We start from the raw sequence: 72,089 nt of genomic DNA, 5'->3' as shown, positions 1-72,089 counted from the left end.
TTAACATTTCACCTGCATCTCAGTGCAAGCCCATTTTTCAACCCTGCAAAAATGTGTTCACTCCTTACGTCATGTCAAGGATCCTGATGGCTGTCATGTTATTGGGGTTAATCTAGACAGACGTGCTGTCCAAAATGAATAATATTACTAAATAAAATATTGATCTCATAGGATTCTATCAAGACACATTTAAACTTGCAGTGGAACCAAAATATAATTAAAGAGAATTAGTGATTTACTCTAATAAGTACAGTAGAGTGACACTCTATTGACAATAGAATTTAATTTTGTGTGTATGTGTTTTACAACCTGATTCCTCCCTTGTATAATAATACACTGGTCCCTCAGTGCCTTGTTTCATACAAGGAAGGAGTAATTTAGATTACCTGTGGACTTCATCCAGTAAAAGATGTGTAAATTAGGATTCATGTCACCTTTAAACTACAGTTATATTGACATTGAAAATAAGGGATTTACCAAAAAGTTAACTATGTGAATCCAACTTGAAATAAAATGTTTGATTGATTGGCACAAATTCCATTTTTTTTTCCTTGGGTGTTACAAAGGATCAGACCTTTTTGCTCGATCTGTGCCTCATAGTCAGTGCAAAAGTCAGTCAAATGAGTGGAAAACATTTCCTGCACTTGGATTTTTTCTTTACAGAATATAATAAATAGCCGCTGAAAAGACCTGCTACACATCCATTTGAAAGAAAAGAATGTGGCATGAGAAGTGACTCGGAGGGAATGAGAGAATTGTGAATATTATTTTCCCAGCATGTCCTCCCTGAAAAAAAAAGATCATCTGACTTGATGGTCCTCTTGATCACATCGAGACAGACTTCAAAAGGAAGTGAATCAGGGATGTCATGACTTGAAGGGAATACACATACTGCCTACTAGGGAACTACTTTTTCTCCCAACATCCTATTTAGGGCATTTGGATTCCCAAGTGAATACTGGTATGTGAGCGATGTAAACGTTTCTTTTTCACCATCAAGTTGTATATCTCTAAGGTCTATGTAAGTAACATTACTATTTTGGCCACCTTTTATCTCTTTGTGGCAGCTCATAATTTTAATGCCTTCGTTAAGTCTAGCTGTAGTCTTTTCAAAATTTAGTTAGAGCTGGCAATCAATTTTTCTCAGCTGAATATCTCACCCTGTTTTGTTTTTCTCTGTTTTATTTTCTTTTTTATTTTCTTTTTTTTTTTTTTCTGTGTGTTTTTATTTTTATTTTTTTCTTCTAAATTTTGTAGGAACAATGTTTTAATAGAAGTAGCTGAGTTTATAACCCTGGTTAATAAGCTTAACAGCAAGCTTACTAAGATATCGTGTTGTATTTTAATACTTAGGTGCTAATATAAAATGTTGAGGTTTTGCAAATTAGATTTTTCTGACAAGTATTATAGCAATTTACCACTAAACTAACTATTCCAAAACAGAGCCCTGTACAAAACCTGCAAATTATGGGTGAAAAAGTTAAACCTCATTTGCTGTTTTATAGTGTGTGGAATATGATTTTTGACTTTAACATAGCCTTCTTGCCCTTGAAATGAGTATTTTTATACCTAGCTCTAAAGTATTCAGCTACCTTTCTTCAGGTACGTCAGTGATCAGAGAGAAAGGAGAAAAGCCACGTGCAGTTATCAAGGCAAGCAGCTACTGTGTCTTCTCTGAGGGACTTGGAAAAGATCCCAACTGGTGAATGCTGGCTGAAGCACATTCTGACAGTGACTATTCAGTGATGATGTGCATTTCTAAAGGTCTGTACATTTTGCATGGATCCACACAAATTAGGAGACTATTTCTAATCCAAATGTATGTTACATTATTATTGAACTGATCTTGTGTTCTCTCTGTAGTTCTACCATTGAATTAAGAGAAGTATTTTTTGACACCTGAGCTTAGCAAATAATCTTTGTTTACTGTCATTTATTATGCGCTGATTGATTCAAATGTATCATTTGCATTACTGAATATGCTTGTTATAGATCTTAGCGTGGAATGAAGCATCTAATACCTTTTTCTTGCTTTTCTAGGAATTCGGAATTAACAAGTGTACTTTTAGCCACTTAATGACACTTAATTCCTTTCATACTTGTATTTAAGGACAGCAACGAATATGGCATTCTGACCTAGAAGTCATTACAACTATAAAAATTCCTCTCAAGCCAATTACATGAGGAGAGCTTAAATGTTTCAGAGCTTCTGTAACAGGTGAGAAAAGAGGTACTTACTCATGATTCTGAAATGTAAAACTCATGCAGACTTCAGGTAAGCGGTAATGACTCTGGATTTATTTAGAAGTGAATGAGACACCAACAAAACTCACAAATAAGCAGCAGTAAGTTTGTCAAACTAAGCTTTCTTCTGCCCTTACTGGAGACTCAAATCATCAAGGCATTCTATAGCTGCAGTTTGAGAGGGATAAGTCTGAGCTTCTTTTTAAAAAGGTCAAAGAGAAATTGTTAACACTTATCAAGACTCACATGAAAAAAAGATGTTCTGATCTGGGAAAACTTCCTGCTTTCTATCTTAGTGGTATTAAGTTTTGTGTCATAAATCACATTCTTTATGAATGTCATGCACTGAGTCAGCTGTGGAAGTGTGGGCCAAAGACAAGTTAAAATTTTACACTGGAATAAAATCTAGTTAAATACATGCCAAAAAATATGATCTGTCCTTCTGGAGTCTTGGATGGTTCTTCATACTCAAAGCAGAAAACAAACCTGATGAAAAACTGAACACAGATTTTTACATGAAAAGAAAAAGGGCAATATGTATGTACACTGATTTTTAACAGCTTTGTGGTTGATTAATTTTTTTTAGATAAATCAGGAGGGCAGAGACATTTCAACTTGTTCTCTCTTTCACTTGTCTATCCCTTCTTTTCATCTTTTTCTCCTTTTGAGTGATTCTGAGTAATGTTGAATGGGATGTTATATTGATACCAACTACCAAACAGGAAAACTTGGCTGCAAGTTCTGTGTTTTGCTTCAGGTATTGGCCACTTCAGCTGTGTGCCTAATGTTGAAGGTATCCCTGAAGAGAGAAATGTAACAGATTATCTGCTTTTTTTTTTCTTTAATCATATGTAGGATTTTCTGAACCATGGTAATTATTAGTTCTGCTGAATACTTGCTTACAAGGGAAGTGATTTAAAAAAAGGAAGTGTGTCTAGCATCAAAATGGATTGTGTAAGCAAAAAGATACACCCACACCAACGTAATATTTTAAAGTCAAGCTTGATGTAATCAAATCATTTGCAGTCAGAATAATAAAACTGCAGAGAAGTGGTTGCTCCACTATTTATGTATGTTACAAATATTCTATAATCACTTGCTCATTCAGTGTTTATTTCCACAAGAAAATAAGAACAGTAATTTTATATATTTTTTTTTATTTTTATTTTTTAATACAGAAGATTGTCATTTGCCTGTTCCCTAATATTCCAAAGCACTCCTCATTATTATTATTTTATAACCAACCTCTTGCTTAACATGGAGGCCACCTTTCACTTTGCTTTATACAGAGACATCAAGTATCGGTGAGGATAGCTGATTATATCTGTTTCCTCTTAAACGCAGCTTGTTGATTCTGTGTACTTTTTGACCTTCAGACCTAAATTTTTTCATATAGTGAGTAAAAGGTTAAAATGGGATTGATTGTAGTTTATATGAGCTAAGAAGATCCTGTGAATAAATTTTAACTTTGCTGTGTTTTGTGGCGTGTCGTAAAATTTGAGCATTTATCAGAAAGCAATAAATTTAGATATCTTCCCTGGTGAAAGAAGTTCTGTTGTCAGCCAAAGTCTGCCTACTTTTTTCCTAGCATCTCTAAAGCTATAATGTTTTAGATGACCCAGAACATCTCTTTCAAACAGGCAATGCTTGGTGTGGTTAATACCAAAGTAAAAGGACTTGTAAGTATGTATTCCCATCTTTTTTTTTTTCTGTCCTTTTCAGAGACAGAATCACAGAATGACCCAGTTGGAAGGGACCTCAAGGATCATGAAGCTCCAACCCCCCTGCCTGGCAGGGCCACCAAACTTCCATGTTTACTAGATCAGGTTGCCCAGTGCCCCATCCAACCTGGCCTTGAACACCTCCAAGGATGGGGCATCCACAACATCCCTGGGCAGCCTGTTCCAGGACCGCACCACTCTCCTAGTAAAGAACTTCCCCCTAACATCCAACCTAAATCTTCCCTCTTTCAATTTAAAACCATTTCCCCTTGTCCTACTATTATCAGCCCTTTCAAAGAGTTTAATCCCCTCCTGATTATAGGTACCCTTCAGGTACTGAAAGGCTGCAATGAGGTCACCCCACAACTTTCTTTATTCCAGGCTGAAAAAGCCCAGCTCCCTCAGCCTGTTCTCTTAGGGCAGGTGTTCCAGTCCCCTGACCATCCTAATGGCCCTCCTCTGGACCCTCTCCAACAGCTCTAAGTAGACAACTACTTCTAGTCAAACTGCTTTCAGTGATTTCCTGTACCACAAAGCTCTCTTAATCAACAACTTCCAAGTACTAAGTAGAGTTGAATATCCCTTACTCTGTCCCAGATGGCTCTATATAAAGCCATATGACTACTAGCCAAACACTGTTGGCTATATCGATGGCATTAGTTAGATGTATTTTACAAGCGTTGACCTAAACCATCAGGATAAAGATAAGCAGACATTTATCTGAGTAATCTGATTTTTATTTATTTATTTATTTATTTTGAAGCCTCATATTTTTTCCCTTTTCAAGATTAAAAAGTTATTTTTTGGTCTTCAGGTAACATTTTCTCCATACCTTTGACTGGCCTGGCATTGACCTCTAACTAGTTTTTCATGTCTACTTTGTCATTTTTGAGATGGGAGAACCAGAATACACAAAGTGAGGGCAGGTTGAAGATCTGTAGATGGCAGAATGATGCTTTGCTTTGTCTACTATAGCTTTCTTTGCTATTCCTTTCCTGGTAATTCCAAACATTTGGTTTGATTTTTTTTTTTATTGGTTTCATGAACTGCTATTTCATGAAGCCATTATTCACTGCCCCAAAATCTTGCTGCAAGTGCTAAAGATCAACTCAGAGCTTAATTTTATTTGCAATTTTTGAATTATTTTTCCCCATGTGAATCAAGATCCATTTATTTATACTGAACTTCATCTGCTGTTTTTTTGTCTAGTCTTATGGTACCTCTGCATTTCTTCACAGATAGCTCTTATTTTTGTTATCTTACATAACTTGGTATCAATTCATTCAAATGTCCAGCCCATTTGTAACAGGAATAATAATTTTGCTTGTCTTTACATGAAGAAATGTGATGGTAATGGGGGCAGGAGCAATGTTAAAGCTTTGTATACCACGTATGTGCTACTTGACCAATGCTATCTATAGTCTACATATTTAAAGCTGTTGCCATTCACAGGCTAACTCAGCAGTCTGACTTCAATCAGAAATATTTTCCTGTCGGTGGGCATCTCTTGTGATGTCATCTTCACAGTGAAAAAAAAAAAAAAGACAAATTTTCTTGTTCTTAAGGAAGTGATGTGTAACTTCAGAGACCTTTGATCAATTTCTGTTGCTGCTACAGGCCTAAAGCAAACATAGCATTTAATTTGTTTATACCTTGGTGTCTCATTTGTAAAACACTTGCACACTGGTTTTGCGCTGTCTTGTCTATACTGAGAATCTCTTCAGGCAGTTTTGTTACCTGTAAGAGTGCCTAGAATTAAGGAGATCCTGTCTCACAAGGGGAGTTCTTAATGCTGTTAGGAGAAATCATAATCACTACTGGAAAAGACACTTTTCTTACATATGATAATTAGGGAAAGTGGAAATATTCAGACCTTTCAACAAAATGAGATGGGCATATTTTTCTTCATGGAACATTTTTGGTTTCTAGGTGAATGCAGACTGGAAACACCAAATTAGCATCACCAGGTGTTTTTGTGGTATGTTTAATCTGAATGAAAAACACACTCTGTCAACTGACTTATTACTGGGCCACTTAGAGAAAATTACCACCAAAGAGTAATAATGCAGGAGAAGATTAGTTAGCAAGGAATGACTATTTATCTCTACAGAGATCTGTCTTAAAAATCTAAAATATTTCCAGTTTAAGATACTGGAACCAAAATGAATAAAGAATTTCCATCCTTAGGTATTTGTTAGTCTATAGTAATTATTGTGTTGCAACTGAGATGTGGACAACCTGATCCATTTAGTAGCATCAAGTTTCGCTTCTAGGGAAAATATGCTGGACACAAATACAGTCAGCAATGAAAATGAAGTAGAAATTTAGTTAGAGACAGCAGCAGTACAAGGACAGATTTCTGGTCATTCTGTGAGGCTTTGCCATGGATCCACAGCAATCACATTTTCCTCTGAGGAGTTAGGAGCTTATCTTGAGGGTAAGAAAGAGTAATCCCTTCCTTATAGTGTTCATAACTGATGCAATTGTAGTTAGGAAAGCCTGCATGCAACACAAGCCACCACTTGTTGTGGAAAGAGAACGGAGATATGGAAATAAAAAATGAATTAATGGCTTCAGAATTCTTGAGAGAAGAAGAGGAGTGGGGTCAGCCTGTGAGTTTTCTGGTATGCAGATAGAAGCAGATGGAAATTTTCAAAACACTGTGTCCTGGAGTTAGGGTATTCTCATCAGAGCTGTGGTCTGATAGGTCTTTAGGTAGAAAATAAAATTAACCTTGCTTTTCTCCTTTCCATTTATGTTCCTAACCATTGAGCTAATTGCTGCTGCTATTACTTCTTCTTTGATTGTAAATACTGTTCTGAGAATGAGCTCAGCAAGAGATATCTTCATTTGTGTACCTTGCTGGAGCTTCGATGTAGTCTTAAAGTTTATCTGACCATCAGATATTCAGAAGACTCTATTGAAACAGAATTGCTTTCAAACTACAGATGCTGCCATGATTAGGTGATAGATCTGCGTGGTATTTTGAGGATCTACAGTTTGGACTTAGGTATTTAAAGCAGGAGTTAAACTCCTAAGCCCTTTAATGGATCTATGGTGATTAGTCAACTCAAAGACTCCAGAAGACTCAAGAAACGGTTGGGAAGGGATCATTTTCCTTTACCACAGCAGAAAGTAAATACCTGAGAGTGGCCAATGGAAGTAGTAAAGACAACAAACATAAGTAATTAATTCTTCATCAAAGCTATGAGATGGTTAGTTACCTTGTTTCTCAGTATGCTGTGCAAGTACTAGAAGAGAAAAATTTGCGTGTTACGTATTTCACCATCTGGATACTCAGGCCTTCCTTGGCTGATTTCTCCCGGGAGCAGCCATGACTGTTTAACTGTTCTTATTCACTGAAAAGACACATACCCATTTCCAAGAACTATGAAAGACTCAAGCCCGTTGAGAAGTATCTGGATCAGAAAGAGATCAACAGACAGTCCAGACTTGCTTTTCTCTTCTGTTTTCATACTGGCAGCACATACCGACAAATTTTGAACTTAAATACCAGCTGAGAGGACCTATCACCAGTGACACAAAACTGTTTATTCAGAAAATTCCTCATTCTTGTCCCCAAAATGTATTTTTCATCAACTCTGCTTCTGAATGCACTTTTCCAAAGACAATGTTGACTCCCTACTGAGTCATCTTTGGTAGCTGTCTATTAAGCATGTGAGATATGGTGAAAAGCAGAAAGGGAAGGCTGCTGAGAAGAAATGTCTACAAACTGTGAGATATTTGTTAGCAAATGAAGTACACTCATCCACTTGCCTCCTGAGGAGGGATGAATAACTCAATGAGAAGGCTTAAAACTAGAGGGCTGTTACTAAGACATGGATTTGGTATCACAGTAGGCATTAAAAGAGGTTTCCTTAATCCAAGGATTACCCGAACATATGTGTATAATCTTCTGGTCAAAAGAAAAATAATAAGAAAAATACTCCAACATTTGCAGATGGATCTACTTGAGCACCAATCCACTTCCCGACACCTAACTTTTGATCCACATTTTTTACTCCCGCAGGAAACTGAGCAATCACTGCCATCTATTGGTAACAAATAAACTAACATTATTGTCCCACTAAGATAACACACTAGAAATTACATAATTTACCTGAAATCAGACATACTGTGTAGTTAAAGATGACCATCTATCTTCTCAGCCTGTCACATCTCATGATGATGTTTTAAAATGGGACTTTCAGCACACAAAATGTGCTCCCTTTATGCTAGCTTTTCTTTGTATTTCTTGGCTGGTTTTGCCTGTTATAATACAGCTCTCCATGATTAATACGAAACTGTGCTCATGTTTTCAGAAAAAAAACCACCTAATTGGAGTTAAGGGGATTCTAGGATTCCCAAGACTGAGATAATATGGTTACCAGTGGGAAATATTTCATGCTGTTGGGAGAAATCTCCAATGAAATATCATGAGATCTTCTAGATGAATGGTGTGAATGGTGCTGATTGCCAGAATTTGATTTATCATTATCACATTTTCCTTGATAGAAAAAAAATAACACAACAGGGAAATACTTGTTGCATGAGTGCTCTATGCTTAAATATGTAAAGGAAAGTAGTCCTGACCAATACCAATGAAATTAATCAAAGGTGAAGTGAAAAATGTGATTAACCTGTTACTAATATCTAAAACATTTATCTCTATATCTGAATACTATTTAATGAGGATATTAAGTACACACAGACCTAACAATGGAATAATGAGCTAAGTAATTTTCTTCAAGATCTTATTTTGACTGTTCGTAAGATCTCCACATCTATAAATAAATCAGTCAAAACTAATTTTAAGCAAGACTTCAGTGGCTCAATGCCACTGACTGTATGAGAAGATCTAGTGTTCCATGAGTAATGTCATAATTGCAGATGTGTTATAACTAACACAAAAGTAAAGTCTCTTACTCTACGCTGCTTTATACATCCATTATATTATTAGACATAACATAATTTTAGAAAAAATAAATTACTGTTGTTGTATATTAAAATAAATGTTTTACAGACCTTTCTGAATACACCGAGACATTAGACCCTTTGACTAATTAGCTGAGGATTTATTCTTTCATAAGCCACATATTTCATCTATGTGTTGCCAACTATAGACTGAGATTTGAATTACATATTGAGATTTGAAATGTTTCAACTGACATCCTTTTTCATGTTCACTATGTAAGATGTTTATAGATTCACCAAATAAGATGAAAACTGATCTATGTAAAAGCAGAATATTGATTCATGTAGATATCTTAAAATTTGGCTATTTTTTTCCCATTAAAATGAATATTTCTGAGGTCCCTGGAGCAGTGAATAAAAATTTGGAAACATGAACCAAAAGATAAGATGAATAATAATAAATACTATGCGTTGATTACAGCATAAAACAACTTAATGAATGAAAAAAAAAAAATGTTCCCAATGTTAATGAGAAGCTATATATTGAAATGCCTAATGGAAAACCACTGCGGAATATTTATTTTATTCTTTTTTAATATAGGAAGATTTCTTCTGAAAGTAAGTGGTTGTTTCCATGTCATTTGGACACATATTTTTTAAGTTTTAATGTAGATTGTTTAATATTTAGTAGCAAGTGATGTTCTTGGGCAGTGAAAAAAAAAGATGATGTGGTAACGTGAATTCTGAGCTGCTTTGCCATCTCATCACCAAGAAGACCAGAGCATAAATCTTATCTACGTAGAAGTGCACTAAGCTCTTATCCCAGCCACTGAGAGTATGATAGCCTCGGGGAGGGGACTGTCCCGAAGGAGGAACCAGGGCTGTTGTTCAGTCATTGGAGCTATGGGCTGAGTAGGACTTGAGTGCACTTTCCACACTATGTTTGTGCAAAGCAAGCATGGGGAGTGATGTCATACTCACAGCTTAGTGAAGAGATTTTGGCATTGATTTGTAACGGACCTTTAACATACCCAAACACAACTACACCGCTCGGTGTAGACTGAGGGTTTCAGTTGTGCATTCTGGAAGTACAAGACAAGCAAAGCTGTCTGACAAGCTTTATGAATGTTTGAGATTTGTAAGAGAATATTTTAATAGAGTTGTCATCCTTTTATCTCAGAAAGGCTGTTGCTTAATCTACTGTTCACAAAGTCAAGAGTGGGAGGTAGCAGAGGCCTGCCAGTATTAAGATGAAAGCACAAAGGAGTTGACAGCTATATTTATGTTGCAAGTTTACTGAATTAAATTATTTAGGGCCTTTAGAAGAGAAGAAACATTTCATTATCAAAACAAGAAGAAATATTTTATTGCTAATTTTAGTTTAGGCATTTATTTTTTGGGAGAAAGTCTCTTTAATTTGGCATTATATAACAAGTACAATTTGGAAAATTATTTTAGAAGAAAACTGAATGTTTTCCACTATATGTTTATATTAGATACTATTCTAAGAATGTGATTTTCAAGTTCGTTAATTACCTTGATCAATAAAATACAATGAAATGAAACAGTGCTTCCATCAACTGTACCTTCACGATCCTTCTCATTGCATCTGACATTTAACAGATAAGCATTCTCACAGGTTCAAAGCAGCCAGGTACATTTAATTATTTATTTAGGATTTTCCATGCACAGGTGAGTTGTTGTCTGGACACAGGCAGAGGGAACTGGCTAAGAAGTCCCTTGGAGACATCATGTTGGTGCAATCAGAAACTGTAGAAGAGCCAGGAAAGTCACTCTTTGTGACCTAGGAATGGTGAGTTCAGCCAGCCAGTCAAGACTGCATCACTCAACCCACTATTTCAGCTATTGACTAGGTGAAAACAATGACTTTAGCAGATTCACATGGACACTTAAATAAGCAGCTGCCAAGACAGCTTGCTCACCACTCTGAAGTTGTGATGCCAGAGGAGTCCGCACAAGAGACGACAGCATTACCTACCTTTGCTATTATTTTTTTTAATCTTTCCCTTAACTTGATCTTTGACTTTAAGAACCAGGAACAGAAAGTTCTCAGAAAGTGCCCAATTTTTTTATTTTTTTTTTTCTCCTGAAGATTGCCGGACTGGGGATATTTTTTGTTATAAAGAATAAGGGCAGAAGAAAAGGTAAGAACAAATGTTACTAAAGCAGAAGTTCTACTTCAAATGCAAATTTATGTCTAAATATATGTATAAGTTATAAATATGTTAAGTATTTGTAAGTATAAAGTATTATGTTGTAAGTGTAATTATATATTGCTTTGTAAATATAAATGTTTATAAGCATAACTATATTACTTATGCTTATTTTCTCTCTCTTCCTTATTTTTGTCATTTTGCTTAATAGAGCTTTAAAAAGTGTTTAGTGATGATTGCTTAATACAGGACTAAAAAAGCTACACTCTCTGTTCAACTCTATTTCATGGATCATATTTAATTGTAATGTCCAGCAATAATGTCATAGCACTTCCTTTCATCAGCTAGGTTCCCTGAAATTAGTTTCCCTAATTTTGGCCTATATTGGCCTACTTGTAATCTTCACAGCAGAGGACAGCAGCAATTCATTACAGCCAGCTGGAAAAAGGATTTTGTTTCTCACAAGAAATAGCATTTAAAATATGAATACATATACATCAATACTCTTACATATGTATATTATAAATATATGTATATAGAGCTTTCTGTATCAGAATGAAAAGCCAGAAATCTGACTCTTTCCATGGGAATGAGATTACTTTAACATTTCTCTTAGTTTGCCAGCTGCCAAACTCCTTAGCTGCCCACCTCTCTGATTGCATTCCTGAATGCTCCATTGCCCAGCTGCCAACCTGGCTTGTTAGCTGCCTAAGGACCCAGATGCTCTGATAGGGAAATTGAGGGTCCCAGGGAGCAGGCAACCTGCCCACACCACTGCCAGCCAACTGTCTAGTGCCTTGTCAAGGCAGGTTGCCTGCAAAGCTGGGTTATTTCTGTTGAACTTTATTATGGATTCCTGCAGGATACATATGTCCTTTTTAATAAGTTTTCTCTGATGGAGCAGTTTTCCTTCAAAAAATCAAAAACCAGTGTGCATCATTGTTTCTGTAGTGTGTTAGAAGAACAAAAAGTTGCTCTCAGGTGTGTTTCCTTTAGCAAGCACTGCAGTAATACTCACTTACTTTAAAGATTACAGAATTTTTGGAGTTGAAAGGGGTCCTTAAAGGTCATCTAGTCCAACTCCTTTGCAAGAAACAGGGACACCTACACTTACATCAGGTTGCTCAGACCCCCATCCAGCCTGACCCTGAGTGTCTCCAGGGATGGGTCTTCTACCACCTCTCTGGGCAGCCTGTTCCAGAGCCTCACCACCCTTATCATAAAAAGCTTCTTTATTATGTCCAATTTAAATCTCCCCTCTTTCCATGTGAAATCATTTCCCCTTGTCTTATCACAGCAAACCCTGCTAAAGAGTCAGTCCCCTTTCTTCTTACAGCCCTGCTTTAGATACTGAAAGGCCATCCCCATGTCTCCTCAGAACCTTCTCTCCTCCAGTCTGAACAACCCCAGTTTTTTTCAGCCTGTCCAAGTGATGCAGAGATGCATTAGAACAGTATTCAAAAAGGGCTCAAGAGAGATGAAAAGAAAGTCATGGAGGCACCAGAAAGCTGATGACAGAAAAAGGGCACGTGGATATTACAAAAACAGGAAGCAGGGCATTTCAGAAGGATAGGAACAATCTAAGAGAATGGGGAACGTTCTGAGATTCATGAAATTCTTCCTGAAGCTTTTAGACATTAGAAAGCTCTGAATGTGTCATGCATTAGAAATGCTCAATGTCACTTTATAAAGGCTCAGGATTGTTCCATGAGTAGACAGTAGCTAAAGAACATAATTTGCAGTTATGCAACAGCAAAGCCAAGTTCACAATGTTTCATTTACCTCATTAGATTGCCAAATGCCAGTCTTATACCCTATGCCGAGAAAATGTTTTGTTTGGGGATGTTTTGAGCTAGTAAATAGCATGAAATCAAACTAGCATTCCAAACAACATCTATTTAAGACAATTCATGTCTTAGAAAAGTGTATGAAATGTATCTGATATTCTGTATGTGTTGCAGGTATGTATATGGAGATATTTGAGATGGTGATATTTTGTGAGTGGGCATTCTCCATAACTTTTTACTTTTTTGAAACCAATATTTACCTCATAACTGCTTCTCCAATTTATACAATTTTTTCCCCTTTCTTTACCTGCTTTTTAACTCTTCCTGTGGAAATACTCCCTCGTTTTCTAAGAAAACAAGCTGAGCCTAATATTTAGACCGATACATCTATCTCTCAGTTTTTTCCTCTTCATATAGCAAACATATTTTTAACATCTAAATTACTTCCTACCACAACTCACTTTTTCTTCTCTACCTAGCCTATTTTGACGACTTCTGCATTTGTTTCAATTTCTTCATATTTTAGAAAAGGTTTGGAGCAGAATTTCCTTCCTTCAACTTATTCAAGATTTTGTCTATCTTTCTATATTTTCCCCTCCCTTTCTGATTTCAGTGTAACAAAATTCATCCTTCCTTTTAACATTCAAATTTTTGATTCCTTCTTAATCACCTCCTCCTACTCTGCGTTGACTCAGAATTCCTTTTCCTCCTCTCTTAACCCTTCCTTGCCTTGCATCTTTCCTCCTCCCTGTATCACTGCTTCTGTACTCACTCAACAGTCCTTTCAAAAATTTTTCTACCTCCTCCACGCTGCTCATTATCTTTCTTACTTAAATTCTCCCCTTGACTCATTTAGTGTTATTATTGTTAAGAATAGTAGAAAAAAAAGAAAAAAAAAAGCCTTCCATAGAGAGAAAAAGACAAGGTCTCTGCCAATGACATGTCAATATAAAAAGAGATTATAGAGACAAGGGTGAAATGAGTAGGACTAAAGAAGGCAAAGGCACCTAATGGGAAAATGAGGTCTTCATTGTGTAGTTCTCCATCATTTTGTTGTTGAAGTAATCTTCTAGGGGAAATTGAACTAGGGATTGAAGTAGCTGCAAAGTACATTTTAGATAGGTAGCTGGTTAGAACAGTGGAGCATGAGTGCTTTGGCTGCATGACTGAAGCCATTTGTCAAAGACATTTGTATACTTTATTTTTCAGCATTGACTGCAGTATTTATTCTTCTGCCCTACAGAGATGTGACACTGTGTCATGCAGAAGAAAAATAGGGTTGCAGGGTTTTTTAATCTGAATTACTCACCAAATATTTAGTAGGGATTACATCCAAATAAGTTAAACCTGCTCAAATCAGATTTAGTAAAGGTCCATATGTTGCAGGCAAGCACTGTGAGAGGCTATCCCTACTTTTAGTCTTCCTCCTCAAACAGCTAAGGGTCTTTGGGCCAGGAAGATCTGCTTATCTTAGATCTGCTGGTTTTAGTAACAGATTTTTCACAGCATTTTATAGACCCTCTGCAGCATCGTGTGTGAAAGCTGAAATCTATTTTATATTCTTTTATTTACAAGGGAAGGGAAGAAGAGGCTTGGGAAATATGGTTGTCTAACTTTCCTTGGTGCTGCCTAGCAGGTGAGTTCCACAGCTGCTGCGGAAGGCTTTTGCAGTTTGCTCAGCAACATGTTCAAATTCCTGCAATGATAATGAAATGAGAGTGGTGGAGGAAGAAAAACAGGAGATGAGATAGGAGAGATGGAGCAGTAATGAATGCAGTACTGAGCCCGCTTCCTGCTGAGTCAGTTTGCTGTCGACCTCCTCGGACAGATGACAGAAGACCAAGGCAATCCCTGCAAAGGATTTTTGCTCCGTTAACTCTCCAATGTGTTCATTTGGATAAGAAATTTGAAGAGCAAGGGAAGCCACGAGGTCTTGTAATATTTGAGGGCTCATACCAAACACTGCTTCGGAGGTGGGTGGTGTGCACATTGTGGTGTGAGTGGAGCTGAATTTGAATCCTTGCAGACTGCTGCCATAATGGCTGACACTCTTCTATGGCTCTCACATGCAGCCATGTAGGAGGGAAGACCTTAGCACATCTTGGCATGCCTTCTGCAAGGAAAAACCTCTCACAAACCACTTGACCGAAGGAAAGCCAGGTGAGTGCCGCTCCTAAAGTGTCAATATGAAAATGGGGGGTGAAATTACCTTGGACAAGCTATGTGAGTGTCTCACTGCCTCTGTTTCATCTTGGTGTGAGGACAGCCGATCTCCACCACTGCCTATGGATCTCCTCAAAATGCCAATTGTTCAGAGACAGGAGTAGACAGTAGAGATGGGTGTCCTCTGGAAATGATTACATGGTTGTAATCTTTTGTACCTGCAAGGCATGACATTCCAAGTCAATTAGAATATGGTTGCTATGTCTGGTACGAAAGTTATACAGATGTCCAGTGGGCACAAATACTACTAGGATTGCCAGAGAGCATCACAGTAACCTGCAGCCATGTATCTATGAACAGTGTAAATCCACATTCTGTTGTAAGGTGCAGTCCTGCTACCTTAACATTTTTATGCTCTCTGCATCTACACATCTACAAGAGGAGCTATATGGAATGCATGGGAAACCACCCATTAGGAATAAATTTTAGCTTGAACCAGTATCCTGACCCAGTTCAGTAAGCAGCTACCAGAGCTCTTAGAATCATAGAATCATAGAATTGCTCAGGCTAGAAAAGATCTTAAAGATCATTAAGTCCAACCACAACCTAACCATAATACCCTAACTCTAACAACCATCTGCTAAACTGTGTCCTTGAGCACTACATCCAAACAGTTTTTAAACACTTTCAGGGATGGTGACTCAACCACCTCCCTGGGTAGCTTATTCCAGTGCTTAGCAACCCTTTCTGTAAAGAAGCTTTTCCTGACATCCAACCTAAACTTAACCTGGTGCAACTTGAGGCCATCTTGTGCTGGTATAACAGAGATGGAAACTCAAGGGGAGAAATTTGGTGCCAGATGCGTGAAGAATATTCCATGAGTCTTGTGGCAGCCATTCCAAATTATCTTAGTTCAAATAGTGCGAGAAGCTAGACAAATAATGTAATTGGGTGAGAATTCTCTGCCCCAGAAAAACAGGCCAAAGAAAGAAAGAGTATAATGAAGTATAATAAATGTTCATATTACTTTTCAGTTATGAAAAGTGATGTTGAGAGGCAAACTGAGCTGAGGGTAAATCGCTGCAAGTAAACTTCATAGGCTGCCCTCTCTGTTCAGCTGAAGCACATAACTGAAAGAGCCATTTGGCTTTGGTAGAGTCAAATAGGCTCCATGTGGCACTGAGCAGAAGTAGCCATCAACCAAGACCAATAAACACCCATTCATCAGTGCTCTGAGATGTTCCCATCAGAGAGGGCAAACCTGCTGTATTTGTGCCTTTGATTCATCATCTGGGAATCAGATTCCTTGGCCAGCTGCCATTTCACTGTCTGCCAGAGTAAGGACAACTTCTTCCCCAGGCCATGAAGGAGCCGTGTGCTGCAGAAATGCTGCTTCCACGTGGGCACCTTTAGGGTTCCCTTAACAACCTGTAACGCAGCCTCTTGGTGTGTTTTTATTTTCTTTCTTTTTTTTACTTCTCTGCCAGCAGAGTTTCCTTTTCTGTTGTAAAGTACTGGTGTTGATATAAATTTGGTTACCTTGGATTACCTAAACTAAAGAGCCTCTTCAGTGGTGCACAAAGAGGGATGCAGTAGAAGTTGTAAGACGCATTGCTAAGCTCCCATAGGGTCACACTACAAGGATATGTGGCAAAAGATGCAGTAATTCAGAGTAAGGAATTTACAACCTCAGCACAACTTCCAGCTTTAATATTGCTTTCAACTGAATTGAAAATAAATCTCCAGTGACAGCACACTGTGTAATTAAGACAGCTTGATCTTCTGTCAGTCAATCTTTATTCCCTTAAAAATGTTCAAGTCAGTTTGGAAAAAAACAAAACAAAACAAAAAAAAACCCACAAAGAAAAAAGGAAAAAAAAATACAAAAACAAAACATAACCACCGGCTATAAAAAAATAACCACTATGAAGATTTAAACTTAAAAAAATATAAGAAGTATTACTTAACTCAGTTATTAAATTGTCATAGTTGACGTACCAAGTCAAAAATGCTAAGTAGGAATTTGAGTGTTTAGTATGTTTCTTTCTTTCCCTTGGTAATAAAGAACTTTGTATATGGCTTTCTGTTTGTTAAAAATACAACACATGAGTGACGTCTTCAATATTTCAGCTGTAGTGTCATGTGCCATTTTAAATGAAAAGAAAAAGAACAACATAGGGGAAGGATGTTGGAAGAGAAGGCCAGGATCAAATAACATATACCAAAGAGAAACTGAGGCAGCTGAAAGAAGAAGTAAAGTAAGTATTTTATATGTAGGGCAACTATGACAGAGAGAGAATAAGAAAAGAGGATGGAAGCAAGTATGACTGAAAACACACAGGAAGATCTGCTTCTTTTTTGCTCCACTATTGTAGCTGTGTTCCTCAACAATTCAATCTTGCAATACAAGAGAAGGAAAAGAGAAGTGTAATGTGCTTTACATAATGTGTAGTTTACCACTCATGATCATCAGTCTCAGTTAAGTTGAAGAATACAACAAGATCTTAAGAGGGATTTCAAATCTGATGGCAACAATTTAAACAGTTTTGTTTTGTTTTTGGTCCAAAGACATTGATATGATTTGTTATAAAGTGATATGTTTTGTTTTGTTTTGTTTTGTTTTGTTTTGTTTTTTAAAGAAATTAATTGAACTGACTGCTTCCATAAGCTGGTGCAAGTAGAACTAGACTGTTAGAAATAATCAGTGGATATATCAGAGGGAATTGAGAAGTCATGGGATCACTGCTCTCCTATTCCATTTCTGCTGCCTTAATTTCATATGCTCAGTAGTCATGTGAGGAAATCAGACCATTCCTAGCATCCCATAGATGCCCTGTTTGCCTCAGGAATGGGAGGGGAGGAAGAGATCATTTTTCTGTCTTTCCTTTGAATTACTAGAGACTTTCTCAGCTGGAAACAGGGTGTCAAAAAAATCCATTAGTAAGTCATTACATTCTCAGATGATCAGCCAGTGTATCTCAATCATGCTCACAGTGAGATATAAATCAGTCACCAGGGATGGAGTCATCACGAAATTTTTCCTTCAAGACTGGTAGGCAGAAGCATCCTGACACTCATAAGCAAGGGAATGACCTGGCTTCTTGGATCAGTTTACATAAAAACTTCCCAACTCATGCAGGGCATTTGTCTTGATTTTTTTTTTTTATTTTTTTTTTCCCCTTGATTTTCCTTCAGCCATTTCAGACATCATGATTTGCCTTTTTGTCTCACACAGATTTTATGTTTGCTTAAGCATGTTTTAAAAACTTTTTGTGACCCAGAGTGTCACAGAAGTGTCAGTAGGGGCATGTGGAGTTCAAGTTTTATACATGCACTGAAGCAAGTATCTATAGCATTCTTGTTGATAACTTCAGATTTTGTTGACTGAAAGTCCATAGTTGTCTTTTCCAAATTCATTTTCCTGAAATAAAGTTCCCTAATATCTTTTTTTTTTTTTTTTTTTTTTCTTTTTCTCTTCTGGGTAGTCTGACAGAAATTTCTTTCTGATAAGCTTAAGCATTTTAACATTTTTCACCCCCCAAATTTAAGAGCGAGTTCCTAATTTGTCCCTAGTTTTCATTATGCTCAAGGTGTGAATTAGTGACTCAAGTACAAGACTTGAGTAGCAGTCTCATCAGAGAGGAATTGCTTCAGTTGAGATTCCTCTTTCTGGACTTTAATAGCGCTGCTTTGGCCAACTATGCCTTTTATTTCACAGCAACTGTTTATTTTTCGGTTGGAGTACACCCTTTGATAGCTTCAATCTCTGCCTCTGGTTGCACCATGTATAATTGTGACTTCCTCATCCCAGCAACCCAAATTGGTTTGCAGTGGAGACCCGTTTCCTTTATTGCCAGTCCACAAATTGATTTCTGCTGAAAATCTCTTCCTAAACCAAGTATCATGTGCATGTTATTTAAATAAATGGGGATACCACATTTGATTTTTTTGTTATGGAAGACCTCAGTGAATCAGTTGTTAACCCAGTGAATTTGGCATGTGCTTGTGTTCAAAATTCTTGACTAAATTGCCACATAGCACAAAAATTAAAGGCTTCTTAGAAATCTTATGCACTGATGCTATCTCTGTGCAGCTGTTCTGGCAACTCTGTGCCACATACAAATGGAGTCCTGAGTCCTACACACCTGATCAACACTTCACAGAATATGCCATATCCAACTCAATTTAGGGCTTCGCTTAGGAAAATTTCAAGGCTTGTTTCTACTGTCATCAAATCAGAGAGATTTCACTAGTTCCTCCCTTTACAGAGATATATATGTATTAACTGGACAATGACTCAGAGGTCATCAGCAAAGGAGCATTGTGGAAATCTATTCTTGACAAAAAGTAGCACCAGGAAATGACTTTGCTGTAGGAAATGATACCTAATGTCTGAACTTCAGCCCTAGGTGTAGGTGGCATGAACTTGAGTTATCTGACTTTCTCATTTGGGGTGGTCCTTGCAGATCAATTTTATATATTTTTTAAAACTTTTTAAGATTCTTCATTCACCAATGTGTGTTACTCCTGAAAGGACATTCCTATCAAAATGTTCTTTCCATTAAAAATGATTACCATGGTGGAGCACGATGGTAAGCTCTGGCCTCTTATGCTACCCTGACATAGCATGCCTGCAGTGGTTTTCCTTCCTTCTGTGGTAAAGGCTGCCACTGAACTATTGCCTCCAAAAATCCTTAAATCCAGGTTTGTCTGATTGAAGCTTCTTACTGAGAGAAAAAATTAGACTTGATTGTAAGGTTTCCTGCTTGTTATTACCCTTGCTACTAAGCTCTGAAAATGACTCTGTATTTGGATTGTAGGATAAACTATTTGGATTAGATTGTTTTGTGAAGTAGCATCTAGTCCATGGGTCTCCAGCCTTTTGACTTGCTTGGGCTGCACTGCATAAAGAACTGTCTTGGCCTGCATATAAAATATATAATATAGTTGTAAGTATATAAGTATCAAAACTTATTTTTTCTGTATTTTTAATTAAAACATAAAAAAGAGGGCAACAAAAACATGACGCTAGTGGGATATTTGATCCTGAGTTTGTGAAATGTGTCAATATCCTCTTTGATGGAAGTACTTACAGTTCTTGGCGAACTCTGAGGGAGCTCTTCAGATATTTCTGATGAGATTTTATTCCTCCTGTGCTTTATCCTGAAAACAGTTGTTCACAAAAGTGCATACTTTAAATATACTTCTCTTTACTTTGTGAATGTACATACTTTAAATTCACTTCATTGGAACAGGTTGCACAAGGAGGTTGTGGATGCCCCATCCCTGGAGGCATTCAAGGCCAGGCTGGATGTGGCTCTGGGCAGCCTGGTCTGGTGGTTGGTGACCCTGCACATAGCAGGGGGGTTGAAACTACATAATTCTTGTGGTACTTTTCAACCCAGGCCATTCTATGATTCTATGATCTTATGAAATAACACAAGCTCAAGTTGAAAAATTAAATAAGAATACTTGCATGTTTGTTTAATAACAAAAATTGTGTCTTGGTGGGCACAAACACTTGCAGTTTGAAGGTTGAAATATTATTAGTGGCAATCATTTTGTTTTACTCACCAAGTGAAACACATGCATGTAACATGTAATAGGTGTGGATTTTCATTCAGCCAAATGTGTGCACTGGGCAAGAGATGGAGCTTGCACTGCACCGTGCTCTCCCCTCCACACTCCTCCACTCTTGCCTAGACAGAATACAATGGAACCAAAGGTCCTCCAAAAATGATGAATTTGACTTCATGGTTGCATGGGCAAACCCCCTCCAGCCTCAATAAAAACTTATTTAAAGGAAAAGCCTGTAAAGACCATTATTACTCTGTAGTCAGAGATATTTAGAAATGCTTATAATAGTAAGATTGGCCCACTCTATTTTATTTAGAAAGACTATGATATGATTTTATGGAATAAATTTTTAAAGTTACAGCTTAACTTCCACTGTAGACTCACAGAAATAAAGGATGGCAAGAGATACACAAGAGATTATCTGATCAAGTCCTCTACACTGAGACAGGACCATGTATGTTTACATCAGCCTCAACAGACACAGCTGTTTAACACCTCTGATTTTAAGGAAATTGTGTGGTCTAAAAAATGGAGAGAATGCTCTGTTATTTATCAGAAATTACAGCAGACATCTATAAATTACTGCTTTGGCTAATACATTCATATTTCTGTGGTCATTTTTCACTTCTTCATCTCACCTTTAGTAACAAACCTGCATTAAATCCCAGCTCAATAACGTCAACAGAAAAATTCCCATGGGCTTCAACAGAACCAGGTTTTCTCTCTGTTTTACTTCTTGATTTACTTTAGTGGCCACGGAAATCTTTGGCTGACAGATTCATTTAGAAACAGTAAGACACCTAGACTGTAAGTCTTTCTTTAGCCTCACTTTGATATGAGTGTGTGCTTTGGGAGTATATTTAGACAATTTTTATATTTCAGTATAAATCCTAAGATTAAAAAAAATCACTACTAAACCAATATTTACCAACTGTTCTTTTAATGGATTTGGGTTGAAGTATTAAGATTGATGGGAAAAATAAAGGTCAGGTTTCTTACTGAGCTTTGGTGACATAGGTACAGCTGGCTCTACCTTGGGCAATGGAAAGTATTAGATAATCTCTCCAAGTCAGTCTGTCAGTCCTATGATTCTTTGATTTAACTAGTCTGCTTTTAACTTCAATCAAAGATAGACTTGTGGCTAAGAACAATCAGAAAATAAGAACATGTCACAGGAAAAAAAATAAATGTGATTCACTTGTTTAAATTCGCAGGCTAATAGAAGCAAATAACCGGACTTATTTAAGTTCATTCTGAACATGTTTTCAGTTCCCAAACCAGACGCTGAGTGCAGCCTTAAGAAGCTCTCTTTGAAGTAAACTTCACGCTGGGGCTCTTTCACCATGTAATGAGGAGGAGGCATGGTGGGGCTACAAACAAAAAAGGGCCAATGTGATTGTGACCTGAAAATGGGTTTTCAATCTTTCAGAATTGCCTGGGCTTAGTAAAGGAGACATCTTCCTCAAGTTGCTCTCTGGCTGCCATTCTTTCAAATATTCTCTGAAGAATTCAGGTATCTAAACGATTTGAAAGGAGACAGGGTTCTGGGGGCTTTGTTGTTGTTTTTAGTAAGTCTTTAAGGCTCTTGGGCTTAAAGAAGAATTTGAAAAAGCTACTTAAAACTTGTGATTTCGATGTGATCTGGCTCTAATTGGCTCTTTTCATTTTAAACACTGATCCAGCTCCTCAATGGTGAATAGGACTGACTGCAGTAACATTAGGGCCTGATAGATCTGCCCTCAGACACTCCTTCAAGGACAGCCCCTCTTTTGTTTTACTTGACCTCATGATTATCTAGTTTGGAAGCACACAAAGGGTAACATTAAAAAAGAGAAAGAGAGTAAAAAAGTCCTGGTAATAAATGAAACACCCATTTTTTCAATTTGGTTTAAAACAGTGATGGAAAAGAAACCAATAGCACAACCTCAAGTTTAACAATTAAATAAGAATACTTGTATGTTTGTGTAATAACAAAAATCATGTGTCTTCATGGGCACACAAAAAAACCAAACAACAACAACAATAACAAAAAACCCAACAACCCAGTTTTTGCGCTCTGGATGGGTACAAATTCAATCCAAAGAAAGAATTATACAGCTCTTCCAAAGAGGGAAGCAAGTGACAGAGCAGATAAAGGACGAAGCTAAAGCTGGTTGTCTCACAATGGTGAAAAGCCTAATTGGGTTCTGCTATGGAGCTTTTGAACCCTAAATCTTCATTATACAATTCTAAATATTGCACTAACTGTTGCATATAAAAAACTCACTGAATGTAGGTGATACTTGGTAATATTTGTCCAGGATCTCCTAAATTTTCCCAAATGAGAAGTTTCGAGTGTTCATTCATTGTAAGTGCATAGCCACCTACTGCAGCTTGCAGAGTTTGGGGATCTTTTGGTGGACATGTGGAAGAGATGACAGACTATTTTCTTGTTTCTGCAACATTTCTTTTAGTTCCTTTGAGTATTGTGTTATTTGCCTTGAACATTCATCCAATAAAGACTCAGTGGTCTCAGTGTTGTGCCAGAGGAGGATCAGGTTGGATGTTAGGAAGAAATGATTCTCCAAAAGAGTGGTTCAGCACTGGCACAGGCTGTCCAGGGAAGTGGAGGTGCTCAAGAAATGTGCAGATGTGGCACTGATTGGTTACTGGGCAAGTAAGGTAGCTGGTTGGACTTGATGATCTTGGGGGTCTTTTCCAACCTTAGTGATTCTATGATTCTACATGACTTGCTTCCAAGTCTAGAAGACGTGAACAAAATTCATGACCAATTACGAAGGTGCACAGGGGAGCTCAAATCAATTCAGTCCCATACTGCAGTGGAAAATATGCCTCTGAAAATGAAATAAAAACAAACAAACAACAACAACAACAAACAAGTGCAGAGAAGCTTTAGGATTTGTTAGGCTTTATTTCTCAGGCTGCAACAGCCCTTTTTTTTCTCTTCACTCAACCTGACACTTTGACCAGAGAAAACTCCTTATACACCCCCCAATATTGATGTAGAAGCAAAAAGGTGAGGTTGGCACAAATGCAAGAGGAGGTGGAGAAGAAGCCTTCTTCCCTTCTTCCCATCACCAGCACTGATACAGCCCCTGAGAGATACAGCCCCACGTATGCCCTGCCTGAGAAAGCCATGGAAGGGCAGGAACAGCAGAGTTTTAAGGAAGAGACAAAGTTTGTAGAGAGATGTCATCCAAATCCAAAATCTCACATTCAAGGATACTTCAAATGTTTTTTACTTTTCTCCCACTCCTGTTAACAAAATATCTCAGAGTTACTGACAAAATGCTATACTTACAAATTCTGTTATTATGTGTATAGTTTTGACATTGTGTTGCTTTTCAATCTGCTCCCAGACCACCTGCATGCACTGCTCTCTGACAAGAGATTTCCCCAGCTTTTTGTTTTTTCACATTTCCACGGTCCTAGAAGGCAAGTTCTTCACCGTGTGTGATTAATGGACTCATCAGGTCAGTGTCTTCTGCTGCTCGCTTTTCATTAAGTCTCGTTAAAAATTAAAGGAGTTGTTTGGGAGAAACAAACTCTTACGACGTCCCTTGCTTGTGAGTTCACCCACCAAAGACACAGCATCGCTTCCCGGCAAAACAGACCCAAATTCATACAGACTTTGCTCAAGGCTTCTTTGTTTGGGAAGAAGAAAGTAAAACAATAAATAGTCCTCCTGATCTACTCCCAAGGGAATCCCCCTAAGTTTAAGCGCATTTTAATCTCTTGAGCCGGCAGCTTTATTAGTAAGCGTTTCCCGGTCTTCGGGGAAATCTAATTTCACGAACAGATCAGAGCCTCTTCAGACTCGTCGTGCAGTTGCCATCCACCGGAGGACAAACGGGGAGGAGGAAGTTTGTCAGAGGAGACCTTCTCCGAGCCCAAGAGTGATTACCAGAGGTGTCTCCACCGGCTGCCACCCACCTAAAGTCGATAGTACTCGGATGAGCACGCCGGTACGCACTATATAAGAGAAGCGCATGGCCTTGGCGGGCGCATCGCCCCTCTGCGGGCGCAGCACCGAGCGCCCCGCTCCGCGCCCGGCGGAGCCTCTGTGGGGACAGCGGCTCTCAGCCGACGGCAGCAGACGGCTCCTCGCAGCCAGCTCGGCGAGGTTTTTCTGCTCTTGAAGGTAAGCTGCTGCCTCTAAAGAGGGGGCCTTTGGCCGTGCTCTGCTGGAAAGCCCGGCGGTCCTCCCTTGTCCCCGGGCTCTGCTCTTCCCTAGCGCTGTCTGCGCCCCAGCGGCTAAGGGACAGATGGAGAGCCCGGAGCCGTCGGAGGGAGCCGGTTCGGGCTCTTGTTAACTTTTTCGCCCGAGAGGATTTGCCGGCAATGCTAACCGTGAGGCTGTTGGTAAATAACTGATTTTCTCTCCCTCCTCCTTAATCCTAACTGTTTGCTATAATTAGAATAGCTTACTTAGGGGTATTACGCTCCGCTTCCGAAGCCTCAGCCTCTTGTAACTGCTTTTGGCCTTTACACTCCGATTTGCAGCACTTTCCGATGTAACTCCCCAGGAACTCGCCACCGTCCAGGCGACCTCCCGTACGCTCCCGTCGCTGCTGAGCCGGCGGCTGCCTCCGCCACGGGACCGCCGGGGGGCAAAGAGAACCGAGCGAATGGCTCGCACCGCGCTACTTGCGGCGGGGCTAATAACCTTCCCCTAATCCGCCTCTAGAACGCGGCGGGGCCGTCCTGTGGCCGCACGTCGGAGCTGCGCTCCCCGCTCCTGCCGGCTCCCCGCGGGGCCGCCCCTGCCCCGGCGTGCGGGGGTCGGGCGGGCGCGGCATGGGGGGCGGGCGGGCGGGGTGCGGCCCGGGCCCAGAGTTGACCGCCTTCGCTCTCTGCCTCCTCCCAGCGCCGCAGAGATGCGAGGGGCGAAGAAGCGCCAGGCGCTGCCCGCCATCGTGCTCCTGCTGTTGGCCTCGGCCCCGCTACCGCCCGGCGCCGAGGGCAGGGACGTCCCCGCCGCGGGAACCGAGCGGGGAAAGCTCCTCGACCTCCTCCTGCAAGCCCTGGACGACGACGGCCGCCCGCTGCCGCCCCGCCCGCCGCGGCGGGACCGGCTGATCTCCCGGCGCTACAGCGGCGGCGCCCCGCCGCCCGACCCCCGCCCCGTCGCCGCTGCTGCCCCTCGGCCACCCCCGGCTGCTGCCGCCGCCCCGCCGCCTCCCCGGCTCTTCGCCTCCGCCCGTGCTGGAGGTAAGAGCCCGTCGCGGTCAGTCCCGCCGCCGCCGCGTACCCGTGCGGGACCGGCACCGCGGGGGTTGGGGGGAGTGGGAGAGTGTGCGATCGCCTGACCTCACGGGAGCTGCGCCATGGGGATCTCGGTGCCGAGGGAGAGAGGGAGGGAGGGGGCACTCGGGATTCAGCCTTCAGCTGCCGCTGACTCCCGGTCTCCTCTGAGCGCGCCTCCCAACTTCCCCGTGCTGCAGAGCTGCCAGCTCCCAGGGAGCCCCGTTCCAAAGTTAGAAGCGCACCTCTGTTTTGAACAGAGGAAAAATGATCTGAGAGGCAAATCTCCCGGCTTACTCCTAAAGACTTTCTCTGGCGTGATGCCTTTCTCTAGCCTTGTTCGGATGGATTCAGTCTGTGCACGGGAGCGGGTTCTGTCCTCCCGGAGGATGCTCTGTAGGGCGGAGACCTCACTCCTGGCCGTGACAAGTGGGGACAGTCCGAGCTCGGCTGCCCGGTGCTGGTCACAGACGGTGCTTGGCCAGCAGGTCCCATATCCCATATCGGCTTTTTATGCAAAGCCACACAAACCATTTCTGAGCTCCTGACTTGTGTGGATTAGGATGGTGCAGCTCGGAAGGACTGAAACAACGGTTGTGTCGTGGCTGTAGCCCACTCCTATTTTTCTCTTGACGCCTGCAAGAGACCCTACCGGAGGGAAACCGGGGTGTGGGAAAGCATGGGAGCGTGGCTTCTTAGCGATTTGCCTCCCTGGAGAGCACCCTTGTGGCTGAAACTGCTAGATTGCTCTTCTATGACCAGTGGTTCATTTTAATGGAAATTAAGCATCTCACTTCAGAAAACACTGACTGTGTGTGAAAAGTCCGAACATCAGCAGGTGAGTTTGTGATTGGTAGGACAGACACTCCCGCAGTGTGGTCATTGCACTGTCTGAAAAAGGCACCGACTGGTCCAGTAGTACCAGATTGGAGCATCCCCACAAAATTCCTGATCTCCTTCCTTTTTCAGAGGCAGCCCAAACCAGTTTGCCACAGATCTGTATGCTAACTGAAAAGATGTTGAAGGTTTTCAATGTGACTGGTCATGAGTGATTACTTACTGAGGCTTAATTCTTTATGTGCCTCAGGCAAACCTTCAGTGTACACTTTTCAAGGAAAAAAAATATGCAAGAAGGCTTTTTTCAAGGCACAATGTGAGGTGCCTTGCATATGCTTTCCTTTCAAGAGAATGAAAGAAGTATAAACTTGAGAGCAGTGATTGCTGGTACCAGGTGGCTTGGGGAAAAAATCCATTATGGACAATGGTATCCCCATTTGAGATGTTTATTCCTGACTGTATAGTTGTACCAAGCCATAAGATATTTATGCAGCTTCAAAGAGGAATTTTCTTGAATTCATCATATGTAATATATACATAATGAAGTTTGTTTTCTATTAATCACTGGTTTTAGTAAATACACTGTATGCTACAGGGGTGGAATTTTAGAACATCCTTGAAGTGAGAGGTTCCCCACTTATTCTTGGCACAGGTGCAGCATCCTGTGGCCAGCCACCAAGCTAGCTTTCTGCAGCCCAGAAAGGTCAGATCTAGGGTTTAAAAAATGATCACGTTTTGATATTTCTTCCTTCTGTTTTGAATGACAAATGGCCAAGATAGAAATTAGCACCTGTTGTAATGGTTATGTGTTTGTTTTTGGAGCAGAAAACAGTGAAAAGGCTATACTTACAAGTCTTCAGCAGCTGTAACTCCTGTCACCAGCACAGGAGCAGTGGATTTCTGCTCTGGCTGGAGGGACCTGAGGGTCAGATTCTCAGAACTGCTTATGTTCCCACCACTCAGGAGAGGTGTTACATTCAGCTGCTTGCTGAGCCAAGCATTTAACATCAGTTATATGTTTGGATTAGCTCCACTTGTTTCAGAAGATGAAACCCAAGTGTCTGATATAAAAGAGAACTGAGTAGCTCAACTGCTTCTTGCATTTGAAACACAAAGCATCAAGCACAGTCAGGCATATGGAATGAAAAGTATTCCTGTTTTTGTGTATTTTCCTGTTTTCTGAGGATGCTGGATGCCAGGAGGGTTTAATGTGCTTTCCCTCCTGTTCTTCCCTGGGGGCTGGCTCCAGCTTTAGCCTAACTCCACCATACTCTAATTCAGCTCATTGATCTGCACCTTCACACCCCTGTCTTCTTGTATTTTTATTCTTGGGACTTAGCTATTTGTGTAGTGAGGAGAGCTGGCCTGGTGTTCTGCTGGGTGAATCTCAGGAGGAGCATGATGAAAGTGGCAGAAGCAGAGGACGGGGGATGAAGTATTGAGAAGGGATGGAACATCATCCTCCTTGCTGTGATGGCTCAGGCCATAACAGAAAAGCACAACATCATGAGATTTCTTCAGTGAGTCTAGAGACAGAAAGGTGAGACACTGTCAGACATCCTACAGATATCTATCAGTTCTATTAGAAAAGATGTAAAGCAAGGCACGTTGGTCTGCGATGCTTGATCTGAAAGTGGCTTGTGGCTTTGGCATTGAGCTAAGTCATGGAAATAATCACCACACTGCTTTATGGGGGTTTGTTAGGGGTCCTCTAACTAGGCAGAATGGGCAGCCATCGAAATATGTTTGGCTGAAATAGCAGCACTGAAATGGGATGGACACTCAAACCTGCAGTGAGCTGTTGTGGGTTCCTGCCTGGAAATGACTCTTCAGGTCCTTTTCCCCTTAGGCATCAGAGATGCATCTTGTGCACTTTTTATTCATATGAAGATTTGCATCATGTATCTTATAGGGCCAGGAAAGGCACCCACACTTGCAATAAAGGCACTAGTTTTCCCATCACTTCATCTGTCTTAACATCTACATTCAGAAGAAATAATGTATTCCAACTATCCCAAAAGCAATCTTCAACTTCTGCTAGGATTTCTAGCAGGATTTCACTGAAAATACAAGTTGTTCCTCTTAGTTATTATAGCTAGTGGGGTTGGATTTTCTGTCACAACATACTTTACCTGATTTCTGTGAAGTCTCTATTCTTGAGATGTTTTTTTCTTATTTTCTGATTATTTTTTTCTTCTTTTTTTCTCTTCTCATGAAGATCCCATATATATTTTTTCACGAAGAGAAGATTCAACATCAAGTTATTTTGGAATATTGTGTCAGGGAACTAGAATAGTTCACCATTTTCCTGAGATTATCTTTGTTACCTTCATCCAAACACTTTCTGCAGAACCTACATAGCTTCCATATACTTAGATTTAAAGATGACTTGGGAAAAAATAAATCTGCTTTAACTATTCCTTTCCTTGCATATTCCCCATGCCAATGGAGAAATGAACTTCTAGACTTACAAGGGGAAGGGTACTGAAATTTGTCTTTGTGCTGAGAGACCAGCAAGGCGTTTTAAAACATTTTGATGAGTTACTTTTTAAGCACGAAGGAATGAAGATGAATACTGTTTTCAGTTTACCAGAATGTTCAAATTAGCCTCCTGAGCATATCTACTTCAGATTCTGAATAACATATTGGAACGAAAATTTGGCCCTCAAACTGTTTAAACTCTGTGGTTAAACTTAAGAGTTCAGCTTTGTGCCAAAATTTCTTACACATCAGCAAAAGAAAACTGCACATTGTGCCATGACACGATGCTGATTTAACCATTATTCATTACAAGTTATATTTGAAAGATATGTTTGATATTTTAGTTTTCAGTTGAATCAAAACCACTTTTTGCTCACTTAAAAAATCTCGTGATAGAGCGGAGACAGTTACAGTTGGAAGTCTCCAATTCTGCAAGACCTGCTGTGCCTAAGACTAAACTACTTCAGTGAGTGTAATTGCAGGTCTGGATTAAAAAAAGGATGCCACAGAAGAATGTAAACCTTGTCCTTAGGAAATGAAAATGTATGGCATGGAATAACACAGGTCTCTCTGTAATGCTTTTATCTTCTCCAAGTATTCTTATTAATTTTTAAAAGAAAGTGTATTATGTTAATAGAAATAGCTGATCCTTCAGAAGGGATACAGAAAAATGAGAGTTAATAAAAATGACATTTTCCAAAATTATGATATTATGATTACCAAAATGTAATTATATAGAATCACACAAGGTTGGAAAGGACTTGCAAGATCATCTAGTTCATCCATCCTCCCTTAATCATACCGTATATACATATATTTTTTTTCCGTTATAGTACTCATTCTCTTTGGTGGATGTGCTTTTCTGAAAGTGAACAAGGCAGATATATCTTGCTTTCAAAGGCTTAATATAACCAGTATTCCAAATGGTTATGGAGTTCACTTTTCTTTACTGTAACTGGGATGGGCATGATGTGTGAATAAATCATAACTGCATATGTGAGATCTAGTAGTTAGGGGAAAATATATTCTCATAGAATTAGCAAACTGAATGGATTATTGGGTGTAATTCCTCTCAGCAGAACATCTATGGATGCCCAGTAAGTTGTGTGCTGGGAGCAATTTAGATGTCATATGTTGCCCAGGCAAGTGGATACTGAGGCAAGGTAAAGAGGGGATGTGAGTTTTTCTCAATATCATGTTTCTGTAATCTGAGCAATTCCAATGAGTTTGGTAGAACTATCCCACTGATAATCACTGTCTCGGATGATAAAAAAGTTAGTTATATCCACAAAAATGCAATTAGGTTAGATTTTTTTTCCCCACGGTCTTTCATGAACAAGTCAAGAATGACTTTACATTAACTATACTGATAACATTTCAATCTCAGCCATAGGTGTGGGTTGTTAGAGTTAGGGTAGTATGGTTAGGTCACAGTTGAACTTGATGATCTTTAATGTCTTTTCCAACCTGAGCTATTCTATGACTCTATGTTTCTCAAATTTTCCATGATAAATTCTCCTAATCAATTTGATATTCGCCACTTTTTAACTCATGACATAATGTTTCCTGTCATAAAGGTTCAGTTCTACACTCCAAAGTTTTATTTCTGACAAGTGCAAATTTGTAACGTGCTTTTTCATCATTTTCACTATTTAAAATGGAATGACCCGGGACTTTTGCTCAGGACAGCTGTTACTTACCACAGTGATTGCTTCCACAATGTGTTACTTCTGTGTTAGTTCTCTGAACTGTAAGAGGTTAATAATCTTAGTGCATCTAGTCTACTTCCAGCTTTTGTAGTTTCTTAAGCCATCCCAAATGCTGCAGAATATATATACTCCTTCAACCTGCCATTGAGGGGCCTGCATCTGTCATTACATCCAGATCCTTCTTGGATACGATTTCTTTATTACTTGTTTGTCTGTTGCTACATTAGTTGTCTTATCTGCTTGGGTTCCTAGATGCATTGTGCAGTATGCCTTGTAACAGTGATGCTGTGATTTTGGCAAGCATGTTTACCAAACAGTGGAGATAGGCCTCTGAACGGAACTGATCTGAAATCTAGGATAAGCCAGAGGTCTTCATTACCATGGTAGGCGATGTTGAGCCTGTGGACCAACCCTGGTAGCTAATGAGTGAGCAATAACAAAACTATATTTGCTATTGTAGTGTAATTACTATACACTTTGGACTTAAAAGTAGGGGGGGTCCATCAGAACAGTCCTTAAAATAAAATATTTATATTAATTTTCAGGGGGCTCTGTTCTTATTTCCGTTGTGCGTAATGCAAACCAAAGGTCTCAGTGCATGGGCATATGATGTGCTGGCATATGGGGGGGGAGAAACCTTATGGAATTACAGTAGACAGGGTATCCAGTGTTTTACATGGCAGTATACGACAACAAGGGAAAAGAGATGAACTCAGCATATGCAGAAGTTTTTGGTTTTTTTTGCTCAGCTGTTATACCCAAAAATCCAACAATGACTTTCTTTTTCATTAGGATTAGAATTTTGGATTTGAAAAGAAATACCCTGTATTTATCGTGACAAGAGACGTAATTGCTAATATCAGAGATATTTTACTAATATGTTCAGTTCTAGCCCCAGAAAGATGACCAATCTTCACCAAATTACACCAGATTTGAACTTGAAGTACATCAGGGTTCCTCCAATGTGCAGGGCAGTGAGCAACAAATAAAGCAAGTTTCACTTCAAAGTAGATCCAAGTGCACAAATGCCTGTAATCCAGGAACTATGGCATGTATTTTGAATTAGTCTACTTTGGCGCTGTGCCTATGAACAAACTAAAGATTTGAATTTATTTATTTATTTTTTTCTTTCTTGTAGATACGAAGTTCTGATTATCATAAAAAAATTAAAAACAACAGCAGGTCTTGGTGTTTTACTAGTATGTTATTTCAGGTGTTAATTTACTGAAGGCTCTGAGAAGTATAAGAATGGTAGTACAGAAGTGTATAAAGGTTTGCAGGACATTTATTGCGTAGTAGTTAAATTTTTGGCCTTGAAAATACACTTCCTCAATTCTGAAGATTATTTTAATTTTTAAATATGTGTGTAAACATGGAGAGAGCTTTTTAAAAGTTGAGAAGAGCAAACTTATTAAATTTATGTACTTCCATATGTACAGGCACGTCATGTGTACACTTTCTATGTAGGACAGTAGCCACTGGAAAGCTGCAGAAAGAAAAGGGAGGCTGATTCCATTTCTAATATGTATTGTCACTGTTTTGAGATCATTCTTGAAGATGATCTCTCTGAGTGACCAGAAAGTACTTAAGGAGGTAAGAGAGAGTGTCTCCTCATCGTCTGCGCTACACCAGCTGTCTAGAGAATTAAAATTTTCAGTGATACTTAGTAATTTTCATGGTAATTTAAAAGAAAATACCTAAAAGGTTTGTGAAATTTGTTTTTTAAACACAATGTATTAGTGCACTTTAATGTCCATAATATATGCCTTCCCTTTTGGTAAAAACATTCTGTAAAGAAGAATAACATTTTTTTCATTAATTCAGCACTTATATTTGGTTTTGAAGATAGAGGAGAATATTAAAGCAGTCTGTTAGAAAAGATGTAACAGTTTGGAATGTATGCAGACATTAAAAGTGTTAAACAGAACTAGATTTTTTTTTTATTTGGTAGAAACCAAGTTTTCTGGGACAACTGTTCTGTTGTTGAAGATTCAGCAGTTAGCATGCATTCCTTGCCCATCAGACCACAAGTGAATCTTAACTGTTGAGGAGAACAAGTTGAACTTGAATCTCAGAAATGAGAAGAAATCAGAAGACGCAAAAATGGAAAGCATTTTGCTGGTAAAAGAGCAGCTAATCTCTGTTAGCTTCAACTGATGGTTAGGCATTTCTGTTCAGTTTAAGGATGCATACTTCATTTTGTCACTTGTGAATTAGAGGTTACTATTTCAGTGGAAGTTCTACAGGCTATTTGTGTTTTGGGGCGTTTTAATGTTGGTCAAATGGAAAGCAGTTGGTCTAGTCAGAGGATTGATTGAATATTGATTACATTTGAGGGTGCGATTCTTTCTCTCTAGGCTATAAACAATATTTAACACATGAAGGATCCAAGCATTTCATTGATTAGTGGACATTTTTATATTATCCTATATTTTATTATGTCTACTGGGCAAAAAATCCTCAATTACTCCACTGTCTTTACTCAAGAGTGACTAAAAATGGGTTTGTTTAATACCAACTTTAGCACCAGTGGAACATACAATTTGGAGTTACAAATTATGGTTGCTTTATAAACTTAATGCCTTGTTTTTAAAGTACAATTACAGTGGTGGAGTAAAAAAAACAATTACAGGAAGAGCACAACTCTGCACGCAAAAAAAAAAAAAAACTTCTGAATTTTTTATTGTAAGTCTCTTAGATCTTTCAGGATCTCTTAGACTGATCTTTTAGATCAGTTTAAGTTTAGTTAGTTAGATTGCATTTTAGGACGTGCTCTTCCTATGTAGTTCAGAATCTATGGGTTGAAAATAAACATATTTGATTTTGCATCACTATAGCAATTATTGTAATGTCTCTTGCAGATCTTACACAACTTTAGTGGCAACATGAAAAATTTAGTTAAGGCTTTGCTTAAATCATGCTTTCCTTTCTACCTGACTGTTTAATGTATAGATGACAATCAAAACAAAAACCTTACTGGAAATGCGTTAGACACATATATATATATATTTTTTCCATAAACCTTATTGTTTATGATAACAAGATATAAGAAGAAGAAACCTTTGAAATGAATTGTTAGGAAATGTGTGCTCATCAGTATATGTGGCAGCACAAGACTAATAAAAATGCTAAATCCCATTAAATTAACGGATTAAAATATCTGAGAAGATAGCTGTGATGTTACTGCTATAACTACGATAAAGTAGTTACTTCTGCATTGTCTTTTAATGACGTAGCATGTCTAACATGAGATGCTTCTCATTTGCAATTGAAATTTTAATAATTGACAATGTGTGTGTGTGGTTTTTTGTTGTTGTTTTTTTTTTTCTTTCTAATCACATGCAAGACTGTTCTCATCCATGGGGACATACATGAAAGAGAATGAGTAACCTAGGTCTGTTCATCCTGGGGAAAAGAAGACAGAGTGGGGATCTGATAAATGTTGATAAGTATCTAAGGGGGGATGGGAGGCAAATGAGTGAGGCCACACCTTTCTTAGTGGTGCATAGCAATAGGACAAGAAGAAATGGCCTAGAACTTGAAAATAGGAAGTTCCATACTAATGTGCAGAAGAACTTTACAGTAAAGGTGACAGAGCAGTGGTTGTAAAGTCTCCTTCTATGGAGATACTCAAGACTCATCTGGTTGCCTACCCATGTGATCTGTTGTAGAATACCTGCCTTAGCAGAGGAGTTGGACTTGATCATCTCGTGAGGTCCATTCCAAATCCTGCAATTCTGTGCTTCTGTGATTGTAATATTCTACCCATACAAGGAAATAAAGTTTATTCTCTTGTGCTACGCTTAGGAAAGATCTCAGAAACATACATTTTTAAGAATGGTGTTTTAATTTTGCCTCCACTCAGCACTAGCCTCTTCTGTCTCAGCACAGTCACAATAGCTACAGCTTTCTATCTACATGCTGAAACAGTCCTGTGACTGGAGATTGTCACCCAGAACACCTCTTGTGGGCTACTGTAGGCAGCAGTTCATAGTAGTGTTATGAAGCTTAGGTTTGGTATTGCCTCTCACTGCTTCGCGGTCCCCCCACCCCCAGAACTGTAGTCATCTATGTGAGGTTCTAGCAGCTTCTCCCAGAAGAAAACATAGCAAATCATTCTAAACTCAGTGTATCTCATGATCTTGAGCCTATCAAGATGCCAGACGAGTGTCAGACTCAAGTGGAAAGAAGATATGTAGTGATAGCTGTTTTAAAACCCAGAAAGACATAAAACTTCCTCAGTTCCAAGACGTGGAAAGAATTTTCTGTAATTTTGCTTAAGGCTGGTTCTTTCTACCCAGCAAATACTACTGAAATGTATGGCTTGCATATATTTTACACCTGCTTATGTTTCTCCAAGAGAAGACCTTGAATATCAGTGTCTAAGTAGCTCATTGTTCTTGTTGCATTTATATTTAATCCTCAAAATATTTAGATCCCAGTTGTCATTTCTAAGATATATTCTTGCATAGCTATAATAAAGTAAGATGACCTTAGCCTGGGCATGAATGTTCACTGAAAACATCTTTAAGATAGGAGTTCAGAAGAAGTGAGAATCTGTGAGTTGTTAATCTATTATGACATTTCTCAACCTGTTTTAATTCAAACAGAAATAGACATGTTTCTAAAATTAGTATAGGAAATTGAAATAAACTTAAACCTTGCAATTTGCATCGCAATCAACTTGGAGCGTATTCATCTTTCAGAAAGACTAAGGCCTGATTTAGCTCTGGTAAACTCAATCCCATTTCCTTTCACTCCAATAGAGTTTGCCTGTGTTTGTCAGTTCTGAGTTTGGCTTGTATGCAGTTGAGCGCATGTCATCAGCTTTCATTCAGATGATTTAACTAGTTCATGTATTCCTTTTGATGTATTGCAGCTGTTCTTGTGTTTAATTTATGTAAATATTCTAGAGTTTACATTTATTAGCAGCCATGGTAGCTGAAAGAGAATACTTGCATAAAGATTTGCAGTATCGCAAAAAGTGAATTTCCTCTTTATGTTTATCAATATCTAGTCTCTGTATCTCATTCTGAGAGTGACACTGCCTTTAGTCAAGTGCTTTTCAATAACTTTCCAAATATGATTTGGAGTCTCTGGATTCAGCTGTAATATCTGCCTTAATAGTTAAGTGATTTCAAGTAGCTGATAAATGAATAGAAGTTGTTATTTGTTACAGAAAAAAGATCTGTGAATAGTAAAAACATAGCTTTAGTAAATTAATGCCTCAAATAGTTTAGTCAGTCTATATGTCTCATTATTTTTGGTGAATTATCCTTTTATATTTTAATGAAAAATAAGCATTATAACATGTCTTTCCTCTTGGAAAGAGCAAAGTATATATTCACAACACAGTATTCAAAATAAAGAATGTTGCATAATACCATACAGTTTTCCATTTGAATTGCTTGAGGAATAACTTAACCTGTTTATTTGGATCTCTTAGGGAAAAGGAAAAGTTTTCATAAACTCATCAAGTCTGTAATTGTTTTGCGACTTTTCTTTTGCTTCTCAGGATAATTACATGTTTTCCATGTTTACATGTCTGACAGAGGAGAAAAGAAGAAAAATTGTTATTTTGAATTATGCACATGGTGCTTGTATTTGCTTTTGTTGCTATTCAGTGGGCTTGCAATACAAACTATAGTTGCTAAATTTTTCAAAAATAAAACTTGTCAGAATAGATCTAAAACTATATACATTTCAGTTTTGTTTTCTAGTGTGATCACTAATTGTAATAGCAGAAAAGTAATCATGTCCATTAGATTTGGCTTATTTCTTGATCCCACAGTATTTTCAGGTAGAAATAGAGATTTACATACAAGAACAGAAAAGGAAAGCCATGCTCCTTTATGTTCTTTTGCCAAATAAATATAGAGGTCTCCATAGGCAAGGATTAACTAATGGAAACATGCTTTCTGAGCAGCTACTGAAGAATTACTAATAAACATAATTATAGCTGAATTCAAGATATTCAACCTATTAAATATATCCTGTTATAATTTCATTACGGTTAGCTGAGGCCTTACTAGCTGCCGACAATTCAACCTCATTGTTCACGTCTTAATGAATTATTGGAAAGTGGCAGATTAGAAAGCAGTGGATTAGAAGGGACCATGGTATTATGAAAACTGCTCCCTTTGATGTTGTTTAGCTCCCAGGTTGACTCATTTTCTTGGCCAAAAATCTTAGTGTATGAAACTGTATGCCTACTTTTCTGGGCCATTATATGCTAGCTCATGCCTATTAGCCAAATGTTGTAGGTGATTATTTAATGTATCTTGCAAGCATTTAAGGATTGTATATTATAATATTATATAATATTATAATATTATTCTGCCCAGAAATGTAACACAACAGTGTTTTGGCTAAAGTTGATGCTGAGCTTCTGAGGTGTCTTACTGATGATGTACCTTGGACGGATCTTCAATGTGCTCCTTTTGTGGTATTTACGAAGACATACGTTATATACAAAAGCTTCTGGATTACTTAAAATTGAAAATTTATCTTTAATTTGAAAACACAAGTATGCAGGCTAAGTGTATTTTGAACATGGTAACCAGGGTTGTAACCAAACCTTTTACTCTTTCACATAAGAAGATGGCTAAAGTTCAGAGAGTGTAAAGGAGGAGGAAATAACACGAAAGCTGGTTTTGCCAGACAGGTAAAGACTTATTCATGCTGGGAGAATCTCCAGCTGGGAAAATCCACGGTTGTTATAGCCTTTGTGCCAACAGAATAGAAAAAAAGAGTTAGCTCAGAGTGGAGAATCTGGCTCAAAGAACTTAAAATAAATATCAGATGTCAGAGCTGTGACTTAATTGTTTAGCTAAGTAGATCATGTGAATTACACACAGATTGAGGACCTGTTTTTGCTTCTGTTGAAATCAAGGAGAACAGTATCAGGCTATGCTCTCCTTCCAGAGTTTTTCAGCGATCAAAACTGCTACTTGAGAGTACCACCTTTTCTAGAATCATTTTTGTACTGGTCAGAAATCCTAGAGAGCTGTTAGTGTGCAAGTAGTTTGTGTTTTATGACTGTAAACATAAGCTAAGACTTTAAGCAGAATGTATTTCCTTGTCAGCTTTTGGTTTTTATTTTAAATTTGACATGCAGACAGTGGCTTATAAGCCTCTAAATATGGCAAGTGGAATTCCAGATTCTGGCGTCAGTTTCTCATAGAAGCCAATTTAAAAAACATACATTGAGACATATATGTATTTTGCATTTTTAGATTGAAACTCTGACTATGTCAGAATTACACCTGCATCCCAACTTGAAGCATTTCAGCATTTTAAAATTTTCTATTAAGTAGAAAAAAATATATATTTAATGGATGAATGAAAAAATGAATGCTTTCCAGAGTAAAGAATCAGAAGAAAGACAAATGAAAAGTTGAAAGAATCGCTTGATTATGGACTCATCTGATTATCTTACATTCAGGAAGAAGTGAAAGATTTTGGGAGAAGTCTTCACACATGCAGCTGTTTTTGGGAGACATTAACATGCAGCTGTTACCCAGCTAAGAGCCTTCTTATAGCTCTACTGACAGGGAAATCTTGGTTAGACAGGTGACAGACAGAAAATTATCTTGAAAGATCTACAGCCAATTTGCAGGCTGACGTATTTCTGCAAACTGTGGCCAGATGATGAATGAATGTTGGTACAGTGAGTAACTGATGACATTATAAATGGAGTAAAAAGACATTACTTAGTGTCATATTTCTGGACATACTGGAAGATGCTGGTAGAAATATTCTGATTCAGGGGAACCTTTTGGTGCTGATCTCTGCATTCAGGCCTCAGAAGGCATCTGAGGGTGGCAATGAGGAGGGGGCTGGCAAGCACCGCTGTCTCCTGGCCAGCCAACATTCAGAGTCCAAGCTCATGACGATAATAATAACTAAAGTAATATTGTTAGTTCAGTCTTATATTCAGCATGATTTCTCTTTCTGAGTATATTTTCTGGGCACTTAATGAACAATTACTTTCCCTTCACAAATGATAAGTTAACTAAAGGAAAATCAAAGCAAGTGTAGATCAAAGACAGGAGGAACAAAGTACTAGCAGTATTGAAAACCTGTTTACAGCAGGTAAAATTCTACTCCCAATCCCCTCTATGCCTATCTCAGTCCTTTAGATGTGATTAATTACTGCTTCTGCAGCTCGGGTGAGTTAGCTTCTTTCGGCCTCAGGTTATGTCCTTCCCACAACTCAGTGTCCAGGCTCAGAGAAGCCAACTCTCTAGGGATAATCTGTTGCCCTTAAGAGGAGGCTGGCAACTTCTTTCAGGCTGTAAATAGTCACTGCTCTGCTGAGGTAGGAAGGCTTCCCTGGAATTACTGTCCGTGCCGATAGTTGTCTTCATAGCAACGATTGCTGCTAACTATTCCTGTCACTCCCTGCTCTCATTCAACAGCTTGGTGGAGACCAGCCAAAGCGAGGAGACCAAAGGGAGTGCAGTCAAAATGCAATGGATGAGTAGAGCATGGTCAGGGGACAGTGCAGATAGAAGCTGGCTGGATCCTTCCCCGGAATATGAGGTCTTTATCATCTTACCATGGCTGAAAGCTTTTCTACTGCTCAGATTTCTAGAGGAACTTACTGAAACGTACTTTTCCCCCACAGTCTCTGAAGAAGTGATGTAGGTAAGAGTGAAGACAGGAATCCTAGGTAGATGCCCATCTTCTGTGTATCCTGTGTAGGTGCTATAAATTATTTAATATGAAAACCAGATGCTTCCATTCCTGTTTCCACTACTTTTATTCTCTTAGTTCTGGATGTGTGTTCCTTTCTACTGTCACAAGGACTTCCATTTTTGTATGCTACTATGATGTGTATCACAGGGTGAGAAAAACTGAGAAATTGTGAGCAGTTGTGGTGTCTCAAAGATAGTCCTGCAAGTTCAAGTCAGAAAGTTGGATTATAAGAGAAAGAACTTATCTATCCTTCCCAGGTAGCATCATCATAAAATGAAAAGAAGCAAACTTAAGTGAAATATATATATATATTTGCTTTGTTTGCTCATACCATTTTGATTTTGTGAAAGTTTCTGTTGACAGACTGATTTCACCTGAGGCAGAAGAAAGGCAGACAGAAAAGTTTGTCTTAGAGGAGTTTGTATCACCTTCAACTCCTTTTACTTGTATGAAAGAACTTAGGTGTCTGACAGATTGTGCTTGGGAGATCTGTATTGTCAGGTGTGCCATGAAACTAGCTGTAATAGTACAGGAGTGTTGACAAGACCACTGCTTTCACTGTAGCTTGTGAGAGCCAGTAGGGACGTACAAGGGCTATGGGAATAAAGTCCAACCGCAACCTGACCATTCTACCCTAACTCTAATGACCCTTGACTAAATCATGTCCCTGAGCACCACATCCATCATTATTATACGTTTACAAGCTTAGATAGTCTTCATGTAATACTTAGCATTTCATTATGAAAAAGCTCTAAAGGAGTTTTAGCAGAGAGGACTCCTGAAAATGTTCTGCTCTCTTAAACACCATAGGCTATCACCTAATGGTGATGATGTCAGGACATAGATGAGATAGTTAATCTGTTGAATTCAAGCAAGATTCTCACTTAGAAGTACATGACTGATCCTACTGGATTTATTAAATACAGCCATCTGCTACTGCAGGTAACACCTCCTAGACTCTTGTTTATCAGCTTTTCAGAGAACTAGAATGTTCCTACCTAATGCAAGACTCCTCTTGCTTATCAGTTAGCAGTGATAAATAAGTATCTAAATATAACTAAATAAATATCTAAATATCTATAAATATTTATATATAAATATAAATATATATTCCTTGAAGTTCTAAGTCACATTAGCCTTGGTTTATTTTGCATATGATACTATTGATATTATGTTATAAAATATACAGAACCCACCAGACATTTTCAATAATAATAAACCTGAAAAAAAATGTAGGTCCAAAACAGCTTCTATTTTTCTATTTCAATTGCATTAAGGAGATTAAGGAGGTGTTAATCAGTGAGGAAGACTATGCAGCTGTGACTAATAGTTGAATTTACTATTCTTTGAAGAAGGTGTCCTTATTTGTTTATATGAGCTGTGTAAAGAAATCTTTTGTAGAATCCTTTTTTTTTTTTTTCTTTTCTTTCTTTTTTTTTTTTTTTCCCCAGTGCTTAGTATTCATAACACTGTAATTTTGGTAGGACCAAATAGATTCAGTTACTCTCCTACAGACTTCCTGTGAATATTAATTCCCCTGGATTTAAGGGAACTACTGATACAGATAACGCTTACCAGAGTGGGCAAGAAATAGGTGATGTCGCTGAGCAGAGTCTCTGGGATAAGAATGAGTGTCTGACTCTATGTGTGGTGGATTGACACAGGGAAGAGAGGGGGAAAAAGTAGAAATAATGAATAAATGCCTGACTAAGACTTTAGAAGCTGGTGTTTCTTTTTATGCCCACCTTCAGCACATTTATATACTGATTTCATTTAATGTAGTGTTCTTGCCAGCAGTGACTGACATAGCAGACTGGATCAGCCATAATGAAAGCAAGTCCTGTTCAATTTTCACTTTACAGTCATTGTACTTTTAAACTGACGGATGTCACAGCCCACTTCACCACTCAATTTCCTAAAGAATATTACAGAATAAAGACTTCATTTTAAATATGTAACACCACATATTTTATTCATAACTAAATTTGGGAGAATGTGAAAAGATACCAATTACTCAGCATGTAAATGGAGTGTTTTTTGCCGTGCTCACATCAGAAAAATATTACTGGAATGAACATCAGGGAAAGTAAACTTTCAGTCACCAGTTTAAGTATACTTGGAAGCATAGGTTCAAACTTGCACATGTAAATAAGCATGAAAGCATTTATTCAATATGGAAGTAGAACTAGCATTTTAGTACTTAACTAATGAGGTACAATTAAATATCACAGAGTGCATTCCAAATATTCCCTATAAATAATGTCAAAGTACTAAACAAAGGTTTCACGGACAGCAGATTAATCTAAAGAGATTAGAATACTGTTTATGCCAACTCTTGAACTAGAAGATAAATTGACCTAGTCATTATGAATTCTCAATTGCAACCCTTAAGCTTCAGGCTGGAGTTTGTATTGTGAGAATTGAAAGGGCTTCCTTGAGATGAGAATTATTGGGAATCCTAGTAAACTCAGCTTCCAGAGCAGAAAGGTATGTGCGAGTGCATTCAGCATACTCTGCATTCAGTAGATGGCAGTGGTATGCAGTTGTAGATTAATTCAGGATTTTCTCTTGAGCAGACGCTCTCACCTACATGAAACCAAGTAATTTTCTGTCTATTTCAGTCTTTTTTTTTTTTTTTCCCCCAACAAATATTAATATAGCAGGTCATTTTTCACCTGCTGGAGCAGACAAGGATACAAAATGCTAGAGATCTTTGCTAATTTACTGTAATCTTCATTACACAGCACTTGGAAGCATCTGGTAAGTTTTGAATTTCAAACAATGGTATTACATAGCGAAAGGAATGCATCTGTCTGGAGCATTAACTCATTTTCCATCTATGCTCTGTGGAACTTAGTATGTACACATCAAAGTCTCAAAATAAAAATATTCAGTAAGCGGGAACTGTGTGTGTTATTTAACAGAAGTAGTAACATGGTGACGTCCTGGAATACTGAGTACAGAAATAGAATGTTTTCCCTTGTCCACAGGAGCAAACTGCAAATCTGTTGGAGGAAAGTAGTGTGTGTGTTTGTTAGTGTAAGCAAACAAATGACTGAGGTAATTTGAAATTATAAAGCTTTCAGTTATGCAAACTTGGAAAAACCAAAGCAGATGTAGTGTTTATATGGTAGGAATCACAGATGAAGAGACTAAAAAATACTTAAATTACATTGCCTAAGTAGATATTTTCCTATATAGCTGTTATTTCTAATACTAAAAATTAGAACATGCTTCAAGATTCATGATTGTTTGTGATGGAAGGATTTGCTCTCTGTTGCATAAAACAATGTTCATTCTTTCCTCCCTGTGAGAAAGTACGATAGGAAAAACGTGAAAAAAAAATCAGTCTGTGAGTTGTAACACAGGCACACATTTGTCCTAAGTGTGTGGATTACTCCTGGACAGACCCGGTTGTCCCCGGGTAGGAAGTTCAAACATCATATGCTTTCATCAGTTAAATGTTCTATTCTCTATTTCTCTGATGTATCAGACACCACCTGATAATCCACAGGAACTTTAAAATCTAGATGAAATCTAGATTAATTCAGCTGTTCTTTTCAGAATAAAGAGTGATACTATTACAATTGCAATGGTATTGCAGCATTTAAAACCCTGTTTCCATCATAGTCAAAGCTGCTGGACATCTCCAGTTTTATAGATAAGAACTTTGTCCTACCTAGGCCTAACAATAAAAGTTTTAATCAAGTTGGTCACAGCCAAAGTTTAAGAATGAATGAAAGTAGGAAACTGAGGCTTTTCAGTTGGTCAGGGTACTGAAGAAAGTGGTATGTATTAATTAATTTGACTCTTCTTAGCAATAGTGGAAACCATTCTCCTAAGCACTATGAGGCTGTGGTGTGGCAAGTGAGGAGATGGGATTGACTGCTTGTGACAGAGGCCTACAGTGATGTCTGTGTCTAGGAGGAATACTTGAATCAGAATCTCTAGGTGCATACTTCATGTTCCATTTATTCTCAGGATATTTTGCTACATGTGACAGTGTCTGTAGTCAGATTCCTGCAGTTTACTCAGCACCATAACATGCTCTTATCAAATGGAATGTTACTTTTCTCTTTTTCCCACAAGGATGCCTTGTGTTTGTACTCTTTTCTATTTTACTCGTTGATCTGGAACAAGACTTTTATTTATTTATTTATTTATTTATTATCACTTCTTTTTATTGTATTTTACTGAAGCTGTATATCCCTTCCTACAGTTTGCATAAATCACTATGTAGTTAAATTAAGGCATAAAGAATATCTTAATTTTGCTTTCTTATGTATTTGCTTTTAAGAACTGCTTTTGTAGAGGCATTGTTTATTTTTAAGAGATACCGCTATCATGCTGATGAATACTTTCATCCTGGCATTGCAATTTTCCGTTCATTCATCTTTCAGGTATGTTTCTTCACTGGGATATTTTCTTCTTGTTTCTGTCTATTTTCATCTCTAGAAATTCTTCTGACAACTTACCAGTTCCTTTATGAATTTCCATTTGAAAGATCACTATCACATTTATCACCATACATTATATTTTTCCATGAGGTAAAAACATCTTGGCATTGTTGCAAGTATGCAAGAAGGAAAGGAGAGGTAATTCCTGAATCCTTCCCCTTTCTAAAGAACAGACAGAACATATATTGACTCAAAATGGATTTACCAGTACGAGTGTAAAACTGATCGGGATCATTGTACGATATATTAAGATACATTACCATTCCTGTTGATCATATCTTGAACAGTGTTTATTTACAAACAAGTTTCTATGAGTTTTTAATCTTTTGGACTGCTTGGCTGACTATTAATAAGTGACTGCTTGAAGTGCAGAACAATGTAAGATTCAGAAAGGTCTGTTATTCCAACATATGACAGACCTTTTACAGTGGATATTCTAAGCCTGGCTAAAAGTGCCAGGCTTTAAATACTCTAATTGAAGTGTGCTATGGAGTGTACTTTAGCATCTTCAGCGTTTAAATCTGACAAATACAGTTTAGGTAGCAGATGGAAGGATAGTTGTAACTAATGTCATCTTCCCTTGGATACACATGCATTTTCCTGAAACATTTACCTGCCTTGGAGAAGTTTTCCAGAAATGCTTTAGCATCCATTTACTATTTTTTTCTGCTTTTTGTTTATTTATTTATTATTTTTTCTTTTTATTATTATTTTCAATTTTTTTCAGAACTTGAAGAAAATGTGCATTTATTTATTTATTTGAAATGCATGGGTTTTCTTACAAAAAGTGAAGATCATGGTTCTTGATGAAGATTTCTTTTTCTTATATATATGAGTTAAAGGACAGTCGTTGAATCATAGAACTGTAGAATGGCTTGAGCTGAAAGGGACCTTTAAGATCCAATGAAGAGAGATGAATGAAAAAGAGCCCAAGATCTGATACTTGTCATTTTCTGTGTTTTTCTGGAGTACAGCCTGAAGTCAGACATTGTAGGGCACTCTGTGAAGTAAAGTAAGCAAAGGCTGCTGCCTGTTGGAGACATTATTTGTCTTGTTTTTTGTTTTTTTTTCTGCCAAGGTGATATCACCTCAGGATATGAGGATGTGGAGCTGTCAACAAGCTGTGTTGTGTGGATTTTGACTAATTCAGTGCTCTAAGCATGTGTCTTCTTGTTATTTATACAAAAGCAGGACATGAATTTTCCAGGTGTGATTGTGACTACATAGCGCTGGAGACAATGCAAACACAGGGTAAAAAATCAGCACCTGTGGTCACAGCTTTGCAATCTTAATGCACGGAACAAAGAAAAGTGGTAATCCTCAGCCAAGGAGATGCAGCTATGTCTCTATTGCAGGCTGAGCACATGCCCTAGCCTGGGACTCTGATTTATTTAGTCTTCTACCTCTCCACATGTCCAAATTATGGAAAAATTAGATACTCATCTCAGCAACCAGGTGCTGAACAACAAGTGCATTAGCTTTACAACAGTGGTTTAAATCAACTTGGGAAAGTTTATGACAAAATTGTGGGTACAGTGGAGATCTAGAGCAGCTGTTGCTTACTGCTTCGCTCAGAGCTTTCTTGCTCTCATACAGGCTTTTGATCTCAGCATGGAATAAAACTCCTGCACATCCACACAACTTCTACTTGAAGCCCCAAGTCTTTCTGTGAGCTATCATAATTCACAATAAGAAAATTAACAATCAGGATTGTTTATGGTTGAAACTGTAGCATAAAGTTAACCAGTCTCTGTGTGAAGCTGGAGAATCTCCTACATTTGTAACTTCCCTATGCTTTCATCATGTATTTTTATATTCTTTATATTTTAAGCAGAATATCTGTATGAGAACAATTAATAGCTGCCCATGTTCACTAGTCTCTGTGAAAGGAGTGTATTACGGGTAGCATTATGCCCAAGATTAGTAATCATCTGCAGACATACATGGAGGTCCTAATTTAAGTAAAAATGAAATCCTTGAGTTAAGATCATGTATGGTTATAAATGGGATTATAGTGATGAGACTAAGGTCAGTAGCACAAACACATTTTGTCTTAGATGAACTGTCTCTAGAGAGCAGTGTAAGTTTTATAAGTTTAAGCACAAGAAAGTTGCAGTCTAAAGAATCCCCGAGCTGATGAAAAAACAATCCAATTCCCTCCCCTATGGTATATATAGTGGCTGTATTTTAGCTTGTGTAAGATGATTTTGAGGCATGGATTGAATAAACTCTCTCTACTCAGTATTTCCTGCTTGTGTGGGTTTCTTTCATTTTCCTGTTTCTTTTGTATTTTTGCCCAGCGTCACTTCACACTGTTTTGATTTCAGCAACACATTGCCAATCCATCTTCTTTTATTACATGCTGCTGCTTTTCATTTGTGAAATTAATGTCAGAGGAATTTAACTTGCTCTGTGAGGATGTGAGCATGCATTGCAAGAATGGATATTAAGATGTCTCTTTTAATAGGTGATAGGTACACATAAAGTATAACTGGAGCAATTAAGAACAGGCTAAAAGCCAGAATAACCTAGTGTAGATGTTCTGTCTTGGTGATCTTTCATTGCCTGATAAAAGGATCCTGTATGGAGCTGTGATCCTGCTTCTGACTGTGGTGTGATCTGGTTGGGAATCAATGATAGCTATTCCATTCTTTCAGGATTGTCATCATTATTTTGATTTAAATTATAGGTCCTTTTAGACCTCAGCCTCATATTTAAGCACAGTTGGGAGAGCTTTCTTATGCTCAACATGGACAATTTGAGAAACCTTTTTCATGAGGAAAAAAAAAGGTAGAAAATAGCTATGGAATAAATAGTTTTTCTGGTCATAAGCAGTGCTGAGGCCCTCATATACTGCTGGAAGACCAAAAAATTATTGTACTTATGTCAGGCAATTGACAGTTCAGGCAGAGCTGCCCATGCCATTAGAGCAAGCAGACAAAAGTGTTCCATTGACCTGTGCTGCCAGTATTTTTTATACAAATGAACTTGGGTTGTCTTTGTGGAGTGCTAGGGGCTCACCAATTGCATTTCAGCAAGCAAATGTATAAGAGAAGAAAATGAACGCTTGAAGAAAGCTGAGGCATGAGCACATGTTGAAAGGATGATTGCCCTGAAGGCTGGCAGCTGCAGCAGGCAGAAAGTGTTGTCCAGCCCCTGCACCACACATGGCTGACCTAGTTTTCTCATTGGGATGGAGCAAACCCGAGCCAAGAGAAATTGCTTGTAGGAATCAGTCCCTGCAGCCTTCACTCTCAGCTACAGCTGCTGTGTGTGTCTGAAATGCTGAGCTCCTTTACTCAGAATCATATCATTTATCCTGTTTTCTGCCTGAGTACTAAAGGGTGGGGTTTTGACATTCTGTCACGTTTGATACAGAAGGACATCTTCTGTCCTGGTTGTATTATAGATTTTTTCCTAAAGGATTTTACAGGGCAAAAGGTGATTTCTGTTCTCAGAGCAAATTCTATAGATTTTGAAAGCGCCTGGCTTCTAAACATTGTTAGTCAGAGCCAGAAGTGGCCTGCTCTTAGCCCAGTCTTCACCAGGGTACAGCTGTTCCTCTTTATTGGTCTACTTGAGGCATCCCATTCAAAACTCATCCAGACTTTCACTATTGTCTTGTCTTATGCTTCATTCTGAGTACAATTTTAAGGTTCCTGATATTTCATGTCAGTAAAATTCTATGTTTAAGTTTAGGAAGGTTGATTCTTCATTTGAAATAAGGAAACAAAATAAATTTACGTCAGTTAAAACTGAGATTTTCTTGGAATGTTAAGTAAATAATGTGCCCTTATCTTGCTGCGTTGCAGTGGGGCTTGGACATTTAGCTTAAAACTCCAGCCTAAAACTACCCTCATGTGACCTCTGAGAAAATGCCTAAAATCAGTGGTAAGAATTTATTTTGGCAGATAATTAACATCTTCCTATATTATGAAGGAGAACTTTCATAAATGACAAGGAAATATTAATAAATATGATTAGCTTTAGGTCCTAAGGTTGAGACAATCAATTCATTACATTAGTGCTAAGAAAGGCATTTCTTTTGAATTTAATATAACGTGGTTATGAACTCAAACACTTGTCAATGCATGATACCATGTTTATATTATTTATGAACTTTCTTAATGTACAGATCAATATTCAATTTCTAAGGTGTACAGAAATAGTCAACAAAAAGTCTGATCATGCATGTAGTAGGATATAATATTCCACTGTGAATTAAATAAAAATCATAATATTGTTGAGACAACAAAACAAAACAAAAAGTAAGAAAAAGAAAGGAATGCAAAAGAACCTAGATTCATTTGATTAATTTGAGAAGTTATCACAGAATGTCAGGGAAGGAATCTCAAAAGATCGTCATTACTGTGGCTCTTTACAGAAGATTTCTTGTATATAATGATTTCAGTGTTTTTACTTTAATTTATACTCTATAGATATGTTTGTTTTCTTCTCTCCTCAGAAATTTTTCCAAGAGATTCCAGCCTAAAAGACAAATTCATTAAACATTTCACAGGTAAGAAAAGTTGTTCTTAACCATATATGAATATTCTAAGTAGCCATAGGAAGAATCACATATTAGCTTTCTTGAGGTTAGTGAACCAAGTTTAACCTTTGTAAAGTTATAATTCCATCATTTAGGACCAGAAAGTTTGAAGAACTCAGAATGAAGAGCATTTTGGTTTGAGTCTCTCTTTGAATAATCTAGCTTAAAATACTTCTTTAAAAACATAGTAAGCTAAAACATTAATGATTTGAAACCTATTGTTTCATTTTTATGGTCCTATTGCTACTTGCTGATTTGTGGCCTCACAAGAAGATTAATAGTTGTAGTTAGTGAATGTATGTACATATATCCTCTATATCCACATACAAACATTTAGTAGTATGATGTTAAAAATAGGTCATCACCTATCCACTGTCTCTAGCAAATAATATTTAAATGAAAGAACTCAGACATACTATTTTTATTATTTTAAATATATGTTTTTCTATAATAGTTGTCAGTTCTACCATATTTTTAAGACTTAATTTTAAATCTTCTAGTGGGACTGCATACATCTTTCAGATCATATCTATGTAGCTGTGTAATTTTTTACTATATCAGCAAAATGCTTTTTGTCTTCTACATCATGATATTTATGTGTGGATGCTTGTTTTAAATTAGCAAACAAATGCAGTAAAGAAAGATTAAATCAGTGTAAATGAATCAGAAAAAAACATTAGCTATGTTAAATAGGGAAGCTTAATAAGAATACAGTCAAATACTTGAATGTAAAGATGTGTAGTTGTATAACTTCACTTGTAACACTTATCTTTTGTACTTGATTTTGTAACTACTGGAAAAAATATTGTACTCTTTGAATGCAAACAAAACAACAACAACAAAAGCTGCCAATAGCAAAGTGCTTGTGCTGATTCTTTACTTTCTAGTTCCAAACATTCTGAAATTCAGAAAAATAGTCTGGATGTATGGCACTGCAAATCTGCTGGTGATTTTGAATATTATTGGGATTAGTGAGACTAAAACCTGGTGAAAGAAAGAGATGGCAGTAGGTGCATGATAAAGAGAATTGGACATTTTGGACAGTCCATGACATGAAAGGGAAGAATTTCCTTTGCATGGAAGAGGAGTCCTAAGACCTTCAGGATAAGCACAACAGTAAGAATCATTCTGCCAGCTGCTCAATGCAGACTGATAGCATTTACAGGAATGTTGCTACATGCAGCTGCTTCTTCACTGTTACAGTAAAAAAGAATAATTATGAACCTTGTCATTTTCAATTCCTATGAAAAAGAAATGAAAAGAAGATAAAGATTTGAACTTTTGCTATTCTATGTAGCACAGGAGTACTGGAAGATTCTATTCTGAAGAGGGAAGACAAGAAAATTTTGCTTGAATTAATAATTAATGTTCCCTTTTCATTTTTAACATTGGAAACTTTTCAGCCACCATAACAATCTCAACATAAGAATCTGAGTAGACTAAATGATGACTACAGAATAAGTTCCTTTGCTCAAGAACAACCACAAAACAATAGCCATGAGTTTTATAGAAGGTATTTTGAGAATACTAAAACACAGAAGTGAAAAAGAGCAAAAACCACTTGCAGGCCTGTTTCTGGAACCATTTATTAAATAAATAGTATTTTTCTGCATGGGTAGCTGTCATCAAAATTGCTGAAATTATTTGACTAAGAATAGCTGTAATGAATAAGGGAAGCAGGTTCATTCCAAGATTTTTGGAAGTTTATTTCTTTGTTGGCTCAGGATTGCTGCCTACATCTTTCTTATTATTATTTTTATTAGGATCTTCAGTGATGGGGCATTCTGTCTGATTTGTCTTTTCTACAGCTTCATTAGATCCTCTAATCCTTAGTCTTTTTTCTTTTACAGTCTATTTTTCTTGATTCTGTTCAAATCGTAATCCTTTTTCTACCTACGTTAATTAAGTAAACTATTTCAAGCGAGTCCTTACTAGTGCAAGACTTAGGACATTCTGAACTAATGAAGTTGTGAAAAAAAGGAGAGAAAAATCAACAGTAACTTTACAGTCCATTGTCTTTACAGTTTCAAGGTTAAGAGAATTATTCTACACTTTTAGTTTGCCAAGAATAGTAGACATTTTAAAGCCAAAGAAGAACTGTATTTAGCAATCCTTGACTGTAGGAAAAATCATAAATAATATAATGAGTCATAAAGCTATCTATCAATTTGGCTTGAAAACCCTGTTGACACAGATTGCTCTATAAGGCAGAAATAAAATTAACAGAATGTATTTTGTGGTAAGGAAGAAAGATGAAAAACCATGTATTACCTGCAAGGACGTGGAATTCATTTAGTGACAAAAGCTGTTGTTATCTTCATGCATCTTTGAAAATTTCAAATTGCATACTTTCTCTGCAGGCTAATTACTCACTCAGATAAAAAAATAGCAACGATCTTCCAGTTCAGAGTTGCAGAGACTACTTCGTCAGTTTATTCAAAAGCATACTTGTGGCTGAAAAAACACAGAATCACAGAATTACAGGGGTTAGAAGAGATGTCTAGAAATCACTGAGTCTAACTCTTCTGCAAAAGCAGGTTCTCTATAATAGGTCATGAAAGTAGGCATCCAGATGGGTCTTGAATATCACCAAAGAAGGAGACTCCACAACCTCTCTTAGCAGCCTGTTGCAGTGCTCCATCACTCTGACTGTAAAGAATTACTTCTGCTTATTTGTGTGCAACTTCTATGTTCCAGCTTTAGAACATTGCTCCTTGTAATACTACACACCTCTGAAAAGAGTCTGGCCTCATCCAATTGCCTCCTGCACTTTAGATATTTATAAACATTGATCAGATCCTCTCTCAGTCTTCTCTTCTCCAGGCTGAACAGACCCATATCTCTCAGCCATTCCTCACAGAGAGAAGCACTTTGTCATCTTTATCACCCACCGCTGGACTACTACGAGTTGATCCCTGTATTTTGAACTGGGGAGCCCAAAACTGGACACACACTTCAGGTGTGGCTTCATCAGGGCAATGTGGAGAGGGGAAGGATCAGCTCCCTCGACCTGCTGGCCGAGCTCTTTTTAGTTCATCTGAGGATCCCATTGGCCTTCATTGTCATGAAAGCATATTGCTGGCTTATGGCCAACCTGTTGTCCACTATGATCCCTAGATCCTTCTCTGTAGAGATTTTCCCCTTCAGGTCATCCGCTAACCTGTACTGGTGCATGCGGTCATTTTTTCCCCAGGTACAGGACTCTTGCAGTACTTGCTTCTGTCAAACCTCATCAGGCTTCTCTCTGACCAGCTCTTCAATCTGTTCAGGTCCCATTGAATGACTGCACAGCCTTCAGGTATGTCTGCTACTCCTCCCAGCTTTGTATCATCAGCAAACTTGATGGGGGTAGATTCAATCCCTTCATCCAGGTCACTGATGAAGATGCTGAACAAGATTGGACTCAGCCCTGACCCCTGCGAACACTGATAGTTACAGGCCTCCAACTAGGCTCTATACCACTAATGACAGCTGAGTTCTGCCAGTGTGCACGATCTCAACACACCTCACCATCCACTCATCTATCCCACACTTTCTAAGCTTCATTGCGAGGATGCTGTGGAAGACTGTAGGACGAATGAGTGCAATGACAGAGCCTTTATTTGAGAAATGGGTACTATAGTAAAATATATCAGAAGGAATTAACTATCCAAATCTGTTTTAAAACAGCTGTATCTGCTTCCACATATTATGTGATTTAAATGTTATGTTTTTGTTCTCTTTTTCATCTTGGATGCTATTGCTATTACATTCCTGGGGCTATAAGTAGTTATGGAAGGCCTTTGGTGACTTAACCTATCAGCTATAGTTTGAAGACCAGTAGCTTTACATTATTATTAAATGTTAATATGAATAGTTAACATGATATATCCGAAGAAAAGAGCAGCAGTTGGAAGAGCAGACAGCATGCTACACCCCGAGCACACAGGGATTTGCCTCATCCAAATGTTAAAACATATGCTGCCCTCTACAGGTCTGTGCCCCTTTCTGCTAGAACTACTTCAACAAGTAATTATGTTCCTATGTAGTATTTGGCCATAATTTTTCCTTAGCGTTCATGTTGTATTCATACAGAGCTTTATAAATGATTGATGTGCAAATTAGAAGCATTAGCAGGTCAAGCTACTTAACTTTTGCTGGGCTTAGAATTTCATATTTGCTTAAAGTATTGCTTTTACATATCATTAGGAATAATACCTGCATGGCTTCTGTGTTTATTTGTTTTTTTTTTCTTCTTCTACATTATAATATGGACTACTGAACTAACTATGTACTGCTGTAGTTGCACTGTTCTATTTTTCACCACATAGTAAATGCTACCATTAATTTGAAATTAATGGAATTTCAAGGCTAACATGGTCTATCACTTCCAGGTTTTTCTTTTATCTGGATCATGAGTATAGTACTATGAATCATAGGATAGCTTGGGTTAGAAGGGACCTCCAAGGTCATCTGTTTCTTACCCCTTGCCATGGGCAGGGTTTCCAACCCTGTCAGGTACTGCATAAGGCCTCCAGCACCTCACCATTCTCTTGGTGAAAAAATTCCCTCTGGCATCTAACATAAATCTGCCCTATTTAAATTTAAAACCCTTATTCCTCCCATCCCCCCATTCTATCATTCTGATACCATGTTGAAAAGTCTGTTTCCTTCTTGTTTATAAAAATCACAGAATTATAGAATTGTAGGGGTTGAAATGGACTTCTGTTATGTCCAAGTCCCTGTTAAATCAAGTTTCCTGTAGCAGATCACACTGGTGGGAATTCAGACAGGTTGTGTATATATTCAGAAAGGGAGAATCCACAACCTCTCCTTAAGCAGTTTGTTCCAGTGCTCTGTCACTCTGACAATAAAGAAGTTCGTTGCATTAGCATGGAACTTCCTGTGTTCCAGTTTCTGCTTATTGCCCCTTGTTCTGTTGCTGTGCCTGCCACTAGAAAGAGTCTACCTGCAGTGACTTGACTCCTGCACTTTAGATATTTATAAACAGTTATAAGATCAACATTTATAAGCTCCCCTTATGTATTGGATGGATGCGGTGTGGTTCCTTGGAGCCTTCTCTATCCAGGTTGAAAAAGCCCAGCTCCCTCAACCTTTCTTCATGGGAGAGATGTTTCATCCCCCTCACCGTCTTCATGGCCTTCCTCTGAAACCTTTCCAAAATCTTCACATCTTTCTTGTGGTGGGGGCCCTAGACCTGGGTGCAGTACACCAGATGGGGCCTTATAAGGGCAGAGTAGAGGGGGACAATCACCTCTCTTGTTCTGCTGGCCACTTCTCTTTTAATGCAGCCTTGGATACTGTTGGTCTTTTGGGCTGCTGCAAGTACTCAGTACTGTCTCACATTGAGTTTTTCATCTAGCAGCATCCCTAAGTCCTTCTTGATAGGGCTGCTCACAGGGGGTTCTCACAGTCTGTANTACATATCTGGGATTTCTCTGACCAAAGTGCAACACCTTGCTGAATTTCATTAGGTTCACAGAGGCCTACTTTTTGAATTTGTTCAGATCTTTTTGGATGGTATCCATTCGTCCTGTCTTATCAACCACACTACTCAGCTTGTATAGTAGCATAGTAATAGTATCACTTTCTGTTGTTTCAGTTGCAGATATTGTTATAGTTGTGTTTCATGTTAATTATTTAATGCATAGCAAAATATGAAGGGTAATTTTATCCAAACACATTGAAATTAATTCTACGTGTTGGCAGTATTGTTTGAAATGGTAAAGTAGTGCCACTGAAAGCTTGTAGTTAACTCCTGCTTACCCTCTAACAGGGCCAGTCACATTTTCATCAGAGTGCAGCAAGCACTTTCATCGACTGTATCACAATACAAGGGACTGCTCAACACCAGCTTGTAAGTAGCAACTAAAGTACTTTAGAATTCTAACAATGATATTTGTTTTAAAGCAACCTGCTTTCTGCTTTTTCTGCTCAGTTTTTGATGTACTGATCCTTCTGTAGCAGTTAAATATTGCTAAAGTATTTAACAAGGTCTTCTAATGCACAGAGATTTTTCTATGTTATCTATATGTGTATTTATATATAATGCAGTTGCAGTCAGCTACATATAACAGAGTTCCTTCTAAATTGTGAATGAGACTAATGTAAATGAAATGAAAATTCTGGGGGAAAATAATCAGGCATGCCACTGAAGAGATGGGTTATAAAGCCATGTTCTCCTTTCTACTCCCATTAGATCTACCTACTTACTTGTGCAATAAGATGAAATATGAACAATTTCCTACCTTATTTTTGCATATGTGCCAGTTAGGGATGACAGTTTTCTAAAAAGTTATGCATATAGCCTTGTAAGTAGACATTATGATAAGCCAGACACCTATCTGTCACGTGATACATAACAAAAATGTCACGTATTTTGCATATCATCTATCTTGAATATACATATCCACTGCACATAGATATTGTTTGGACTGTCTACATTTCTATTTCTGTGCTACATTCTTTCCTATTAAGAAACACAGTTGTGCTATTTCTGTTCTAATTAAACATCTTTTCTCTAAAGTTAAAATTGAATTTGCAGTCAGGACTGTGTGAAGAACTGATTTTTAAACTTAACTATCAACACAAAAATTGAATTGAATTGAAAAAAATGTCATTAAAACCAAATCAAGTTTTATTTCTCCTTTTCTTCAGCCAGACCTGAACCAGACAATGAGTTTCATTCAGCCTGAAATGTTCTGTTGATCTAGAAGCAGAGTTCAGTTCTCAGAACTGTCTCCACCTTATCTGGCACCAAGATTTAGAATAGTTATTGAGGTTGATCATAGCCAGGATCTTTTTGTGTCTCTTTAGAGGGAGTTGTTATTTTCTTTCTGGGAAAACCCTATCTGCCACAGAATGTCTAAGGATGACTAACGTCCTCTCCTGCTGATATGGTTATATGCTATTTTTTTTTTTACAAATATTCCCTGAAGCACAGATCCCAGGTTGGCACTTGGTCTCTTGCTGTTTGGCACATTTTCTGTTAAGTTTTCTGACAAGAAACTTACAAAACAAGAGAAGAAAAATGCACTTTCTATTTACCAAATAGTTAAGATTTCCATCAGGCAGTGGCTCAGAGACCACTTTGTACAACTGGTCCTTTGAATGAAGGGCACCACAGCAGGAGAACAAGTGTCTCTAGTCTTATGATTAGAAGGTTTAGAATGATTAGAAGACATGGAAAATATGGATTCCTATCAAAGTCAATAGTAAGTGGAACAATAGAAAAGCTTGAGAGTCTGGTGACAGAATACCTCATAGTCTGCTTATTAGAGTAGCCTCCCAAGTAATGAGTTAAGTTCCTTCGGGTAAAGCTGGGAATTCAACTTTGTCTTATACGTCTTAAGAGTAGAAATTGAACTGCTGCCGTTACTCACGTTTCCTCTAGAGCCCAAGATAGAATGAAGTATAATTTTGCATCTTGCAGTCATAATGTAATGGATTTCTATCAGAGAATTGCATTATTGTGTTGAAAGCCTGAAAATCTATTACAAGTCCTACCTTTAATTTTACAGTGTTTGAGAGCATCTGGCAGTTGAGGTCCATTATTGATGGTATTTTTTGTTTTTTAGATTATAAAAGGTGTGCAAGGTTGCTAACAAGATTAGCAATGAGCCCTTTGTGTACACAGTCCTAGGATGTTTGCTATGTAAGTATCATTTTTTCTTTTTCACTATTCTTTTAAAATAATTTAATAGTCTAATGATTTATTTCACATTTGTACCTTGTCCTTGCATGTACACATAGAAACATGATATAAATAGTGCATGGAACTCTGGCACTGCTATTAAGACTGACTAGATAGTAATGGAAATATATGGAAGCACTGGTGTCTCTGATACAAGCCCCATTATAATGCCCTACCAGTCCCTGGTGGCACTGTAGACTGTAATTATGTTCTGGGTCACATCTTGCTGTCAAAACTTTGAGAAGACTAGTTGGTGAACTTAAAAAATGCATGAAGATGTGATCAGTGCATTTCTAGCCTTTAAATAAGAAGTCTCTATTGTTAATGCATGGAAAAAGAAGGTCTTGGTCTCAGGACTGCAATATTAATAGATGTCCTATCACTTCATTCATTGTCAGGACCTCTTTTCATTCTCAAATTATGTTCTAAGAATTCATCTAAGGTTAATAACATAAATAGTGGTGGTAGTAAACTGAACATAAAGATGTAGTAATTTTGAAGTCTTTAATTAACAAGCTGTGAAAGGTACCAGCTCATAAGTAACATGTTAAATACATTAATTAAACAGCAGTATCACTGATGAAAGAAGTATCTTCAAGTGAACTGTTCTCTAGTATGTTGAATATTAATGAGATGTTTGCACATTTCATATTAATTTGAAAAACAGCACTGATTTTTATGGGCCAAGAAATATATACAAAATCAATGGAAAAGTGATGTATTTAAATTTTTTTGTTTCATCTCACAACCTCCTTCTGTCAAATACTGCCTGGAGTTTGGTGGAGCTGTGTATGTCACTTCTTCCTGAATCAAGACTTCAATTCATACTAATCAAGAATAAGAATGAAAGAGTAGGATATGAGTCAGTGTTAGTTAATTTGATTTCCAAGTGGAGGTAGGATTCATTTTGGTGGTTGTGCAAAAATGCTTAGAAGAATATGGGAATAATTCAGTGCTGAGAAAAAATGACGTATTTTCTTTTTCCTTTTCATTTATTTTCTCAGCTATTTTTTTTTTTTTTTTCCGGTCTGTTTGGCCTCTTGCTTTCTGGGTCTTGCACATGGTTTTGAATATATCAGGGCACCAAACCTGAGACTGGCTATGGATGTTATTACTTTGTCAGGACATTTGCCAGTAATTCTTTCTGAGCGTCCTTTATTTTTTTATTTTTTATTTTTATTTTTATTTATTTATTTATATATATATTTGCATCCCTGCAAAACAGTATGCTTGTTAGTTTTCTTATTCAAACCTCTACATTCAAAAGCATCCTGGAAATCCCTCATTTTATGAGCTTTCATCTATATTATCTGTTTTTCATTCACCTGGCTTCATGGCTTGTCCTTTCAGAAACATTTCTGAGTGTTCTAGTACATTTTTCCCTTTTCTTTCAATCTGGTGATTCAAAGGTCTGCTTCCATACTCATAGCACATAAGCCACTATCACATTCCATTTCCAGCTTTAAAATATGAAAAGACCGTAAGTTGTTCCTGAGTTGCAAAACCAGCTGTTCTAATTTGCCTGCCAAACATATACTATAAGATGACATGTAGGAAAGGGATGTTAAGCCATGTTAGCTTACTCATGGAGGGTAAGCCATGTTAGCAGCTCATGTACACCGTGTTCATATAAAATTGTCTCTAGGCTGACTTTTTCTTTACTCTGTTAAAAATAGAGAGAGCATTACAGGAAAAAGCAGATACATGATCTGACTGTTTTTCTGCTTCCTCTGTGCTCCCTTCTGCTGTTCCTCCACTGCGTAGATGGAGTGGATAGTTTCCATGAAAGCAGGTATCAATGTACATTTTCATGTGAAAGATGAAGGGCAGCAGAAGCTTTTCTTCCTTCCTTTTGGCTAAACTAACATAAGCATGGGAATTGCTTATGTTATTCCCTTAGTAACACTGGATTTGTAGCATGATTTGGTGATTCCATCTACTCTAGCTTTTGGCACAGAGGATCTGTTTTCCTCTCCACCCTCACTGTAGTTTACCGTGGATTGGGTCCTAGCTAATGTTTTACATGAGGGAATTTACCTTTGCTTTAAAACCTAGTGAGAGTCCTGAGGTGCTCAGTTGACTGCAAGAAAGAAGGTCAACTGTTCTGTCAGATATCTTTAAACATTTTGTCTTAGAGTACTAAAAGAGGCTACCTTTTCCTCAAAACGAGAACTGCAATGCTATAACATGGGTAGTTTCTTCTTTGCCCTGCAAGTATCTGAGCAGGAAAGGAGATGTGGTCTTTATGTGTTGGAAATGAAACTTTGTCTTGGAAAGTTGTTTTTCACGTTGAGGTGGTATCATGCTGCAGCAGGAGCCAGGGGGTACAGCTTTGGACTTGCTTCAGCACCTTGGAGAAGGCCAGGGAGGGTGGCCTCCACACTGCTGGGTGGAGTGGACTGCTGTTAGGGCTTTGAGAGTTTCTTTTTACATCAGATGCTTGTAAATGGCAGTGAAGCATTTGATTGAACTCAGTATCTACGAAAGCACATAACTATTTTCATGGGTGATTTTTCTCTGAGATGAGCAGATGAAGCACTGTGTTAAACATCTTTGCATCAACACTGAGCATTTATCATGGCCAAATTCATCAATGTTTGCAGAAAAGCAAGACCCACTGGTGGTCTGGAGTGAAGACTTAGGCAATCTGAAGATAACTGAAAACTGCAAAAATCAGAAGTACACTAAGCAGTCTTCTGTGTTTTGAAACTAGTTTTAAAATGGCACATCATTTTATCTTTCAGACTTCCTACTAAGGAGAGAATTCTGATTTGCCAAGAAAGTGCCTTGAAATCTTCCAGGACAGAGAAGACATCTTTTACCTTCTTGATTTATGTCATTTTGTTACTAGATGCATTTTATTTTCATATATTTGTTGGACATTCCATATTTGTGTAAAACATTATTTTATTTTAATTTGTAAATTTGTTGCCTATAGTTCAGACAAGCCACTTATTTAAATACATTGTATATAAAGAATACTAATAATATACTGATTAAATGTTATAATCATATGCAGGGAGTTGGGAAAATTTTGCTGTTTCTCTTGTTCCGTTGTATTTACATCATTTTGCTCAGGCTCTTACTTTCATTATTTGCACTAACTTGAAATGCAGAAGTCTATGTAACTGAAATCTGAATAAGTTGTGGGGAAGTTTTACTTGCCATGGAAGATATTTTATATTATGAAGCTTTGTTAATATATATATTATTGCGCATCAGAAAAAAAAAATGCTCAGAAATGCACCTTGCTTTCAGGAACAACTGTATGACTATTCTGGATTATCATCAGTTACATTTGTACTGGCACTTATGGAAAGAGTTGCAAATAATGTAAATATAAAGACTGGAAAACTGCAATGCAGTTTTGATGGAATAAAGAACATAAAAATAAACTGTTTTCCCTGGGGTTATTTACATTTATTAAGAGGTCAATTATTTAATATGTAAACTTAACTAGCCTTGAAAAGCGGAAATAATTTTCCACTGATAACTGCAAACTATTGTTTTTAGGTTTTTTTTACAGAATTTATTTTTAAGAGGTAAATTCTGTTCAATGGGACCCCAATAAAAATGTGTCGTTCATCTACTGTGGACAACAGAAACCTTTTGGCGAGTGAAGAGAGCTTATGAAAGAGCCCCATAGATTAAAAATAATGTCAAATTGTATGAAACTGTAGAATAGAATGAAAACTTTTTGCTTGCAACAGATCAAGCTTTCCTATTTGTGAGGAATCCAGATCACGGGTGCTGAATCTTACTTAAATTGTGATGGTAGCATTTAATATTCATTTATCTCAGCTTTCCTTTTTTTGCAAACTTCACAAAGATTTTTTATTGCTATACAGTGAACTTAGTATGAAGTGAGAAGTGAGGCATTTATGGTTAGGTGTAGAGTAATTGACAATGCATGTTGATCACTGTGCTGAGGTCACAGTTCTGCTTGTTAATTGACTGTTAAGAAATTTCCACTCGGAATCAATCTATCTTTTCCTTCAGCATAGGCTGTTCTATGGACAACAGTTCTCTGTGTACAAAATAGCAGTGAAACTTAGTTCTGGAATTCCTTGTTGAATAAGCATATAGATGTTCAACTACTTCACATCCAGAGGGTATTTGTTTCTTCTTTATAAATTGTTCACTGCCTTTCAGTATTGAAACTGTTGTGACACATCAATCAGTTCAGTTCACACCTTCTGCAGGTGATGTCACATTCTGCCTTGGCAATAATATTCTGAAGCACCTGTTTGAAAGCTGCTCCTTACTCACAGCTTTTGATTTAGTTACTCTTTCTGTAGTCCTTGGAAGGCTGTCAAATGCTGTTTGTATTTATTCTTAGCAGTTATTTCTCAAATTTACTGCCATTGTATTCATTTGACAAGAGCAAAGTTTTCAAGCCTTGTTCTAATCCATGTGGTAGGGAATATTCATGGTGAAAATAAAAAATATAGGTAAAATCACTGTTGGTGAGATAGGTAACCTTGTTTCTCTTTTAGGATAGAGATCAGGGGCTTTGAGAAAAGCTTCTGTCTTTAGCCTTTTATTTATTTATTTACTTATTTATTTTCAAAAATTGTTCTTTTTAATTCCTTAGGAAAGGTCTACTGATGATAATGAAAGGAGTAGCAAAAAATATGTTCTCTTCTGATAAGAAGCTTCTGGGAAGTGAGGACTAATTAGAAAGCCTCAGTTGGTTTGTCTAATGCAATTTCTGGACATTAATGTGCTAAATCAAGAGCTTCACCTTTATCAGAATAAAAGCTTCCTATTGAGCACTCAACTTCTACTTCTGGGAAGATTCGCAAATATTATAAGGTTACTAAGCATAGATTTGTACACCGAATTAAAATTTTGTTAAAGTGTGTGAAAGGAGTTACAGAAGGCAAATCTTCCATTCTAATAATTTCCTAGAAGTTCTGTAGTTTAGAGTTCAGTTTTTGGTGGTTTGGTAGTTTTTTGTTGTTGTTTTTATTATGTTTTGGGGGTTTTATTTTTATTTTGTTTGAAAACAAATATTCTCTGACTAATCTGTGGCATGTATTATATTCTTCTAGGCGTTAGAGACTTTTTGTTGCTCAGTGTGCTTCAGGTCTCTGGAATTTAAACTAGATATTTTGTACTGTCCCTCCATTATTTCTCCTATTCACCTATCTCTATTCTTCACTGTAGTGCTTAGATGTAAAACTACTAAAATTAGTAGTATAAAAAAATCACCAAGTTGAGTAACAGAGTAATTACACTATTTAATCTTTTTTGTTTTAAAGTTTGTTAAGGGTCCTGAATTGTAGGGACCAATTTTGGAAGGTGGTTATTTGAAAGGAAGATGAAGAACCATGATTCTAAAATATGAGAGGAGATGCTTTTATGTAAGCTTTGCATTTTTCTAAGTTAAGCAAACGTGTTTTCTCTTACAGCATTCCTTTAGTTTTTTCCATATTATTAAACTGAAGTAACAGTTTGGCTTTGAAAATAAGGTTTGCTTATGGTTTTCCTGTAAGCATGTTTTCCTTTCATGCTTAAGAGGTTCTGTCTAATTTTTGTCCTGATAGAGAATATTGCAGAGGGGCAGCTCCAGCAGCTGAAGTAATGTCTCAATCCAATCTTTCACTCTGTTTAATAGATTCTCAGACATTTTCACTGCGCTAAAGACTTCTGAATTAGTAATGAAAACCACTATAGGTAAATAATATCTATCCTCTGGCAGAGAAATGGCAGATGGATATAGTGGGAACTGGAAACCTTTAATTATTTCTTCCTGGAAAAATAAGTCAGCACCCTTTGGATGCCGCTCAACCCTCTTGATCATATATGAAATCCCCAAACCACAAAGGTCTTATAGGAGAAATAAAGATGGTAAACAGAAATAAAGGCATTTCTCCCAGATATCAGAGCAGCCTAGCACAGGGAGATTTAGTGGAACATCTAGTTGGTGAAGACGGCTAGGATGAGTGGCTGTTGCACTGGGGAAGCAAGTATTCAGCCCAGCCACTCTTGAGTCCAATATTCTTTCCCCCATGTTTCCATGGGGGGAAATCTCAACCTTTCACTGCACCTCACAAGGCTGGGCTGACTACTCTTTGTGGCTCTGTCAGTTATACTCAGTCACTGTGACTTTGAAGATGCAAAAATTTTTCTGTAAATTAGCTCTCTCTCAGAACCTCTATATGTCCAGTACATAGACACAACTATCTTTATCTTGCTTCTTTAACAATCTCCTTATTTTTCATTGGGCACAATGAATTAATAGTGCAGTCATCAAAGAGCTTCAAGCATATTTTACTCTCTCCTTATGTTACTGGGTGATACAAGTCAATGCGCTATATAAAGATGTTGTTTAATATTTTTGGATCTCTAAACTTTGAACTTGAAATATTTAGCAGCTTTCTTAAGGATGACAATTTGTCCAACTTCTGGACAAATATTTATGAAATGCTTTGTGTTGTATTTATGTGCCAGGGACTTCACATTTAAGCTGACCTCTGAGCTACCTAAAGCTATGTTTCCCAATTAAAGATTCTGGATGAAGAGGATCAAGTTCTTCTCCATGATTACCTTCTCCATGATAACCTGCCTTACTTTCTATAAAGCAGACTGTGAAATGCTAATGATTTGAATTTGCTGGGAGCAGGAGTATCCAAGTATACTTTCATCATACTCTACTGATGAAAAGTTGGAACTTGAGACAAATTGATAGCTAGAAGCCATAATTTGTGTGGTTATTATCTAAAATTTGACACTTTGTAGGAAGTTGTAAGAAAATATGCCATGAACATCATAATTGGATCAGAAGGAAAACTGTATCAATTACATGTAATATATTGGAAGTTCAGGATTTATATCTCTTCTTAGTAAAAAAAAAAAAAAAAAAGAGTTATTACATTCTGCTCAGAGTAATGGGGATGCAAGGGATGTATCTTCTCTGGAATGTTTTGGTCAGCAGGCCTATTTATTTAGCAGCCTTGAAAATTTTGACCTATTGAACTGAACTGTATTTATTTTCCTAGAAAGCTGTTGAATGGCAGCTAAGTCAGCTCTATAAAAATGAGGGATCTCTTTTTTCCAAACCTCTTGTTCTTTTTTAGCTGTTGTTCTCTATATATGTCTCTTATTCTACTGTACAGCTGTTCTTCATCTCCTGGACATTTTTTCTGTTGACATTAGAATTCCATTTTAGCATTTGTATTTTAAAACAATGACCAAGTAATTCCATACACCTTAATTCTTTGTCCATTCAATGTTTTTTCTAAGTTGCAAACTTATTAACATGAGATAAAACAGTGTATTTTAGTCATTGCATGTACTTTATTACACTAGGACTGGGCTAGAATCTAACTGGGCTTAGAACAGATATAAATGCTGATGCCAACTGAAGAACTACTTTTCCTCATAGATGAGGAAAGAAACCTATGTTCTTGACAAAACAAGTGATCCTGGAAAAGACAGAAGTTCCTAAAGGTTACTAAACCAACATCAAAATGGAATCACACAAAACTTAAAAAGCAAAAACACAAAACAGGACAGTCTAAGGTGGCATGACTGAATGCCAAGAATGTACCTAATAAGTGTGTAGACACAAAAGTTAGAGCAAACTTATCTCTTTCCTAGTTAAAAATAAATAAATAAATAAAATAATTTTAAAAATCAAGACTGTAAAAATGTATCCAGATATTCAAGATGATCCCACACAGGAACTGTCAGAAACCTGCTATCTCAGGTGTGAGTCCTGTTAACTGATATCACAATTCAATGAATAAAAGTCTTGTTGGCTTGCTTCAGCTTTAGATTGTACAGCACAAAATAGTGAACTATGTTATTTTTTAATATTGACAATACATATGGTACAAGGACAAGGTATAGAAGAAAAGGTATGTGATGTTTTCAGTAGAATATCTTGTGGATGAGGGAATGCATATTCCAAGGCATCTTTCCAGCTGGTGCTGTGCCCAGAAAAGAAAACTCTGAACCCACTCAATAAGTGAAACTGCATCAATAAATCTGGCTTACACAAGTGTTTAAGTTTATTAAGACTTCAGTGTCTGAAAGCTACTTGGAATTATTGCTACAGCTGTATTATAACATTCTTTCACAGGTCCAATATTCTTTCCTCCATGGAAATCTCATAACTTATGTCTAATTCATCATGATGCTTGCTAGCTTTGAGCCAGAGAAGGCACATGTACTGTAATACTGTCGTGTGGAATTGTTATTTTTAAAAATAACATAAGGTCTAATAATAGTTTGCAACATGATATTTGCAAAATATCTCAAGGAAGATGATAACTAGATAAAATTTCCAGTGGAAGAATCTCAGTATGCATCTATCATCTCTAAATTGAATTTCTATAACCTCTTAACTGGACAAGTTGCACTGGTAGAACAAAACAACACTTCCATGTTATACTGAGACTGGACTCACTCTCTGTGATTTATGTCTCTCACTAATAAAACTGAGACTTTAATTTCTTCTTTCCTGTTACTATATGCCAGAAGGTAAAAAGGGATCTGGAAAGTGGAGAGAAGAAGAGATGGGACTTGGCAAGACACAATCAAATCAATAACGTCACAGTTTTTATTCACCATGTTTTAACCTATGCACGTATTTTGGAAAATGTATTCTGTTATTGGCCTATACTGTGTTTCTGTGGCTGTAGTCTTTATGAAAAAAATACATGTTCTTTGCCTTTACCTTCTCCTTTACCTATCTCCTTCTGCATACTCAGGTTTTTGAACAAGGAGGGGAAATGCTGTCTGTTTTGTACCTGATGGAGCACTGGCACAGGCTGCCCAAAGGCTCTGTGTGGGTTCTGCTCCTCACAGACCTTCAGCATCTGCCTGGATGTGGGCCTGGACCCCTGCTCTGGAGTTCCTGCTGCAGCTGGGGATTGGGCCTGATGATCCTAGAGAGATCTGCCAGCCTCAGATATCCTGAAATTTGATGATTCTGTAATAATTTGCTTGTTTGAACAAATAGAAGACTAGAAACTATGGGAGGGCAGGCTTATTTACCTCATTGCCTCAGTTTGTAAAAATCTTAATTGTCATGGACTATACTGGGGGTACAACATGAGAACTCACACTGATTGGTTTTCTTATTTTTTTCCCCATTAAATTCTAAGCCTGTTGATACAGTCAGGTTGCATGTGACAGAGAGGTGAATTCAGTCAGTCTTTCTTAAAGAAAGTGGTATGTGTTCTGATTTTAATAAACTGCCATGATCACTTCTTTTTTTTTTTTTTTTTTTTTTTTGTGTGTGTGTGTGTTCCTTATATCCTGGCTTTTTTGGTTTGTTTGTTTGGGTAGCATCCAAGGGCACATTCAAACAAATTAGAAATAGCTAACAAGCTGATTTTGAATGAATTGTTTATGACAATCTGCTACTAATTGGGGGATGCTGTTGAAAAGGGCCAGCGAGGGAATTAATGTTTTAAAGCCTATTAAATACTTCTGATCTGTATTGGAAGTATGAAGTTATTGCTAGTAAAAATAATGTTAAATAATGACATAAATGTGGTGATCACATGTATTGTCAGATGACAATACTGATTTATAATGCATTGCATTAATATTTACAAAAGCATGACTACATATCTAGGAATATGAAACAGAGACAATATAAACAGAATGAAGGATTATATCCCCAAAACTCTGAGAAGAGTTCAGGTTTCATATTAGATCTGTTAAAACACATTTACCTGAGAGCCAAAAACGGTGCTGTGTTTTTAATATGTAGCATCACTCTGTATATCTTATCTGTGTGGCCTTCTATCTTTATGTTAACTATATCTTATCTATACAGCTAGAAGGTAAGTACATTTGTTGCATGTACAGACAGAATACAGGGAAGGAATACAAATGTCTGAAAGTTGGAGAGCGTATGTTAGAATGAGAGAATTAAAGGGCTCAGTCTGCCTAGTGGATTTTTAAAGGCTACAGAGTATTGAATAGATTTCCATGTTTAATTACTTTCCCAAGGGAAAGCACAAAGGGACTTCATAAATTTTTACAGAGTTACAATACAGACCAAAAGCTGGAAGCTGTTTTTATGCAGATTCAAATTTGTGATGGTCTTAAATCACTAATAATCTGTTCAAAAAGTTCATCTATCAAGAGGTATGATAAAGTGTCTGGAAATATCAAGAAAGAATTATGGATGGATGCTTTTCTAAAAGGTACACTAGCTTAATGAATTATCAGGCTAAATAAGTATCTAAACAAATAAAGATCTGTTAACCTGCAACATATAAAAAGTTGGATCATCTAATGATCCTTTCTGTCCTTAAACTCTATGCTTTTTTCCCCCCCTCCCTGTTTCTTTCTAAATAAGACTTCAGGAGACTGGCAACAGCTACAGTCTAAAATTAAGTACAGTCTTGGAAAATGTGATAGACGGTTTTCTTTACAGCAGGAAAATGCCATTTTATTGATGCTGTACCAGTACCACACAAATAACCTTGATGACTGTAATTTGAGTTGCAAAAACACTTTTGTCTGAAGCATCTTTATTAAAGCAGGTTAAAGAATAAAAACTGCTTTGATTGACACTTCTCCTCCCTAAAGAAATTTAAATTTCCTAAAAAACAGTGATCTTCCTTAACAACTTTGTAATAGGCACAAGAAGAGCAAGAACCAGCCAAATATCTCTGTTATTGTTTCCTTACTTACTGATATATGTAGTTTTGGCTTTCCTGGCTTAGTGGCTGATGGGAGATTAGATATATGAAACAACTGTTTTATTTAACTTAACTTTTTTGAAAGCTGAAAGAACACAGTTACTTTTTTTCTTTAGTTTAAAAACACTTCCACATTTTCCCATCATTATCCTAACACTGCATTTGATGTGTGTTTATTGGCTGACCGTAAGCAGTTTTGCAAGGATTGTGCAATTGCTAAAGAGAAAGAAATGACAAAGATAATGTCTCTCCAAAGTGATTCAGACTACCAAATATCCAGATAGTCTTACTGTACTATGACATTTAATCACATGAGGATAGAAATCAGGTTATGATTAAAAACTTATTTACAAAATAAGGAAGATCTGGTATTTTAGAAGGCTTATTATTATTGTCTGTATACTTAAACAACAAACAGTCTTTGGCCTAATTGTTTACTGCAAGAAATCATTACTTGCAACATTAAAAATTGCAAATGAACAGCAAGGTGGTATTTTATGCACTAAATTTAAGTATTTTGTCATCACCATGGCAAATGTTTCTGATGTTTCATACAAAAATATAAGAATAAGGGAGTCCTAATCAAATTATTTATTTTGGCTGTCATGGAATATGCTTTGCATCTTCTTCCATGCTGAACATGAAGATCTACTACAAAACGGTCTGCTAATGTCTAGAACGGTTCCCATAGTCTTGGCTTGTGATGAAAGTGACTTTCTCTCTATGTCCTCCATGGCCTGTTTCCCATTTGGCCAGATAGAAGTCCCTGCATGCCAGATATCTGCTCCATATGTCCTTTGTGTATCTGAATCATGACAAGGATCAGCTGATATAAAACATGAAGAAAGACATGATGAAAGATCATGTTCATAAGAGCCTTGTGACTGCAGGGGGCATTTTTGTGCTAATTCACATCAGTGGTGTGTGTCTTCAAAGAACGTGAAGTTAGGGTTATGTGATAAAGAAGATCACATTAGAATTGCTTTTGTGCCATCTGGTGTTCAGCAGCACTTGTTCATCATATTCACTGTGCCGTACCTAATCTGTGAGGGTGGGTAAGTAGTCCAGAAACAGCAGTGTGGATTGTAGTATTTCATTCAAAAAAGTTTGTGTTCAATATGTGCTCTTTTAGTGATCTGCTCAGAACTTGTCTTCTGTTACATTTGTGCCTTTTGTGTTGTCAACCAGAAATACAGGACACACTATGCCGTGATGCTTTCATTTAAGAATCGCTACTGTCTTTTGTTCACAACAGTTTACATCACGTAAATTGTTGTCTGTTCCTCAGTATAGACAACATGATACAACAAATGATGTAATGAAATGGTACGATAAATGCTTTAACCAAATGCTCGTAAGCTGATACAAATTGTATATTGTAAATAAATTGCAGTCCTGTGCTTTTCTTAGCTATCCTAGCTTATTTTTAAAGCAAGGCTTCTCTCTTTCTGGTGTAACCAGGGCAATCTTAAATATGTTACCTGCTGTTTCCGAGTAAAATTTTCATGTCAGGACCCACTTGTCCATCAAATAGTCTGGATTTATCCGAACAGCTGAGTACTTTCTTGTTGAATCTTAGCAGAGATGGGAAGATAAGAGTCTATTTTAAAAAAATGAAGAGGAAGTGTAGGAAATAAACTTGTATCACAGAGAAATCAACACTTTGAGACTTTGACACCAGTTATCTTTATCTGAATGTAGGACAACTGAGTCCTACATCTGTGTGGAAGAGTTACTGTTCTGTATTAAAAGGAGGCCAGAACAAGGTCTGAAAATCTCTTTAATCTGTTAGTGTGACAAGAAATTATTATTCTTTCATAACTTATTTTCTGGAAAATCTGTTTTCTTGTGAGAAAATAAGTGATAGAATTTATTTCTTAATTTTATGTTACTCTATATGTTTTCTTCTTATTATTATTCTTTTTGATGTTTTCTCTATCCAAAAGCCATAATTGGAATAGCAACTTCAGTTACAAAGTACTTTTCCTATATTTGAGGATACAAAAATACAAAGTTTATATAATTTGAGTACTTTTTCTTGTTCCTGTGTTACTTTTTAAATAATTCACGATGATTTGTAAGACAGTAAAATTATTTTTTCTGAAGTCTAGATGGTTTAGGTTAAACTTTCAGTAGGTTCACCTACTTTGTCTATCTTGAGAAAGCTGCAAATTCTGATGTTGCTTGCTGACTTATGTCATCAGCTGCTTTGCCCAAAATCAGCTAGCAAGGCTGAAGAAATAATCTGGGCAGTGTCTCTTTTGTTTATACTTCTATCCCCAAAAGCAATGCTTCAAATTCTATACGCCAAGGCATTCATAAATATTCTCTAAGTAGAAGCATTGCTGGATAATATTGAGTTTACTCCTGGAATTTTTTCATCTGTTCAGTGCTAAATGCATCCTATCTAATTTAAGAATAAAGTTGTTAAATTTCCCTACACAGTAAATGGAAAAAGAGGGATGGAGAAATTCAGTAACTTTGGATAAATCAAAAATCTGCAATCTAACTGAAGAAACTTTTTTTTTTTTTTTTTTTTTTTTTGCATTAGTATGTCTATAGTAAAGACACTGTTTTCCCAATCTGATGATGTTGGATAAACAAATCCTTGTGTTATGTGAAAAACAAACAAACAAAAAAGAACCTCACAAAAAAAACAAAACAGATGAGAAATCACTGGTATCGTGAGGAAGAAAGGAAAGAATGAGAAAGGAGAAAAAGAAAGGAAAGAATGAGAAAGGAAAATAGATGATTTGTGGGTTGCTATGAACATGCTCCTCCTAGGTGAAAGAAGTAGGAAAAGAATATCAGATATAAAACATAGGGTAATCGATCAAATTGTTTGTAAAGAGATACTATTTTATTTTTTCCATTTGATGCAGGAATTGTATGTGTAAGACACAATCTATTTTGGTATTCATGTTTGGTTTCTTTGTGTTTCCTGTGACTGTATGAGTAGTTTTCAAACATATGAGGAAAGAAAAAATGCATCCAAAGAAAGCATTATCAGTCTGAAAGGATATGGGGCAAGGCCAAACTGATCAGGATAGAGCTGAGACTGGATGACAGCAGAAATAGCAGGAAAGCAACCAAGGCCATGGAATTCACTGAACTCATCTGCAAGTAGCCTATGAGACAGAAAATAGTCTTCCTGTTGATTGTGAAGAGGTACTTCTGATATATACTTTCAAGTGAACAACTCAGAAAAGGAATCACTAGTCGTGCCCAATTATCAAAAACAATATGCTGCTGCATTAGAGTTGGTGCTAACTGAATCACTGTGTACTAGGTCGATTAGAAACACCAAAGTGATGGACAGTGTGTGGCTTCTCTGGCTCAGTAGATAAATGAAGCACAAAGAATCATAGCAGACAATGCTTTGATGTATCCTGCATCCAGTGAATGTTATATGATGCATCTTAATGCCAATTTAGTCTGGAATCTCCAAGTTCAGCTGCTCCGGGTAAGTCTACCTCAAGTAGATTAATATTTCGCTAAAAAATTAAATAGGTTAGAAATTATTCCGTTCTCTCTATTTTATTTTTATTTTTCCTTTATTTCCATGATTTTATCAGCAGAAGAGATTATTATCATTTTCTTGACTGTCAAGTATTTAGTACTGATATATGTCACAATACTTATTAGTCTCAATTTATTTATGTACTTTTTAACTTAGTAGTTTGTTTATTTGTTTGCTTGCTTGTTTATTTTTAATGAAATAATAAATTTATTTTTGGTTTTCTCAACAGTTCACTGTATCATTTCTTAAAGGCAAGCATTTTGTTTTTCCAACTTATGATTTTGAAAAAGACCACTTAATGCCTTGGTCATGTCTGGTCTTTCTGAAATCATGAGTGTCCTCTGTAACTATTTTTTCTAGCAATATCTGGGTCCTCTTCTCACCAGCAGAAATTCACTACAGTTTTTTTCAATCTGCACCTTCCAGCAGCATAACTGTACATGGACATGTAAATCAGACCCCTGTGTTTGTTTTCATAAGATCAGGGTTGCAGGGAAATTACCAAGTTGATGCAAAGGCAGTTGAACAGGACGTGAGAAAACTCTGGCCATGACAGACAGGGTGAGAAATGAAAGACTGTCATATGCAGCATTAAATAGTGCTTATTTACACAGTTAGTAATGGAACATCTCTCCTACAAGTATAGGCTGAGAGAGCTGAAGCTGTTCAGCCTGGAAAATAAAAGGCTCTGGAGAGACCCGATAGCAGCCTTTCAGTGTCTAAATTGGAGTTGTGAGTTCGTTGCGGTAAGATGAGGGAAATAGTTTCAAAATGAAAGAAGAGAAATTTAGCTTGGATATAAGGAAGTTGGTTTATGATTAGAGGGGTGAGGCACTGGAACAGTTTGCTCAGAGAGGTGGTGGATACCCCATCCCTGGAGACATTCAAGGTCAGGCTGGATGGGGCTCTGAGCAACCTGATGTAGCTGTAGATGTTCCTGCTCATTGCAAGGGAGTTGGACCAGATGACTTGTAAGGCTCCCATTCAACTCAAACAATTTTATGATTCTATGACTCTGTGATAATGGTGTTAATATGAGAGCTGACCAAACCTATAAACCATTGAAGGGAAAGATCTTCTGGTGACCACAGCTGACATGTCTGCTAGCAGCCAAGACCTATCCAACAGCGCTGGGCAGGGGCAGGGCAGTCTCTGCTCCCCAGAGAGACACCTCCCCAGAGACAGGGTAAAGCCAGGCCAAGGTATGTGCTCGTGGTTGAGGATGAGTCACAGATCAGTGAAACCATGACTATTTACAGACCAAGCTGCAGGACACTGTGTGCTATGGCTGTTGGGATACATAGGCAGAGCTTCAGCCAAAAGCTCCTTGGGACTGGGTCTTGGTCCTGGAAGCACCCCCCAGCACCCAAACACAAACCACAACTTTGCCAAGCCAAATCCTCCTATATTCTACACTTCATATGCTGCTCACACAGAAATGCAGTTAATGCTCTTTGTGCAAAAAAAACATTCTTGCTCGAGGTACTTATTCATTCCTAATTTTACAAACTAATTTAAATGAGTAAAACAAATCTGAACCTATTTTTTATTACTGTGGCATGTTAGTACTTGCCAGTTTTGTAATATATTCACCCTCACAATTAAATTTGGGAGTTAGGAAATCCATGTTAACTGTATTCTGCCTCTAA

The 72,089-nt window shown here is 37.5% G+C and overlaps 1 protein-coding gene across 1 annotated transcript; it reads left to right on the top strand.

Moving 5' to 3' along the window:
- The first annotated feature begins 25,457 nt into the window (after positions 1–25,457).
- On the top strand, positions 25,458–59,634 carry ALKAL1 (ALK and LTK ligand 1). Its single transcript, XM_015855580.1, has 5 exons — positions 25,458–25,791; positions 48,474–48,527; positions 54,334–54,414; positions 56,135–56,211; positions 58,995–59,634. Exons 1-4 carry the CDS (start codon positions 25,458–25,460, stop codon positions 56,197–56,199), a joined length of 534 nt encoding a protein of 177 aa, XP_015711066.1. The 3' UTR covers positions 56,200–56,211; positions 58,995–59,634.
- Positions 59,635–72,089: the final 12,455 nt, after the last annotated feature.

Source organism: Coturnix japonica, chromosome 2 (assembly GCF_001577835.2).
Source record: "Coturnix japonica isolate 7356 chromosome 2, Coturnix japonica 2.1, whole genome shotgun sequence".
NCBI classification, from domain to species: Eukaryota; Metazoa; Chordata; class Aves; order Galliformes; family Phasianidae; genus Coturnix; species Coturnix japonica.
This window is presented reverse-complemented; position numbering and strand designations above follow the sequence as displayed.

Excerpts from the sequence above, each read along its gene's own strand:
- ALKAL1 (XM_015855580.1), top strand. The coding sequence starts at position 25,458 with ATGCGAGGGGCGAAGAAGCGCCAGGCGCTGCCCGCCATCGTGCTCCTG. Across the intron at positions 48,528-54,333 it reads ATTCATTAAACATTTCACAG|GGCCAGTCACATTTTCATCA; the intron begins GTAAGAAAAGTT and ends ACCCTCTAACAG. Across the intron at positions 54,415-56,134 it reads GGACTGCTCAACACCAGCTT|ATTATAAAAGGTGTGCAAGG; the intron begins GTAAGTAGCAAC and ends TTTGTTTTTTAG.